General features: G+C 27.5%; 3 protein-coding genes across 3 annotated transcripts in view; all 3 read right to left on the bottom strand.

Annotated features, from left to right (window-relative positions):
- LOC136092296 (lysosomal phospholipase A and acyltransferase-like) overlaps positions 1-6,729 on the bottom strand; it is an 11,852-nt gene extending 5,123 nt beyond the window's left edge. Inside the window, exons 1-3 of the mRNA XM_065820181.1 lie at positions 6,562-6,729; positions 5,201-5,357; positions 1,157-1,377 (exon numbers count right to left, since the gene is read on the bottom strand). Of these exons, the coding sequence (XP_065676253.1) occupies positions 1,157-1,377; positions 5,201-5,357; positions 6,562-6,646 (463 nt within the window). The 5' untranslated portion in view covers positions 6,647-6,729. The remainder of the gene's footprint in view (positions 1-1,156; positions 1,378-5,200; positions 5,358-6,561) is intronic.
- Positions 6,730-16,767: 10,038 nt separating this feature from the next.
- LOC136072066 (lysosomal phospholipase A and acyltransferase-like) lies at positions 16,768-54,005 on the bottom strand. The gene is made up of 6 exons (XM_065820180.1): positions 53,845-54,005; positions 34,269-34,425; positions 30,241-30,461; positions 24,337-24,519; positions 18,766-18,929; positions 16,768-17,402 (listed from the first exon to the last, which is right to left on the bottom strand). The coding sequence occupies exons 1-6, from the start codon at positions 53,927-53,929 to the stop codon at positions 17,004-17,006; spliced, it is 1,209 nt and encodes a 402-aa protein (XP_065676252.1). The 5' UTR covers positions 53,930-54,005; the 3' UTR covers positions 16,768-17,003.
- Positions 54,006-63,763: 9,758 nt separating this feature from the next.
- LOC136091312 (vesicular inhibitory amino acid transporter-like) lies at positions 63,764-66,397 on the bottom strand. Its single transcript, XM_065818720.1, has one exon. The coding sequence runs from the start codon at positions 65,975-65,977 to the stop codon at positions 64,481-64,483; it is 1,497 nt and encodes a 498-aa protein (XP_065674792.1). The 5' UTR covers positions 65,978-66,397; the 3' UTR covers positions 63,764-64,480.
- Positions 66,398-72,089: the final 5,692 nt, after the last annotated feature.

Raw genomic sequence — 72,089 nt, 5'->3', positions numbered from 1 at the left:
TATTTTTCTGTTAAACTTTTTATTTGAAAAATTTAATATAAATAACTGAAATAAGATTTCAAACTTGAGTCACTTTTACTTTAAGCTATACTTTTAAGTTAAAAAAATATTAAATAAATTTTATTAACTGTGCGGAACTCTACATATAAAATGTAAAATAAATTTATTCAAAAAACATTTGTTAATTCATATAAAAAATCTACTAAGCCTATATCTAATATTATTTCTGCTTTTAATTTTCTATAATAAATGTTGAAAAACTGATAACTTTTTTCATTTAAATAAAACTTGGTAATGATGTAGATAAAATAGCAATGTTTATGGTTTAGATTTTATTAGATTAGAGGCATTCCATAATTAATATACATTTTAAATTACTCAAAAATATATGAAATGTCCCAAAAATTAATTTCTTTTAATTATTAGTGTAACAATAAATATCCTTATAGCTAAAATAAGAAGCCAAAAGAAATTTGATTATGCATATTAAAATTTTTTTTACATTAGTTTAACTATATGTTTGTTATAACTGCATATTTTTATATTTAGATTTATTGTACATTAAATATTATAAGCAGAAACAAATTTAGTTTAATGTCAAGAACAAAAATTACTTTAAAAATTAGATGAGAAATGATGTATTTTTTATGTTCCATTATCTACTAATAAATAAAAACATTATATTGAATAGAAATGAAAACAAATCTAAAATATAATAAATAACATATAATATTGCTTTTATTTTTATTTTGTTACAACCAATTTTTAGAAGCACAGGAATTTTTAGAAGCACAGGAAGGCATAAGTAAAAAAGACTTTAGCCAAAACACAGCTATCATTTTTTTTTTTTTTTTGATTTTATAATATGATAATAATAAAATAATATAATAAAATAGTATAATAAAATAAAATAATAAAATAATAATAACTTTCCTTTGATTTTATAATAAGGATACTGTGGTTTGGGTGTTTACTTTTTTTTGTTAAAAAACTATATTTTTCCTCATTAAAAAATTAAGTCAGCATGTTGAATGGTTTGCAAAAAAAAAAAGTTCTTAAGTCTATTTACTTTTTGTAATACCTAAATGATGGGGAGCATGGAAAAGTGAACACGTAAATAATAATTATTAACTCAAAAAAAAAAAAAAAAACACACTTGGATCATAGCGAAAGTCATATGGTGCAGCTCGCAATGTTTTCCCTCTTTCATAGCCAGCTAACCGAGCAAGATTGTCAACAAATGGGTAAAAATACATTCCTGGTATATGAAAACTAGGATCCAACCACTCAATAGCTGATGTATTGCCAAAGTCAGGTACTCTGGTATATACACCTTTTGAATTTTCCATCCTTTTTGAATCATCATTGTAATTTAGCCTATAAATAATACATTATTTTATCATCTATAAAGATCTAGCTATATGTATGTATGTATGTATGTATGTATGTATGTATGTATGTATGTATGTATGTATGTATGTATGTATGTATGTATGTATGTATGTATGTATGTATGTATTTATGCATGTATGTATGACCTATCTATATATATAATTATATATATATTCATAAGACAATTTTTTTAACTTTTGTTAAAATCATTTATTTTATAAAATACATGTTTAGACTATATCATAGCCATCATCAGTTAAAATATATGAAAATGCTTAAATTAAATTAGTAAAATTAAGTTGAACTAATGGAGACCTTATAATAAAAAATACAATAAAAATGCAATTAAAAAATGTAACAAATGTTTTAAAAAAGATAAAAGAATCGGTAATGTTAAGATAGTAAATATGTTTTAGCATGATTTTTGCATGCGTTAACAAAAGCATGCAAAATTTCAGTTATAATGAATGCATTTGCAATTACTTGAAAAAGAAACCATGCTTAACCATAACGATTGGTTTTTTCTATAGCATGCTTTTTTTTAATTTTCTTATTTTTCTTAAAGTGAAGTAATGTTTATTTGAATATTAAAAACATTTTAAAAATGTTTGAAAAGAAGTTTTAAGTTTTGCTGAAATGTATACAATCTTATAGAATATATAGAATTAATGTTTTTTATAGTTTTTATTTTTTATTGTGCGTTTAACAACCCCAATAACATGATATTTTTATTAACTTATTAAATACTTGATATTATTTTTAAAAGTTATAAAAAAGAAATGTCAAAACAACTTTTATTTCATTTTTAGCTCCTTTTATTTCATTCTTATTTTTTCAAGTTTGTATATTTTTTTATTTATTTAAGTTTGTATGTTTTTTTTTCATTTAAGTTTGTATGTTTTTTTTGTATTTGTAAATAAATTTAGCGAACGAAATTGAAAAAAATTCATTATTTAGTATCAATGGATGACAATTTACCATTGTTAGGTCAATGCATATTGACTATCACTAATTTGCGTGCACTATGCAAAATGCGTAAAAATTGTTTTGAAGAAATAAAAATTGATTAAATTCAATAAGCATCATCGATATATCTAATAACTTATTAACTAGAATAAAAATTATTTGAAAACAAAACTTTCTTATAAGAATTATATCTCTTAAATTAGACGTTTGTCATTAAATAAAGATACAAATGTCAACATTCATCAAAAAAAAAAAAAAATTTGCTGCGCCCTGGACTTACAACAAGTATAAAACCAAAACTTACAACAAGTATAAAATTAATTAGTAACTTTTTTAATAAATAAACAGATAGATCTTGAAATTATCAAAAGCACTCATAAGAAGCTCTTTAGAGTAGCAGCTCACATAGCTCTTAATGTTCGCTTTAGGAGAGCTTTTCACAGTTCTCGCACTTATTTCTTCCCGCCGAGACTTATTTTTTATATTTATATTTTTCTTATATTTTCAGGGGTAGCCCAAGACCCTTAAATATCAGACGGCTCCCTATAATTATCAAAAAATATTTCTTTAAAAGTATATCATGTTGGGTTTCAAAAAAAGCAAAATTATATGAAAATTTTAAAAATAATCATTATTCTATAATAAACATTAAGAAAAAAAAATTATAATAAAACTTTTTTGTAAAAATGATTAATTTTATTTTTAAAATGTCATTTTCAAGAGAAAAAGAAGAAAAAAACGCTTTATTTTTTTCTTCTTTTTCTTAATATTTATTGTTTAGTAATAAGATTGGGTGAATAAAAAAACTAATTTTATCTAAACAAGCTATAGAAGATCAAACCTTGTTTCCATTATATCTTGCAGATAAAGAACTCGAAGATGATGAGAAAAAAAGTTGCAAAAGTTATTTTCAGTCTGTTAAATTTGAGTATAGACAATGATAAACCTTGGCTGAACTTTCCTTCATCTTGTTGGGGCTTTTCAACCAATTTAAAACTTTCATTGAATTTTTTTTGTGCCAAATATATGCAGTCAATGACTGCTCTGAAGGGCCAATTAACTTGTGTCAGAGTTTGTTAATTCTGTTTACAATGAGGAGGAAAGGCAAGATATAATATTGTCCATTCAGCAAAGTAGGGATCAATTCAGGGAGTTTAAAAAAGGATATACAATGGAAAGTGGCAAAAAAAATGGCACTTACAAAGCATAATTTGGAGAATATTTATTCGATTTTTCACCAAAACCACAAAGAAAGGTTTATTGAGTTATAGTTTTACAAACTGTTTTTGAAAAAAAATTTGTCTCGATTATTTACTAATTTATCATTGTTGACCTTAACAAATTTGTTATATATTTTTCTTAGCAGAAAATTAATTTTTTTACCTTACTATCCAAGCTACATGAGGTTGAGAAATATAAAATTGCTTCATTAAAACACATACTTTGCAGTGCCTATATGAAAATCTAATCATATTTTATATAAAAATAAAATTTCAAGGCAGATGGTATATTCTGTAAAAATAAATAAATAAAATGGATGGAGGGGTGGAAGAGAAGGGAAGGGGAAATAAGGAACCCTCCACAGACCAATTGTAGCCTTACTTTAGGGGGTCCCAATATGAGAAATTATTTTTAAAATTGAATTTTACCTTAAATAAATCTCTGTAAACAAGAATTTGATAAAAAGAAAGAATTTGACACGGAAAGTTTGAGAGATAAAAAATTGGTCAATATATCCATAAAACTACCTAAAACTAGAACGTTTTGCCCATTTTTCCAGGGTCAAAACAACGCACTTTAACTTTCCAACCAATTCTAAATAAATATTTAGGCCTTTTAGAGTTCATAGGAAAAAAAATTATTCCTTTCAAAGTCCCTGCTTTTTGGTTAAAAAAAGTGGCGGTTTAAAATGTTAAAACCTTAAAAATGGGTTTCAAAAAATTATTTTTAGCGTAAAATCATTTTTATCCAACTGGTCATATCATATATATATATATATATATATATATATATATATATATATATATATATATATATATATATATATATATATATATATATATATATATATATAATATATATATATATATATATATATATATATATATATATATATATATATATATATATATATATATATAATATATATATAGTTATATAGTTAGCTTATTTAATACAAAATAAAATCTAGAAACTAAGAAACTAAATAATTTCTTTTATTTCTTAAGAATATATATATATATATATATATATATATATATATATATATATATATATATATATATATATATATATGTATATATATATATATATATATATATGTATATATATATATATATATATATATATATATATATATATATATATATATATATATATATATGTATATATATATATATATATATATATATATGTATATATATATATATATATAATATAATATATATATATATATATATATATATATATATATATATATATATATATATATATATATATTCTTAAGAAATAAAAGAAATTATTTAATTTCTAGATTTTATTTTGTACTAAATAAGCTAACTATATAAAGCACAGGCTTAGCTTTAAATATTCAATCAATTATTAAACCTATAAAACAGTCACTCACACACACACACACACACACAGATATATATATATATATATATATATATATATATATATATATATATATATATATATATATATATATATATATATATATATATATATATATTGTGTGTGCCTATGTGCGCGTGTGTGTATTTATATCAACCAATTTTAAACCTATAAAACAGATTTTAAAATTTAAATTATTTTAAATAAAATTTAAAGTAACACTAACTTTATATTATCAGCCCAACAAGGCTCAACTAAGGGAATTAGTTCTTCAACACTTAGCCATATTGTGAACCAATCAGGATATTTCTTATAACACCAATTATGTAAGCTTTCATTTCTATCCAATTTTGCTTCTATTTGACTTCCACCAATTCCAGGGACTAAATTTAAAATCAGCAAATATAAAATGGTTTTCTTATCTTAATGCATTTAAGCTTTGAACTTATGGTTGTTAACCTCACATAAGTTACAAAAATTACTTCAAAGTTAGAAATAACTGAGTTTAAGCTATAACTAGTTTACAAAAAATGTAGTTTTAAATATACTTGTTTATGCTTAATATGCTTAATTAAAAAATGTACAAATTTCAAACAGTATAATAAGCTTAAAGCTTATTAAGCTAAAAAAACTGACAACTACATACTATAGTTGCACAAATATATTCAGATGTAAGCATATTTTTTATAAAAAAGTAGCTAGTATTTATATATTAGCATTTGATTTGATAATATCAAACTTATCGTTATTTAAATTTATATATAACTGTTATTTAAATTTTTATATAATCATAATAACATTTGTAAAAGAAATATATAATTTTGTATTTCAAAGACCAACAGATTACAATGGATAATGCACAACATTTAAAAGTAGCAGTTAAAAATAGACTTGTGAAAGTGTTGTTTTTTTTTAAGGTTTTATAAAATATTTTTTAGCTTTATAATACATTTGTGTGCATGTTGTATTTTTTAGCTTTATAATACATTTGTGTGCATTTAAGACTCAATCAATTTAATGTAAAATTTATGCATGATAAAGTTTTCTAAGTATTCCACCCGATGTCAATAACTTTTGTGCTACATGTAGCTGTCATTTATCAAACTTAAATTTGAATATTTTAACCCTTTAAGTCTTCTTTTACTACTTGATTAATGGCAAAAAGCTAACTCTATTTACAATGATTAGATCTGAATATTTTGCAAAATAAACTTTTAGTTTATGGGTTTAAATATTAAATAAAAATATTTTTATTGAATTAATTACTTGTTGAATTAAGTATTTAATTACAATTGTTATAAATTTTTGACTAAATATTAAATTCAACAAACAATTATTTCAATAATGATATTTATGATGAAACTTTTTACAAGATTTATAAAACTATGTCAAACTTCTAAAATAAAAAATTCTAAAATAAAAACTTATAAGCCGATTAATCGATTAAAATTATTTAGCAAAAATAATTTTTTTTTTAAATAAATAATTTATTTAAAGATCTTTTTGGTACTAAGCCGAATAATAAACAAAATTGTTCTTAAAAAATATTTATCTTTTTATTATCAAATTTCTTAACGTAATACATACCAATAACTATCGGCGTCAAAGTGCTACTATTTCCAAAGTAAACAAATAAATGAAATATTTTGAAAATTAAGCTCTTTATATCCATTTTGGTTCACATTAGTTACCTGAGTACACACAGTTCGCAGCAGTATTTCACAATCATCACTCTTTAACGGTTTTTAATCAAGAAATGTAAATAAAAAAAGTATTTATCACGTGACTTAATTTATCCAATAAAAGTCTTGTTTTCCAAAAAGCCCTCGTCGTCGCCATATCGCACGATATATCACACCATATCACTACATTGTAACACGTAACTTGTTTAGTAATAAGGCCGGGTGAATAAAAAAACCAATTGCTTTTACTTAGTAATTGGTTAGCTTTACGTGGAAAAAAAAAACTTTAGCAATTTTTATGAAACTTTTATTTACGTAAAGGTAAAGAATTACTCGGCGTTTTTAGAGTAAATTGTTTAGCTTTACGTGAATAAAGATTTTAGGGAATTCGTTAAACTTTTTATTCACTTAAAGCTGAACAATTAATCCAAAAACGCTGAGTTAACGCAATTGCTTTTTTCTATTAAACCGGCCTATAGTTTAGTCGCAAATTGTTATTTGGCTATTATTCGGCAAATTTGAATCCCAAAGCGCGTATAGCTCTTGTTCAAATAAGGCGTCGGCTTATTCTTGTAATAGCATAGTTATTAGGATATAATAAAAACATATACATTTTGAAAGATGAAAAAGAAAAACTTATCTCTTGCTTTTTAATCATTTTTGTCAAAGAGCATCATGTTAGCGATTTTAGCTAAAATGATGCTCTTTAACAAAAATAATCAGATAGTGTAATGAATTTTGCAATGATTTAACACGACTTAAAAGACTTAAACTGGTTGGAATTCTACAAAAGATGGGTACCCTGTCTATGAAATTGCTACTATTCCTTAAAAGAAGTGCATTTGCGACTGAAGAGCAACGCAACGGTTGCAAAAAAAACATCTGCTGTAGATAATGAGAAAACTCTATTGATTGCATTTTCAAACGTTAAAGCCTGATTGCGCCAACTAATGTAATTAGCTAAAGCTGCAAATGAAAACTTACAACAACGAGCAATAATAACTGGATTATCAAGTAAAATATTAAAGCATCTAAGAGCTCAAATAAAACTGTTTGGGCTCTACCTGTTGGATGTATCAACCGGCAAACATTCTATGGCTAAATTTCAGAGGACCTAAATTGGTATTTTGAGCGGTCCACTGTAATTTTGCTAATCGATTACTTATGGACCATTAGTAACAACCTGCAAAAGCAGCTGGTCGACAACTAACCACTATATCACATGTTTGAAAATTATCAGCTGACCACATATGAAAACGCCACTAATGGTCCACTGAGCAAAACTATTATAAATAATAATAAATCAATTTCATTTCTTATTGATTATAGCTGCTACATCTGTGGTAAAGCTGGATAAAAGGCCCGAAACTGTTAAAAAAAGAAAAAGAAAAAAACACAATAATTAAAAAAATTACATGTTTTTGTTGTGAGAAAAACTGGCCATCTTGCAAGATCCTGCAAACCATTGGTTAACATGTGAACTATTATTTGAAACAAAATAACTTGAAATGAGCTTAAAAGTTTATTTAAACGGAAAACTTGTGAAGTTTTCCGTTTAAAGAAACATTACCTTAAATTGTTGTAAATTAACTGGTATCAACACCAAAGTTTAAATTTTTTATTTTATTTTATTAAAAATTATAATGCTTTTAATGGAATGGGTTTCTTTATTTCTATAAAAGAGTGCACCTATATGATGCAAAGATTGAACTTGGTTTTGTTTTAATATTTACAAAAAAGGTCTGTTGTTATGACGGATAAGGACTTTGATGCCCACTTTAATGGTATAAGGTAAACTGTTAAAGAATAAATGGAAAAAAGCATGCATTAGGTCTGGAGACTTTTTTATGCAACTTAAAAATGTGCATAAATTTGCGTAGCACTAAGTAAAGACTAAATTGATACAACAAGTTTAGTGATTCTGTAAAAAAAATATGGAATTCTAAATATATTCAAAATGGAGCAATAACACTGAAGCATTTTTTTATAAAGTCTTTTCCAAAATTTGATTTATCTTGTAAAAAAAATTTAGTATAAAAACAAAATAATTAAAATAAAGTCGTTATTATATAAAACATTAAAAAAATAATGTTTTTCTGATGTTTTGTTCTTACAAGTATTATGCAACATTATTAGGTGTGGATTTTAACTTTAAGCTAGTGTTGAATTTTAGGTCTGTTTAAATTTGACATATTTCTACGTTTTTTTTAAAAAAAGGCTTACTTGGGTTTGCTTTGTACAGCAAATTTTCCCGCCAAAATCGCCTAATTCTTGACACATGGGGTGACATAGGAATTGTGGCCCTAATGAAACATGCGTTTAAAAAAAATTCTACAAAAAAATCTTAAATTCTTAGTATTTGGAAACAACATCAAATAAATCACATGTAAAATAATATTATAGTATAGTTTTACTTATTTTTTAGCTAAGGTTTTTCAGCCACAAAAAAGCTTAAAATTAGTTTAACTTATGTCCGCCGTATTGTGTTGTTATTTATATTAACTATTATGCGGAAAAAATAGTTATATTTTTTCATTCAACATCTTAAGCATCTTTTAAAATAATTAAAAAAATAGTCAACGTGTGACGGGTAAACTTAATCTAATACACGTTACCCACGTGTATTATAGTAGTAAAACTATACGCTTAAGTCGTATCCTGGTTAAGTTGGACCATTCGCTAACTCGTTCAAAAATTCAAAAACATCAGTTAAAATTCAAAAGTTAGAATTTTAGAAAATTAAGTACTATTGCGTCAAATATAATTAAACAAGTTAAACATTTTTACTGATATCTTCGATTCGGTTACACTTCGATTAATTTTTATTTATTAAAAATGTCGAAGGCTGCTAAAAGAAAGCCAACAAGTAGAACTATAACAGAAAAGTATATAATACTAAAAGAACTCGACAAAAGAGAATCGTCTGTATCTATATCTAAGTAATATGGCATTCCAAAACAAACATTTCTGTATGGTCAAAACACAATTTATAGTTAAAAAAAATTTTTTTAACTATATATTGTGATTTGGATAAAGCATGTTATATGTGACTTTTTAAACACCCAACATCAAAATATTTCTGTGTGATTTTGCGTCAATCAATCTCGAAATCTCATTAAGTCGGACATTTTTTAAAAGCCCGTCATAATAAGAGCTTCGCTTAATTCGGAGTCCGAGTAAACGGGATTCTATGTATTGTAATTTTATATTTGGAGAAATTTGTCTTCTGCATTTTATTACACCAGCAATAACGAAACTTTTGTTATAAGCTTGTAAATTTTGTTATTAGTTAAGGTTATATTGTGTCTTCATATTTTTGATGAAAAGTTGATGCTACTTGGAGAAAACATATTGATCATGTAAGCACCAATGTCTTCAAAAATATTGGTATTTTATACAAAGTCTGAAATAATCTAAATAAAAAAAACTTAACTCAACTCTATTATTCATTTATACACAATTACATAAATTATGCAATCATTGCCCTGGGAAGTACGGGAGGTTGAAGTATTTTTCTACCAACACCCTGCCGACTGGATACGTCAAAAAAATTAACTGAGGTTATAAAAATTGAGGTTATAAAGAAATTGAGGTTATAAAAAAATTGAGGTTATAAAAAAATTAGATTTAGTCCATTTTAGATAAAAATATCTCTTTTGCAAAAAATTCCTTTTTTAAAAAAAATTTGACTTTACATTATATAGGTACCACCTTATTCTTTTTAATATTCAAGTTTTGTATATTTAATTTTTGTTGATTAACAAGACTTTCTTTGTGACTTCTTTTGCCTGCCAAGCAAGGGTAGTAAAAAAGAATTGATGATTTTATATTGTTATATGTAGGATCAGAGGCAATTTTAGGGGGGTGGGGTAGGGTGGAGTACCAGCCCACCCCCTAAGAAGGTGATTTTCAAGTTATAGTCGGTTTTTTGACGAATTTAGTCGGCTAGTCGGATATTTGACACTATTCATTCGGGTGATTTTTAGTTTTGAGGACTTTTTTTTTTTTATAAGGAACCATCGGCTTTTTTAAGCATTCACCCTCCCTCATTTTATTTGTTGAATTGCCTCTATGTAAGGTATAGATTTGCATTGTTTTTTTCATTGATTTACATAAGCCAAATATACGAAGAATATAGGTGGAAAATTGATTTTATGCCTTAAAGTAAAGTAAAGAGTTACATCAATGTCTGCTACTGATGTATAAAAACTAATGTGTAAAAAAACGGATCAAATAACGTTGTAATTGATATTTAATGTTTGTTTTATTATTTCGGTAGACTCTCCTGTCTAAAGGCCAGTTTCCGACCATCCGTTTTCAACGAGATAGGAAAAATAATCAAATAAGCTTGCGTAGTATGGGTTACGTATGCTCGCGTGATAAAAAAATGTTGGTTCCAATGGTGTCTTTCAGGTCCGCAAACATGAAAAAAAATCCTTTAATTTTTTCCCTCTCAGTTGATGTATGTACACGCAGTGCACCTATCATTATTTAAGTCAATCAATGTATGTACACTCCACTGTGTCTATCCCCCAATATTTCCCAATTTACCTAAGGGATCGACCACAAATTACGTCACGCGATAGGGGCGGGGGGGGGGGGAAGGGAGGGATTACCAACAACATTTATAAAGTCTTTTTTTTATTGATTAAAAAAACACTATACTGCGGCTATTCTAATTTAACATAAATTGGAATTAATTTAATTTTTATTGGAAATGACTTTTTATAAATTGATTTAATGTTTATTCAATTAACGTATACGTATACGTTTTATGAGTCAATAATATAGCCGATATATCATCTATGAAAAAGCAGTTAGTTATTATGTAATTATGAAATAAAAATGCATATAAGAATTATTAAACAACAATAATAGTTAATACGCATTAGCATAAAATATTATAATGTAAATATAACCTGCACCACGCAGTGGTGGATCCAGAACTTTTTGGTGTGGGGGAAGGATGTTTATGCAATGCTAATAATTAAAAAAACTCCTATAATTGACAAAAGGACCTCTAAATTAAAAAAAAATTTTTTTAACTCTGGTGGGGCACAGTGGTCAATTGAGCAATGATATGGCGAAAAAATTATTTCATTAGACTTTTTCAATAGTTGTGGTTAAAAATACGTAGTATTGGAAAAAAAAACTATTTTAACACCAAATAAAGTTAATACGACAAAAAAAATGGAAAATTTTATCAAAGCATAAGTTCGCCAAGTGAACATGGTAATACTTTTAAATAATAAAATTGATAAGCTGGAATAAAAACTAAATGGTATTTATAATTTTCTTTAAAAACTAAAGTCAGTAAGATTCAAAGGTCATTTTCAGAACCAGATTCAGACTACCTAACTACTTGGAAAAGAGGAGTTAAAAGCAATTTCCTGGTTTTATTTGAGATTTGAGGTTGTGAATAATTTTTCTGCTTTTTGTGTTTTGTTGACAAACTTTTGACAACAGGGTTACTCGAATCCATCAAACGCAAAAACAAGTCTTTCAAACCATCAATTCATGAAGTTTTGCTGGTATAGTCAGATCTGATCAAGTGCATGAAAGCATAGTTTTCTCCTGGCTCCTCATTTGTCAATCCTATAGGAAATGAACGGTTTTTAACCGAAGTCTTACAATGACAGAAAAATTTGTGAAGAGTTGATGAGATTGGAAACCATTTGCAATAATCAAAATAGATTGCCTTAGTTTTAACACAATCTCTTCCTATTTATTTCAGCATCCGAGGCAAATCCAAAAGCTAGTGCACCCCAAACTGAAGCCAATTTAATGACAAGAGATTCAGGAATGCCACAAATTTGGCCTGTTACAGCTGGAAAGAATTTTAAAATTTTGAAAAGTCATGACTAAAATTAATAACTAACTTAATTTTTTTTTTCTAATGTTGTACTGGAATATTTTTCTTAAAAAGTTGCCTCAAATATTTGGCATGCAGGAAAAAATTTCTTCAAATATCAATTATATAGTTGCATGGTCCAAAACCCATCAAGTTAATAAACAAATCAAGGTAGTACTTGAAATCTTTCTTGAGTTTTTCGTCTCTTAATTTCATTTAAGCTATTTCATCCTCTGAACCCCTCAGTGAAATTTCTTCAAAATTTTTTGTTTATAACCAAGATGCAAAATGGCTTTAAAAGAGCGAATTCCAAAATTCAAAATACTTGCTCCATAATCCAATCTTTGGCAGAAAAATCTCCAGATTGGTTTTTAATTTGTCTTGATTGGTGGCATTATGGGCAATTGCTCGTTGATTGACAAGCAGTCAGTTGGTTTAGGATCTTTTTATCAATTATGCAGAAGATTCCTTTGTATGTCACAATCACCAGTAAAATAATTAGCTGAGCTAAATATCCCAGAAGTTTCGTGAATTACATTTTTTGACAGGCCTTACAATTGTCAGAAAAAGATTACTTTACCTTTGGAGAATTAACCAGAATGAGATCTTGAAGGTTGATAATTTTTTATGAGGTTCTAGCTATTTTACAAGCTAGATTTTGTTTAAACTCAAATTCAATTGCTTTTCTAATAGGAAGACATAAACTGTCACAGTGAGCATCCTTGTTGTTTTAAAAAATAAAATCTTTGTTGCTTTATCTGTGACTTAAAGTGGAACCATTTGTGAGACAAGGTATGCTTTGCCATCTAAAACTTTCCTTTTGATGTATGGTAGCAAATGGACCAACTCCATAATGGCCAAATTGGAAGTGAAAGCAAAGATTCATTGATTCCTAGAAAGAGTCTTTAAGCTGTTGAAAGGGAAACTTCTAGGAATATCCTAATTATAAGGAAAAAATGGTGTTATCGGAAAATCGATTTTTATGTCTTAAAAGTTTATAAAGTTTTTTAAACCTGCATGCTATATTCTTTTTTTACCTTTTGACTGTGTGTTCCAAAAGGTTTTAAAGTGGAACTTTTGCTGTCAGTGCATCAACTTGAATTCCTTTAGGACTACAGTCTTTTTTGCTTCAAGAACTTCAAGTAATTAAAATTAGGAACCTAAGTTGAAAGTACATCAGCAAAGCACGGATAATTAATCTTTTTTTAACAAACTGAGGAATCACAAAATATGTTTTACTTATAGCATTGTAATTTGGCCAAATGTTTATAATGTTTCAGCACACTCCTCTTTTAGCTGAAAATATGTTCTCTTGAAAATATTGTTGTTGATGATGAAGGGAAGGGCAGCAGTTTGTGTATTTAGAGCAGGCATCTGAGGTGAAGGCTTCAAAGCTGCCTTCAAGACTTTGTCAACAATATCTTTAAGCCAATTTAGTAATTTGCGGACTATTAACCCTAGTTTTATTGGAGATTGACCTAACAAGACGCCATAACAGCACCATGTTCATGATTGGCAAAAACTTCTACACTTGAAAAGTTGTTTCCCAAGGAGAGATTTTTTATTCAAAATTTTGTAAAGATTATCCTACCTTTAATTTTTTAGGAGAAAAAAGTTAATAAGATATTAAAACAATCCTTTCATGGATAGTATAAAATCACATTATTTATAAAAGAAGAAAAAAATTAAAATAAAAATATTATCATTGCAGCATTTGATTAAGTGAAGTTTGCTCAAATCAACAATTTTTTTAATTTACGAATTCTTTTAGGCTTCAACTTTTTTTAGAAGTGTATCAGGAATAGTAAAATCCTTGAAGAGAAAGCTTCTTTTTGTAGCACCTTCAAAGTGCCTTTCAAATGTGTCACTAAGCTCCTCAAAAGTGTCTGACAGACAAGAAAGGATAAAGATTTCAAAGAAGTTCAGCTGACCAATAACATCGGTAAATTTCAGCCCGCTAGTTTGCATAGGTTTCAGAATGTCTACTCTTGCAATGGGGTATTTTTGGAACAGAACAAATATATTTTTTCTTACCAAGTAATACAAAATTCTTGAATATCAAATATTTTTTTTGAAAAAAATAAAAACAAATAATTAAACTGCAATTTGATTTGAAAATAAAAAGAACTAAATTTTTCAAAACTTTAAAATCGGACAAAAAATAAAAAAGTTATAAACTGTGTTCGATTTGTGGCGGATGATAAAATTTTTTCACTCACGGAAATTTTAGCGAGTAAGGATTAACCTGTTTTTTCGACGTATGAAAACACAAGTGTCAAGTTTAAAATTTAAAAATATCTATTTTGCGGAAATATGCGGACACAAATTTTTCATTGTCCGAAAGAACAAAGATTGAGCTTTAAATCAAATATTTTACAATTTTTAACACTTTTCAACAACTTTTTAAAAAATGCAAATAATTACCAAAATTACGATAAAAATATTAGACTTTTTCAAATACTAGTCTAGGCTTATTCAAAACAAAAAAATATAGTTTTTTTTCATTGAACCAAAAGTTAAGGAAATATATTTAATCATAAATTGATATTTTTTAAAATTTACTTATCCTCAACTCTTTTCTAATTTTAAATGAAAAACTAGGTTTTTTCATGCAAGAAAAAAAAAATTTTTTGAGACAAAAAAAAAGAAAAAAAAAATTTAATATTTTTTGAAATTGAAGTTAGATACTTAACAGTAAAATTAAAAGGGCTCAATTGCTTTTTCAACAATTATGATTTTTTAAATATTTGCCCAATTTCATTACTCAGTTAACCACTGTGTGGGGGTGGGATGTATCCTCCTAGTCACTGGCATCGCGACACTAACATGTTGCTAAAGAAGTTTAAATAATATATTTATCAAAAATTAAATATATCTTCGGGGGTTACTTGTTTCTTCAGTCACTGTTAATTTATACAACTTTATATCAAAAAAAGAATGTATTTACATTCCACTTCCCCTACACTTATTTAAATCTGCCGATGTTCGTTACTACACTGCCACTATGGCCATATCATACAATTTATGTACGCATTAATTATTTTTACATTATTGTGTAAAACTTTAAAAAGTATAAATAATGAATAGATATAATTAAACAACAATAATAGTTAAAACATATAAAACAACTTTAAAATATCACGATTTAAAAAAATTTTATCTTAAAGAAAGTAGTACCTTAACCCTTGCTAGCCGCGCCTTAAAAATATTTAGTTCTGATTACCTACGGCACTGCGCCAGCATGTCGTTAAAGCAAAAAATTTAAAATTTAAACGTTTTATTGGCTTACATTTTTTTACGCACGTGCAATAATGGCTTTCAAAATAATAATTAAAATTTATGTGTATTGAAGTGCATTCATTTTTTTTTTAGGAAGTGGGTTCAAATTTGTTGCGTAATTCTAGAGAGAAGAGGGTCAGTAAAATGTGAACTTTTTTTACTAGGGAAGAGATTAGGGGTCTAAAATTGCGTGACGTAATTTGTGGACAACCCCTAACCCCTAAAATCCAAGTTAGCGGTCGCAAAGGACGCTTAACGTCAAATTAAGAATTTGGCATTCTTCTATCTACTGAGATTCTATCTACTATATTTGCTATTGAAAACGAGTTCATTATTATTACAAATTTTTGGCATGTAATATTTGCAATGGTTTTGGGGTATTTTGGCAGACTCTATGCAACTGTGCGATGATAAGGAATGAATATTAAGGATGAGTGGAAACTGAGATTTAAAAACGTTATTTACACAATCAAGTAAAGCTTCAATGATATTTGAAATAAATTAAGCAACCATAAGCAGCTATTGCAGCTAATATTTTATATCAATCTAGTTAGTAAAAGTAATAAACACAGAGGTAATAAAGTTAGAGATATATTGAGCAGAAAATTACAATATTTACAATGCCATTCTATGTAAACGTTAGGAAATACAAATTTTTATTAAACCAATTATAAAATATATAATTATATACATATTTACAGTATAAAATTCAGTTATTTTTAAATATTCAGCGTTAAAAAATGACCAGGAGAGATCATGCTTTTACAAATATCTTAGTTAATAAAAAGCGATGAAAAAAACATTTTCAAAAAAGCATTTGCAAAAAGTAAGCTATGTTTGCTTGGATTTAAAAAAAAAGATATAAACAAATCTTACTAGTTTGTAAGAGCTTGACTTGCAAGCTTCCACAAACATAATATTTGCAAAAGTTTTAACAAGATTTAATCAATTTTTCATATTCATTGTGTTAATTCAAATATCTTATTAAGCATAAATTTTTATTGAAAACAAATTAAAAACTTGTGTAAGAAAGCAATATTCAAACACAATTATATAAATATTACACAAATTACATTACATTAACATATTACACAAATTACATTAACATATTACACACTACATTAACATATTAGTAAAAATTATTTAATAATATACAGCATTTCTAGTCCAATTTTATAATATTAAACTGACATTTATTGTAAGAAGTAAAATGAAATTTATTGTTCCAACGCTTCTATGACTGAACGAATTAGATGAGGATTCTGAAGTATACCATTATGCTCTCCCATTGGAAACAGCCGATGAATAATTTGTTGTTTTTGCTTACCTTGCCACAATTTACACCCTTCTAAGCTTTTTAAGTTTACAGTTCCATCTCCATCGCCATAATATATATTAGGATAATTATCTTTAGCAAATCCAGATTTATAATACAAAACTTCAGGGGTTTCAACAAGATTTCCATAAAAACAATATATTTTCACTCCAGGTGGTTCATTACTCCAAACTTCTGGGACCAATTTTAAAATCTTTTGAGCAATTGGATAGTTTATATCTTCAAAGAGAGTATCATAGTCCTTTACAGTATAACTTCGATCATTAGTCTTCACAATTACCTAAATTTATTTAAAAAAAATAAGGTGCACAAATGTTTGATAAAGTACATCTTTCTGTTTTAATAGGAAACCTACCTCCCCCACCTTTCTATTTTTGTAGCAAGGAAATGTAAAAGAACAACAATATTGGAATTTTATGAAAGCAGTTAGACAATGTTCAGATAAGTATTAAGGTAAATGAGGGAACAATTGACCATGTGCCACTAGTTGACCATTTAGAATGAAATTAGTTAAAATAAGCCCTACTCTTGTAAACAAATTTAAAAACAGGGGAAAACTACTCTCCTGCCATTTGGCTGTGCACTTGTAAACATGGCAAACATTTGATAGTTTTTAAGAAAGATTGCTGACTCTCAATGAATGTGCTACGGTTTTGTCTAATTACTTAAATTTTCTTCCATAATTTGCTAAGGAGATGTCGCAACTAAGGTTATTTTTATAAGGTAAGCAACTTTTATTTTAACATAAGATAATTATGTTTCAAAATAGATATGTTTGATACTAATTATTATTTATCATTATTTATTGTCACTTTAATGTCCAGTTATTAGGGTGGTCAAATAATGAATCAGAAAATTTAAACAATTAAGTAAATGACAAGGGTAACCAATCGGCTGATGGCTAGGAGACAGCCACAATGGTTAAGAGTGGCATTTCTTCCTATTGGTGGCCAGACAAAGAAGTTAAGCTCGTATATATAAAAAAACAAATTCAAAGGAAAATCCACCATCCAAACTTGTGTTCTCAATGTGGGTCGTACCTTATACCAAAAATGATCACTCAATCATCATTTCATTTGTAATAAAATGTTGTATTTATGTTGCATCAAAATTATTTAATGTCTTTACATTGTTATATATGTTATAAAATGTTGAAATAAAAAAAAAATATTACCACTGCTTCCATTTTTCTATCATTGAACATAAAGTCAACTACTAAAGTAAAGAATGGTCAAATACTCAAAAAATTTTTTTTAGACAATCAATTTCCTACATAAAACCATGCTTTAAAAAACAGATATGAAAAAATGAAAAGATATTACTTTGTAAAATATTTCTTGAAGGTATGCTAGTAGATAGTATTGTAAGTTGTTTGACTAAATATTTGGCACACTATCTTAAAGATATGGCAGTCATATGAAGTTTTTTCTTTTATGAGGTCAATTACTGGTACATTTACCTTAATCCAAACTTAAATTGATTATTTATGATGTAATTATTTAGATGAGGTATATGAAACATTTATCTGGCAAAAATACTCTCCATATCTCTAATAAAAACCTCTAAAATATATCTCAAAGTTATAAAACCTTTCAATTTAAGAAAAAAAAAAAAAACCTGTGTACATTTGAATTTTTAAGTACCTCGTTATCATTCCAAAAATTTGAATTTGGTAATATAAAACTCAAGCTAGAAAATGAGCGCTGAAATTCTCTCAATTTAATTGGACTGTCAAGAAAATATGGAATTCCAAAGCTATCCCCAGATATATATGCAAGAACAGCTTTAACTGATCCTCCAAAAACACCTGAAAAAAGAAAAAATATTTGTGAAATATATATATATATATATATATATATATATATATATATATATATATATATATATATATATATATATATATATATATATATATATATATACATACAGTAGTGGCCAAAAAATTAAGGCAGGCTACGTTTTTTAAACTTTTTTAACTTATTGTTTATTTATGGCGTTATTACCTTGGATACAAATAATTTTTTTATTATATTTTGATTTTTCAAGATATTTTGATTTATTTTACACCGTCAGGTTGCCATAGTTGTGATATGGGTAAAAAGCGTAATATCAAAAACTTTGTTAAAGGTAAAATAAATGCACTATTTTCGGAGGGCTATTCTCAAAGTAGTATAGCAAAACAATTAAAAGTATCAAGATGTGCCGTGCAAAATGCTTTACGTGTGCAAGACTATTCAAATCGCAAAAATTGTGGCAGAAAACGTGTGAGTACATCACGAGAAGACCGTTTTTTAAAGAATGTTGTTAATAGTGAGCCCCACACAACATCTGCAAGGTTATCACAACTTGCTATGGAAAGGGGACTTACTATTAGTTCGAGAACAATTAGAAGAAGGTTGTGTTGTGACTTTGGTCTAGTTGCAAGAAGACCAGCTAAAAAACCTTTATTAACTCCATCTCAATTACAAGCTGGGATTAAATTTTGTAAGAGTTTAAAAGACAAGACACCGAAATGGTGGGAACGCGTAATGTTTACAGACGAAAGTACGCTTCAACAAATTAGAAGCACGGGCTATAAAACTCCACATGGAAATCACTAAAACCAGCATTTTCCAGCAAGATTCAGCACCTTGTCATACAGCTAAAACAGTTAAGAAGTGGTTTACTGATAATAAAATTGAATTATTATCTAATTGGCTCTCAAGTTCACTCGATCTTAATGTTATTGAGAACTGCTGGAATATAATGAAGCAGAAAGTTGCAGCACATCAGCCAAAATCTGAAGAACATCTTCAAAAAGTTCTTAAAGAAGTGTGGGCTAATGAAATCACTCGAGAATTTTGTAAAACATTAGTACATAGTATGCCAAGAAGAATACAAGCCGTGCTTGATAATAAGGGACATCCGACAAAGTATTGAACTATAACATTCAAGTCATTTAAACTTTTGCTATAATTTGCTGCTATAACCATTATTTTATTAAATATTAACAATTTTTGATAATTTTTATCTATTTTTTTTCATTTATTTTACTTTTTCTATTGTGTTTGTTCAATAAAAAATTTACACTGCAAAATTTGAGTAATTTTTTATGACGTGCCTTAATTTTTTGGCCACTACTGTATATGTATATATATATTTGTATATATATGTATGTATATATATATATATATATATACATACATATATATAAGAACCAGATGGTAGCACAACTCGATCCCCTACTCCGCGACATACAGTATTTCTTTTTAGTAGCAGAGTTGCGAAAGTGCTTTTACTAAGATAGTTTGGTAGCATACTAAGGTTGCTATCAAAGAAAAATCAAAAGCGCTACTCTGCTACTATTTAAATTAAGAAATATCATTTGATATTGTTTAAGTTACAGACTTGTTCATATACTGAAAACGAATTGTTAGAAAAGTAAATCTATCAAAATATTAAAATTTTCCTGTGTTATCAAAATAATCTCAGATGTGCGCAACTTGATTTTAAAACATTGATTTTAAAACATTGACATTTGTGCTTTATATAAAATGGCTGCAACTAACATGTAGTGATTTCGCCGGTTAACCGTTTCAAAAACCGGATAACAGTTCCCATCATTTTGCAAAAAAGTTTTTTACAAAACACGAATAAAACTTTTTAATTCTAGCGCGGCTTGCTGTCAAATGCACATTTTCTATCAGCCGTTTTATCATAATTTCAATATAATTTAATTTGCTTTTACTTTGGTGGGAAATAAACTAAGTTCGACGATTTTTAAAGCTTGTTTTCGCTGAGCTTTTTGTTTTTATTTGTAACTGATATAATTATTTTTTAATTTTTAGGCCGATTTTCATAGAGTTTTTTTTTTTAAATCTAAGGATATAAATTTAACTTTGATAACAAGTAAAAATTAATAAACGGGGGGTCTTAATAAGCTAGGGAAAAATAATCAAAAATTAATAAACATTACATGGAAAAAGACATTACAAAAAAATTACACATAAAGTCGTACAAACATATTAACAACCACTATCAAATTTATATGCACTATAATTACAAAGCCACTTGACGTCACGGAACATTCTAACGTTTAACTTAATATAATTACAAATTATAAGCCCTGCAAATTTTTTTTATCAAAATGTTTTAATATCAGCGGATTTTTAAAAGCATTCTCTTATCTAAAAACATTTGATCAGGAAAAGAAAGATGTTATAAAGTTAAATTGCGTGTATTTAAAAAACTTATTGTTATGCGGACATAGATTGAAGCATGGATAAACTTGAATGTTCTCAAAACATCTTGGTCCGGAAAAATAATTTAAAGAACATTTGATAACACTAAAATACCGCCAAATCTACAAATAAACGAATTTTATTGGTTCAAAAAACACGCTGAGTAAGCAAAAAAAGTTCCAGAATATTCCGAAAAATCTTTCTTAAAAATGAATTGTTAAAGTTGCATAAGTAATAAGTAATACTTTGAGATTTCTATTGTAAATTGTTATAAGAATATATTATCAAACAAAACTGATTAAATTAACATTTAAATTAATAAAAGAAGTTTATAATCTTTTATCAATTAAGATATGTCAAACAATATGCGTCATAAGTAAGTTGTTACTTTCTATAAAAATTATAAGTCGGTTTTTATTATTCAAAAATAGATATTTGATATTCGAAGAAAATCCGGTTAACCGAAAAACCGGATAACCGGCGAAATCACTACTAACATGATGCATTATTTATACTATGCATACATATCCATTAATCTAAACTTTTCTATTATCTTATTGAAGTAATCTAAAATTGAAGAACATTTTTTACAAATACAATTTCACAACAACTGCTAGTTTATTATAGTGACAAATTATAAACGATGTGATATATTCAATGTTGTTTACATTTGAAATGTCTTTGTGTAAAATTATGCTCATTCTTGTTACTTTTTACTTTCAGTTATTTTAATTATTTTTGTTTAATGTTAAAGTTCTTTTAGTTGTAGTTTTTATTTTAAAAAACAATTTTAAAGAGTCAAGATGTTAAAAGAAGCCTAATCTGGGAAGCTCTTTGCAATATCATGTTCAACCTGCATTATGAGTTAAGTATTAACGGGAGGGTGTGTAGAAGCAATTTATTTCAAAAACTTCCAACAGAAAACTGTTTCTTGTTTCAGAAAATAACTTGCAAATCTAAAAGTGTTGTGGTCAATAAAATTGGTATTTTAACTAGATTCTTTTAACCCTCAGGTTGATGCAACAACTATAGACAATGGTTCAAAATATCTTAGTGTCTTTAACCAGTATGGTTTAGTCAAGTAGGAAAAACAGAGAGAGAAGATGAATCCTGAATTGCAATGATGATATCATTCTACTAAAGCATCGCCCTTTTGCAGGTCAGACGATGAACTTGCTGACTTGTAAGAATAACTAAAAATTGCCAGGTTTGAATTTGAATCCTAGGCCATTGTTTTTAAAGTCAGCTGCAAAGACTTGTGGGATATGGTATATCTAAAATAAGAGGACTGTGATGGCAAATGACATCAAGGCACCCCTTAGTTGGCAACACCAGCAACCTTTAGATTGAACTCTGTCAATGATGTGTTAAAATACTTATCAATCAAAAAACAAAATACTCTATATGTATTGTTGTATATAAATATAACAACCTAAAGTTTCTAAAGTTTATATTTAAATGGTGTTTCCATTCTTTTGAGCATCCCTGCTATAAGCTGCTAGTTGTCAACTACATCTGCCATTAATATAGCACAGTGGACGATACAACAGATGGAGTAAAAAGATGCATGATTTTTTTGTGTGTAATCAACACCACAAAATTAAACTGTGCCAGAATCTAACAAGACTCACCAGGCAAATGCTGGTGACATCAACATCATCGGTAAAGTTACAATTTACTCATTAAAAAATAACAACACTTAATAAAAATATTGTGTAAAACACTAGAAAAAATGCAAAATAATTTAAAAAAGTGTTGCTTTTTATTATTCCATATAGATATCAGAAACTCAATGTGGTCGAAGAAGAAGTTTTTTTCTTTTGCTTTTTTGAAAAAACAACAACAAAAAATTTCAGTAGTGGACTAATTATGGACTAACACAACTAATTATAAAGTTTGATAAAGTGTGTGTATATATATATATATATATATATATATATATATATATATATATATATATATACATACACTTTATCAAATAGATATATATATCTATTATATATATATATATATAAATATATATTTATTGATAAATGTTGTATATTGCTGGAAATACAACTCTTGTCTGTTTAAGAGTGATCAATATCTTTTTGAAAAAAAATAGATGAAATAGTATTAAAATACTTTAAATGAAAAAATACAACTTTATAATAGCCATTATAAAGTTGTATTTTTTCATTTAAAATATTTAAATATAAATATAAATATAAATATATATATATATATATATAAAAATTAAAAGGAAAACTAAAAATATATATTTAAAACATTTTCAGGGAAGATTAAAATCTACTTTTAAAATCTGTTTTTGAATTTCATTAGATCCATTTTCATCATGATCCAATTTCATCTGTTTTACTAGTGTTTAAATGTATTTAAAATGCAAATAAATTTATAATCATCATTTAATTTCTGTTTCACTATCCTCATCTTGTTAACTTTATGAATTTAAAAATTTTTTTGTCCACAACAACTTTAATTCAACATCATAAAATCATATTTAGTGTAAATAAAAATAATATTGGACCAAAAAAAAGTTTCTTTCTCCAGTGCCGGGTTCCTTAGTCAATTGCAATTAACAAAAAGATCCAGCATATAGCTGACATAATTTAATTCATTTAAAATCAGATATTAAAGTTTTTTTTAATTTTTAAAATTGTAAAAATGTAAGTGCCAAAAACAAACATCATTTCACTTGCAAACTTGAAGTCTATGACACCAATACTTAAAATAAAAATAAGTTAAATGAAGTTTAAGCATTTAACTATATTAGTATTTCATTCTGACCAATTAAGTATTTCCTAACAGGTATTTATTCTGCAAAGACACAATTTTGCAACTTTTTGTCAACATGTCAATTGATTTTTTGACAATCAAAATTATGAAAACTCTTTAACTGCTTGAACCTACTTCTCATTAAATATCTTATATCAAGGATAGAAAAGTGTCTCAAGATTTCTACAAAAAACTCTGAAAAAAAAACACTTTGCAAACCTGATATTGTAATCCAAGCTCTAATAAACTTATCTTTCCATTCTTGTGTTTGTCTTTTTAAAAAGTAGAGAGAGTAAGGAGCACCCATACTGTGTGATATCAACATTATAGATTGATTACCATTATCATAATATGTTTTTTCAATCAACAGATGTAAATTTTCAAAATAATCTCCAGCATTATCTATGAATAAAAAATGTGGTAACTAATTTTTCTGTATTATTTATTTCAAACTTTTTTTACAATGAGTAAAAAAAGTTTGAAGCTTGTATATGTTTTTATATTATTCATTTTTAATTTTTAATTTTAAAAATATGCTACAAAAGTATGTTTTAAACATTTATTAATTAATCCTTGACAATTCATGCTCAAAGTATTGTTAAACCAAACTCTACTAAGATGGCAGATTTGCTCAGATACTTTATGTTTATCAACTTGTGCTTATTTCGCAAAAAGTATTAAAAAATAAAATTTAAATTTGTTAAACTGACCAAAAAACTAACAAATTGAGCTAAATATATAATCAAAAACATATAAAGTAAGATTTTAAATTTATTACAAACTAAAAACTTGTTAACTGTTTTACTTATTTGTCATTACTTTTTCATAAATTAACCCCATTAGAACATAAAGACTGCTAAACAATATTTTCATGTTTAAACAATCCTTTATTCTAAATAAGTGTACCATTTATGTTTTCTATTTAAGAGTTATTTTTTTCTAATTATGAGTTTATCTGTTTCAATGAATTATTAAAAAGTTTTATAAACAATTTTTAAAAACTTAATCCACAGTAGAGTTGTTAACCGAAAGGTTTTGTAAAATTCTGAAAAAAAAATTCTTTAGAAAAAATATTGATAATGAAAAACTTTTTTTGTGCTGAAATAAACAAAACAATTAAAATCGCCCATATTCATTTTGCAAGTACTCATTCCGAAATATTGCATTATAGCTAAATTAAACATTGTATAGCTAAATGAATAGAAGTGTAAAAATTAAACATCTTTATGTACCAAAATGTTTGTAACTAAACGTTATTTACAGAATCACAAAATATTAACAATATAAAAATTTACTTTTTAAAACAATGATAAAATATAAAAGTTTTATGTCAAAATGAATTCTTTTGCAACAGTAACTTGTGGATCAGTCACTTTAAGAGAAAAACTTATGAAGTCAATACGGATGTATTTAATTATGTTTTATGAGCCAAAAACATTTAAATAACTAAGTAACAAAGTGCTATTTATTTATTGATATTGATAAATAATGGCATTCATAATATATACTTCTAAAATGCCATTTAATAAACAAGAATTAAACAATGTAAATAACATAAGGCAAAAACACTAAAGAAAATTTAAAGAAACTAAATCATATGTATGGGATCATGTAGATGCGCCAATAATTAATAATTAATTTGTAACTTGTCAACATTGCAAAAAAAAAAATTCTGAAGAAAATAGTAAATAAAAAATAAAATAGTCTGATTATTCAACAAGCAACATAACATTTAAAATCTGTCCATAAAATATTATACTATGTTTTTAAAATATGTAATATCTGATGTAGGGGGAAATTTAGGAATAAAACGATAGGGGGAAATCCTTAAAAAGGACCAACAGCTTTCTAAATAAAAAACTTAAAACTTAAAACCACCCAACTGAAATGTGTTAAATGCCCAAATAACCAACTATAATCCTCAAAAAACCAACTATAATTTAAAAATTGCCTTTTTTAAGGGAGCTGGGGTATAACAACCCTCATAGATTTGCCCCTGATTTGATGATCTCTAATTTGTGTGAAACTCTGAGTTACGTTTAAAACAATCTATTGTATTAGTTTTTACTATATATATATACAAATATATATATATATACATATATATATATATATATATATATATATATATATATATACATATATATGCAGTAGCGGTAGAGCGCTCGCTTCATAAGTGAGAGACTCTGAGTTTGATCTCCACCACGTCCCTGGTAGTACTGTGCTCAACTTGTTTCTCCACGCAGCGACCTTGTTGCCAAGGTTTGTGTTCCAGAGTTATAGAGTTGAGTGAGGGTTATAACCACAATTAGCTTCCTCATTTGTAGTGGTCTTCACGGCGCTGGGGAGGTGAACTAACATAAAATACATATATATACATTATATCATATTATTATATTGTTATATGTTTCTTACTAATTTGTTATTGCTCTGTTCTTTAAGAACATTGAGCACTCTATTTGTAAAATACGCTAACATAATTTACATATATATATATATATATATACATATATATATATATATATATACATATATATATATATATATATATATATATATATATATATATATATATATATATATATATATATATATATATATATATATATATATATATATAATTAGTAAAAAACACTTATCTAACTTTTATCTTCGACTTGGAGTTTCACCATTGCTGGATCATCAGGAAGAGTTACTAAATCTCAAAAAAAATTCAATTTATAGAAAAAAATATTTTACAGGAAGTTATAAATTATTATAAAAAATTTTTAATTACTATATTTTTTTGTTAACGGTAAGTTACAGAAAGTAATTATGAAATAATTTTCTTTGGAATGGGGATAGTTTAATTTGGTCATTTGTTTTTATAATTTTTTAAGAGGTATTTATTTTCGTGCCTACATTTAGAAATTAATTCAGATTTTTTATTTAATAAATTTTCTTGATTCAAATGAGTAATTATTTCAAATTTTTCTTGCAAACATAGCATACATTTTTTGGAAATGTTATTATAGGCAGGGGCAGATTTTAGAATAGACCATTGTAAATTAAAATTTTTATTTTTTACTTTTAAATCCCAAATATATTTTGACAGCATAGTCTCTTCTGAATATTTTTTGTGTTTAAAAGATTGTTTGTGGTTGGCATAACGTTTTTTCCATTCCCCTCGGTTTAGCCAATATATTGTTTATCAGGGTTATTTTGTAAATTACATTTTTAGAGGCATTTTGCATTTAGAGGGCAATCTATTTTTTGATTATAATTACAATAATCAGTGTTTTTTTCTTTTAAATGTTCGTGTTTATTAATTAACGCGTAGTTGTGGCCATTTATAATTCTTTCTAAATTTTTTGTATAACTATAACTTACTTTAATGGTATTTCTGTTATAAATCTTATGTATTTTGTTAGAGGGAAAAAAACTTTTGTCTACTAATGTTAGAAAAATTTTACCTATATTCGTTGAAACATTTTTGTTCTACGGGGGGTTGAACAAAATTATGTTTTGATTTCTGTTACGCTTTTTTCAATTTTCTTTTTTAGCTCGAAACTTTAAAAGCCACTTTTTTTAAGGGCATCTTCATAAACGCGTTTAGAGGAGTTAAAGATATTTTTCATTAGAAGAGTTTTGGTTTAGCCTATTGTTAATTGAAATTTGTTTTAGAATTTGAGGGGGATGGTTCGAATTTACATTAATATACAATAATTCGTCATTAGGTTTTTTGTAGAGCTTATAGGAACTTTCTGAGAGGTTAAATGTGACATCAAGAAAATTCACTATTTTTAAATTTATATTTATTTCAATTAGGAAGCCAATATTTTTAAATGTATGCTATGTTTGCAAGAAAAATTTGAAATAATTACTCATTTGAATCAAGAAAATTTATTAAATAAAAAATCTGAATTAATTTCTAAATGTAGGCACGAAAATAAATACCTCTTAAAAAATTATAAAAACAAATGACCAAATTAAACTATCCCCATTCCAAAGAAAATTATTTCATAATTACTTTCTGTAACTTACCGTTAACAAAAAAATATAGTAATTAAAAATTTTTTATAATAATTTATAACTTCCTGCAAAATATTTTTTTCTATAAATTGAATTTTTTTTGAGATTTAGTAACTCTTCCTGATGATCCAGCAATGGTGAAACTCCAAGTCGAAGATAAAAGTTAGATAAGTGTTTTTTACTAATTAATTATTGCTCTGTTCTTTAAGAACATTGAGCACTCTATTTGTAAAATACACTAACATAATTTACATATATATATATATATGTATATATATATATATATATATATATATATATATATATATATATATATATATATATATATATATATATATATATATATATATATATATATATATATATATATACATGTATATATACATATATACACACACACACACAAACATACCATAGATATATGAATAGAAAATTGAAAATTAATTTAACAACATTTTTTTCATTTAAACAAAAAATAATAGCATTTTATTTTTGTTTTGTATAACAGTTAAATAAATGTTTTTGATCATCTTGGTGCAACAAATTTTTTTACATATTTCTTGTGTATGCATATTCAACAAAACCAAATCTTGCAATTCGATTTTTTTAACTAGAATCATTCGCAACTTTGACTTGTTGTTTTAACTTCATGTCACTTTTTTTTCCCACACCATTGGCTTGGCTTGCTGCTGCTGTTGTTGTTGTTGATGAAGTCCCTGTTTTTGTTGTTGAAACTGCTCACCATTAAGCTTACCTTATTTTTTAGCTTGGTATGCTGTTTTTATGCTCTAAGAATCTTTAAAGCTCTCAAGTATTTTAAGTTAATTGAGGCACTCCCCTTTAATTCATGTCAGTCTTCAACTTTCAGGGTTTTTTTAAGTTAACGCGATAGATACAAAACCTTTATTGTAAAAGATTATTTATGTTTTTGAAATTGCAAGCAATTTTACTATAACGTAATCAACATTTCATGATATTTTACAATTTTGATATGACAGGATGCTCTGGTTGCATAACAAGCTATACTTAAAATAAACATTCTTCAAATAAATTTAAAACATCTTTATTTGAACAAAGTTTGCTTCCAATTAATTTATTTGAAATCTATTGATCAAATTGAAGTTTCTAATTTTTATTAAACATTTTTTTTAATTGAATGCTTAATGTTTGAATAATTTAGAATTGTTATGTTAAATTTCTAAATTCTTTCCTAAAATATTAAAAATTTGGATGTTTGAAAAAATTAAAGATGTTTACCAAATAGTAAAGATATTTTCAGTATGCAAAAAGAACTGTAAATAAGATTTTCTAATATGGTTTTATATTAGCCCTGAATAACTATATTATTTAACAATATTAGAATAACTACTTTATTAGAAAATCAATTGAGATTAACAAATATTAGTAATAGCTGATAGTAAATGAAATCAACTACTTAGTTGAGCTATCTCTAAATTTTGCCCAAATGAGCTAACCCAGAACTATATCTATATGTATTGGAACAAGATACAAAGTGGAAATTATCAAAATTAAAAATTATATTTTAACTTAAAAAATATCTAAATTGCTTCTTTTTAGTACTTTTATTGTTTTTTTCAGAAGATTTTATTATAATAAGTACTCAAGCACCTTATAAATTTCTATGCAATTTATTTATGGTATTTATACAGTATTACATAATTATATACAGTATTACAGTATTACATCACTTATCAATTACTATTAGTTACTGCATTTTTAAGGATTAGCTTTCAAAAGCATTTATTCTAAAACTAATTTATCACACCTAAATTTTACTTATTTAAGCAAAAGAATGATTTCAGTAAAGTAAATAATGGTTGTGTTGGTGTAAAGGTCATTACCTTTGCACCAACACTACCATTATTTATTACCACTTATTTATTACCATTATTACCATAATCTATTACCATTAATTACCACCAACACGTTGTACTGTTACTCGAAACTTTGTATTAATTATTCCTTATTAGAAACTTTTGCATTAATCTTGATAAAAAATAAAGTAAATAAAAAGAAAAGTTTTTAAATTAAATGGCAAAATGCAATAGCTTGTATAATTTTCATTAAGAAATAAAAATGCATAAAACATACGTGGATCATAGCGAAAGTCATATGGTGCTGCACGTAACGATTTTCCTCTTACATAGCCAGCTGTACGAGTTAAAGCATCAATAAATGGAAAAAAATAAACACCTGCAAAATGAATGTACGGATCTAGCCATTCAATAGCTGTTGTATTACCAAAATCTGGAACTCTAGTATAAACTCCTTTTGCATTTTCCATTGTTTTTGTAGTATCATTGTAATTAGTTCTATTATTATTAAAAAAAAAATTCACTCAATAAGATAAACAATATTTGCTCGATAAGTCAATTAAAAATTTATTTATAATATATTGTAATTTATATTTATAATACATAATATTTATAATCTGAAATTTATAATATCAATTTAAAATAAATAATAATACATTAAAAGCATCGGATTTGAATTTAAAAATTGTTCTGCCTTTTGTGGGGTCACTCAATAAAATTTAAAATCTATGGAATGTTTGTATTTTAGAACCTTTAGAAGTCAGAATCCTTTTTTAGAATTTATAAAAACTTAGAACCTTTAGAATGCTAGTACACATCTCAAAACTCATTCAAAAATCTTCTCATTCACTAGAAAAAATTCTACTAACAGGTATACAACTATCAAAGCATTTTCCCAGTCTTAACTACACCCAATCCTTGTCATGGTAGCTTTGTGTAATGCTCCAAATTTAATATGTAACATAAGTGGAAAAAAAGACAATGGGTGTCTGTTTGCTTCACAAACAAACCAAAACTATAATACTGCAGTAAAACATAAAAGTTGCAGCAAAATAGTTGTTACAATAAAACTAATTGGGATGGTGTTCATATTATTGAATTTTAACGAATCAAAAGTTAGACCTTATAATATTAAAAAGATTATGTTATATTACTAAATATTTAACTCACAATTTATTGGCCTGTATATTAGCAAACCACTTTTATTAAATCAATTTTTTTGCTATTAAACTTTGTTGTTACACAATCTACATAGCACGGTAACTAGCCTATATGCCATTAAACTGACATAAAAAAGCTCATGCAATGACAGGGTTAGAAAGATGAATTTAAAAAACTTCTATTTGCCTGTTAAAATCACGCAACAAAATAATACCAGTAACGAAACTATTTGCCAATCTAAATCCAACGGTTAAATAACTTCTTATTCTTTCTTTCCTTGTTCTCATTACTATGACCCAGTTGAGACTATGATAAAACATCTTAAGGAGTTGTTCTCCCTATTTCAGACTCCTGCATATAATTAAATTGTGAAACACAGTTCAAAGAAAAAAAAATTAAAAAACTTTAAATTGTGTTAAAAAATGATTATATTAGCCTCATAGGTCAGTCAGTGAATAAATAAAACTTTAAACTAGTGAACCATTACTAGAAATTATACCTAATTGTGTATTAAGTCACACTACTATATCTTAAAACTAAATCACCACACTTTGCCTAAATTAAATAATCTTGAACCATGTTTCATTTCACAAGTGAAAGAAACAGCTTTATCTTTAAAAAGTTCAATATATTCTTCTCCTTATCACACCTAATTCACAGATAAAGCACCATAGTTAAAGCAAATTTGACATAAAAGAGAGGAATACCTTTGCCAAAATAGAAAACCAACCTGAAAATATAAATTATGTTAATTTTTAAATCTAATTCACTCCCAACATGGCTGCAAGCAACCACTATTAAATTTGGAGTTACTAGAAAATAAACAATAGAGTTAAAGAGTATGGAAACGTTTGATAGAAGACTGTATGAGTTGTATGAGTCAGGAAAAAAAAGAAGATAAAAGAGTACTCCAAAGCATTGAAGTGTGATGAAAAAAACTTGATGAAAAAGTTTTTAGGGCATGAGGAGACAGATATAGAAAAAGGGTGTAACTTTACTGAATGAAAAAGTCAAGAACGAGTTTTGACTGATTGAACTTTGAGAAAAGAGCACCTTTGAGTAAAGACCATGATAGTATTTATATGAAAAAGAGATGCAACTTTACAACAATGGGAAAGAGGCTCAAGCTTGGCCGATAGAACAGGTCCATCTACGTTTAAAATGTGTTTTTGAATGCTCTTTCTCTTCTAGGCCTTGTCTAGAAGAGAAAGAGCATCATTAAAAGAACCAGCCCAAATAAGAAAACAGTATTCCATACAGGGATGAATAAGAAATTTGTAGAGGTAGAGAATAGAGTTAGGAGTAAGATAATGGCGAGCGTGATTAAGAGAAGCAACCTTAGCAGATGCAATCAATTGTATATATTTTTTCTGTGAGAGCTCAGTAGTGAATGATAGTCCAAGAAGGGGTAAAGAACAGGAATTAGTGAGAAGGTTGCTAATCATTAATATAGGAATGTGGACAATATTGCAATAATTGTTTTCAGTACATAACTGAGTTTAGTTAAAATCAAAATTAAAAAACCACTGCAAGCTTAAAGCCATTACAAAAAAAAGATCAGATTCAAGTTTGGCTGCCTTTGTTAAGTGATTGAAAAAAGAGGACTTTATTTCAATCACTTATCAGCAAATAGAATCACTTTAGATGTAAAATTGTCAGAAGATCATTAATGTAGATAAGAAACAAAACAGGACTAATCATAGAACTTTTAGGTACCCCAGAAGTTACTGGAAACAAAGAAGAGTGTTGGCCTTTGAGGACGACTTTAATAAAGTAATTAGAAAAAAACAACTTGATCTCAATCTCAAAAATTTTCCCAGATACACCATATAAAACAAGCTTATGGAGAAGACCAGCATGGTAGTACTTATCAAAAACTTTTGAAATGTCAGAAGGGATAGCCTTGCCTCACCATCTTGATGTAATGCACAAAAGAATCTTACAGTTAGAGTGTTGGCAAGTCAACTGTAGAACAAGAAGATCGAAAACCATGTTGATTGCAAAAGTGTAAGTTATTAAACTTAAGAAGTTAGAAATTTGTTAATTAAAGATTTAAAAACTTTGTTAATAATAGAGACAGATAGGACAATTACCAGCAGAAAGGAAAATAAGAGAACACTTTTGTAAAAAGGTGACAGGAATGTTGTCTGGACCGCAAGCCGTAGAAGAGTTTAATTGAGAAATGAGTTTAGCAATGAAAAGCTGGAGTGATTGATGGAGTGTTCAACTCAAAGGTGTTTGTTCTCAAACGAGTTGTTCTTGTAAAAACGCCTTGTGAAAGGCATCAGCCCAATGACCATCACAAAGAAAACCATAAAAAGAATCACATTCAGCTTTAGGGTAATAGTAAGTAGTGCAATAATGAGGTGAGTCCGAAGAAGAAGTTGGAGATAAAAGACTTCAAGACTTCAAGAGAACTTAACAAATTCATAGATAGTGCACAACATCCTAAACAGTGAGTTATCCAGTTGTCTCAGCCCTGTTAATTAATCGAAAATCGTAACTTAAGGCTCTTTATGCGGCCTTGACAATGCACACCAAAAGCATTAACAGGGACACTATCCATATGTAAATTGTTGTTAATATTGCTAATAATCTAATTATTTACACCTGTTAATGGAATCAGCCTCTATGAGAATTTAGGGCTGTATCCTCATTAGGAGATAACAGTTGCATACCCACTATCAAGGAGGTACAAGAAAAATCTATGAGTAGATTTAAGAAGAATTCAGCATTCATCATCCTAGACAGGAAACAATGTATCACAGGTTTACATCTACGCCAGCCTAAAAGATGAAGAAAGATTGCGAGTTTGATTTAAAAGAATTATTCTGCTTACCTCTAAAGTATTTGCCTCAAAGGCCTTTTATAAGACAATAGCTTGATGCGGTCTGCCCAAAATCTTTAGCATTTACTTGACCATGTGCTCCAAGGCAGGGCACTTTTAAGTCATAGTTTACTTCTCCTAGCTTTTGTCTAGAAAAGCAAACCCTACAAGACAGCAGTACATGGGGCAGATAATACAGGGTCAAACGTTACTAATATCAGGGTAACTACAATGATTCTGACTTGACCTGAAGTATTTAAAATAACTCAAAAAATGCAAGGGTAAATACTACAAAAAAAAACAAATATAAAACTTACTTGATATTTTCGGCTAAACATTTCTCAACTATGGGGAAAAGCTCTTCAATGCTCAACCAAAGTGTAAACCAATTTGGGTACTGCTTATAGCACCAATAATATGTACTTTGATCTCTATTCAACTTTGCCTCTATTTGACTTCCACCAATTCCTGGTACTAAATTAAAAAAATTCAGTTTAAATAAGCTTATATTTCAACTACTTTAATTATTTTACTACCCAGTAATAAACTCATATTAAAATTTTACTGTTATCATGAGATTTATACTTTCTATTTTATTATAGATTTAAACTAATATTAAATTTTAAACTTATACTATTATTTAACTAACATCAAAAGTTTTAATGCTATGACATCTTTAAAACTTTGATTCACCATGCTTTAATAGCAAAAAGTATTTTTTCAATATTTCTAAAAGTTTTAATGATTGTTTTTTTTTGAAAACCAATGAAAAGAAAAATTTCCATTTAATATGAATATATATTTTAAACAGTAATAAATCAACGCAGTGGCATGTGCATTATTAAAAGTTAAATGCTGACATTAATAACTTTTTCGGACAAGACAAATTATATTCAAATAAATATAAATATGCTATTCATAATAGAAATTAATGACTTTCATGTGTAAATTTAGTAATAAGAACAGAATACAAAACAATTTATAGTTTGCAATCTTCTTATAGTTGTTCATAATACTTATTACATATAAATGCTTCCAACTGTGTGACACTTTTATAGTTGTATATATTACTTTAATTTTCTTTTTATTTCATGGTACAGTTAATGGTTATAATTTGGTTAAGCGACTTAAAATAAAATTAATATTTTGCTTTCAGAACACATGTGAAGTTGTTTTAATTTTAAAACGATTTTTAAAATTTCAATTATTTTACGATTCAAACAACAAAAATCTAATATTTATAATATAAGTTTTGCGAACAAAATATTTGGAATTTTCAGGTTTTTAAAATCAATTATAGTTGAATTTTTTGTTAAATTTGTTGTCTGTATTTCCACTGTGTAATTTATTCATTTTAAACAATAAAAATAGCATTACATTTTACACATTATATCAAACATATTAATGAGTTATAATAATTAACCATACACAAGGCTTTGGATCAAAAACAGTTTGCTGGTGGAGTGTTTGTTGATCTGTAAAAAGCATTTGATACTGTCAACCATGAAATTCTATTATCAAAGCTGTATCATTATGGTGTAAGGGGAATTGTTCTAATAATCATATCTAAACTATCATCCATGTTACTATTGGTAATATCTCATCCATTACTAAGTTTACATCTGTAGGTGTTCTTCAAGGTTTAACTCTGAATCCTCTTCTTTTCCTTATCAACATAAATGATTTAAACACTTCTATTAAATACTCAAAAGTGTATCATTTTGCTGACGACACTAACCTCTTGATAATTTTTTAAAAAAGCTAAATAAGTATCTAAATTACAACCTGGCATCACTGGTTCAATGGTTGCGATCAAACAAAATATCTTTGAATGTCAAAAAAACTGAACTAGTCCTCAAGGCAAAAAAATTACCAAAAAACCTCATTTTAGAATTAGCAGTCAAAAACTAAATATTGTAGACAAAATAAAATATCTAGGCACATTATTAGATAAATTTTTTTTGTTCATTTAATAAATTAAATCCATATCAAACAAAGTCAAGCAAATGGAATACTTACCAAAATAAGGCATTTTGTGAATTACGAAACCCTTGTAAATATTTGGCATGTTATTTTTAACTCCCATCCAGAGGCGCCCAAAGCATTTTTTTGGTCTTTAAGATTGCAAACTTCCAGACATGGAGCAAACTCCAAACATTTATATGTTTATACTTATGTTAAAAAAGGGTGCTTTGCAAAAAATTGTGATGATTGGAGATTGGGAACAAAAAAGTCCCAAAAATTTAGCCCCACCTGCCCCAAACATGAGAGCAACAAGTTAATGAAATATTTTTTGTATTATTTTTAACTTGACTTATATTCATCAATAAATTTTAAATTTCGTAGTAAAATATTTTAGCGTTCAAAAATTATAACCATATAAAGTTTAAATTCCCCTCAATTTGAGGGGGTTGCAGATTTTATATTGTCATAATTTTTGAACTCTGAGAGATAATACTATGAAACTTAAAATTTATCGATGAATATAAGTCTAGTTGAAAATAATACAAAAAATATTTCATCAACTTGTTGCTCTCACGTTTCGGGCAGATGAGGCTAAATTTTTTGGGCTTTTTTGTTCCCAAGCTCCAATCATTGCAATTTTTTGCAAAGCATCCTTATTTGACATAAGTATAAACATATAAATGTTTGGAGTTTGCTCCATGTCTGGAAGTTAGCTATCTTAAAGACCAAAAAATGCTTTGGGTGCCCCTGCTCCCATCTACACTATGATTGTCAGATTGACAAAATTCATTTGTTTATAAAAAAAACCTTATAAATCTCCAGAATAAATTTTTAAGAACAATTCACTTTCAACCTAACAGTTTTAGTTCTGACATATTATATAATCTTTCTAAAATTTTAAAGCTTGATGAACTTATCTACTTATCAAACTGTGTACTTGTATGGAACATTGTCCGCAATAATATACCCAGCTGCTTCACTAGCTATTTTAAATTCACAAATGATATTTATAGTGATAAACTTAGGTCTCTATCTTATTGCAGTCTCTCTATGCCTTTAAAACAAACACATAAGTATGGCATAAAGTCAATCAAGTATCAATCAATTCACTGTTGGAACTCTCTTCCTGTTAAAACTAAAAAAATCTTCTCAAAAATGACAAATGGAAATAGCTTCATAACCCATGTAAAAAAGTTTATCCTCAATAAAAATAAGCAATGAACTACCAGTTATGCAATTTACCCCCTAGTTATTCTCTATAGCTAAATTTTTAATAAAATAAAAGTATAAAACTCATAAATAAATAAATAAATAAAACAATATAAAACCCATAAAAGAGAAATAAAAATGTAAAACTCATAAAATAAAAATATAAAACTCTAAAAATAAAGCATAAAAATATGTATTTAGTTAAGGTGACCGTACGTACGCGTTTGGCGCGTTTGGGGTTTGTACGCGTTTTATATATTAAAAAAAAGCAAATACAATTCTTTCAAAAAATATTATTTGAAAGACTTTAAATAAATCAATTTTCTAAAATGTAGTTAAAAAACAAAATGAACAAAATTCCAATAAACTTAACTATAAAACACGAAACTAAATGAATTAAATTCCCGCCAACATTAAAAAAAAAACAACTCAAAATTCGAGTAAGAGAAGAAAAAAATTACTTCGAAAGATTTTTCAACTAAAACCAAGAAAATGCGCTCGTTTTACTCAAATTTTGTTTGCCTTTTAATGTCTTTTTTCCCTAATTATTGTAAATAACTCTTTATGATTTATTTTAATAAGAAGTTCTTAAAAATAAGTGTTCATAAAAAAGTAATTTAAGGTTTTTGTAACTACTTATACATCAAATTCAAAAATGAATATTAAGAAGAGAAGGTTAAACACGTTTAATGATAATTTAAAGAAAATGTTTCTTAACGCAGATCAAAGATGAGCTCCTCAAATGTACTATTTGTCAAAGCCTATTTGACATAAGTGGTCGTGGACTACTAATGTCAAATTTTGACAAATAGTACAACCAATTTCTTTGACAAATAGTACAACCAATTTCTGAAAGAAGGAGACATTTTTTACAGAGTCTGTCTAGAGTATATAGATGAGTGGACAAGTCATTTTAATCAGGTTGAAGTTTTTAAATGGTTTTTACTTAACTATAAAATTGAATGGCTTGAAGTTATTGAAATTATAACTTTTTCGAAAAAATCAATAGAAATCACTTTTGATGACAATAAACTGTTTGACGAAATTCGGAAAACTAATTTATATAGCACAAAGAAAAAGTTTTCATCTTGGAACTCACAGTCTGTTGAAAGTGACAAGCGGGTTGAAATTTTTTCTTATTTCGAAAATAATCACTTTCCATATAACAATTTGTTAAAATTGGTGGAAGCCGCTTTATGTTTGCCAGGTACAAACGCTTCCGCAGAGCGATTGTTTTCCAATAATATTTGGACGGAAGGGAAATCCCAACTTACAATGAAAACTTTGGCAGCTATTTTGTTTGTTAAACTTAATTTAAGAAAATATAGCTGCTCAGAATTTGCAGAAAAAATTGAAAAAGATGACATGCTGCTGAAAACAATTCATTCCTTTGAAAAATATTTGCGATTTAAAAATGCAAATATTGTTTAATATTTTTTCTATAATTTAGTTTATTCACATGCTATTTTAAAATAAATAAACGAGTATTTAGTAAAACCCATTTAAACCAAGCCCGTAGGCAGCGCAGGAGCGAAGGGGGCAAAAACTCCCCTCCGCTTTGTCCTGTTCGGCCACTAAAAATTAAACATATATTTTATTTTATTTTTGGTGCCTCTTGAAAAAGTGGTCGCCCTTTAAACCCCTTTATTTGTGCGCGTCTGGTATTTTTCAAATATGGTCATATTAATTTAGTTGCAATCAAATACCCTCATCATCCTGTAATATACCCTCATTTTCATCATCCTGTAAGGTTAATGAAAATGAGGGTAAGATAATCATTATTTGCTACAAATACTTTATTTTGATTATAGTAGTAAAATATATAGATTATACTTTTTATATTTAATATTGTTATTATTATTATTATTATTATTATTATTTAATACTATTATTATTAATAATATTTATCATTATTACTTATTATTACGCAGTGCCACGGGTACGTCTAGACGCATCTTTAACTTTTTTTGTTAGAAATTTTTGAAACTCCAAACTTTCGGACGTGGTAGAAAGTTAGTTTATATTGGCAATCTTTGATGCTTCCACGAATTTTGCTTGTGTTATTTTTTCTATTGAACGTAATGCCTGATGATACGCATTAAATATGTTCTCGAGTTTATTTTCCTTAGGTAATTTGGAATTTTTGTTTTTAATGGGCTTTGACGAATCTCCATAAGATGCACGAGGACAACCACTTTTTTAAATGATGTAGATGGCGTGAGGTCTATTATTGCGTTTTTCGATTTTGGTAAAAATACAGTATATTCAGAATCTAACTCATTACTTTTGTTAGAAGAAAGCTTCCATTTTCCGTGACGCTTTGTCCATCGTTAATTAAATGACGAAATACGTTCTTTTAAATATTACTTACGATAAAACACATGTTATCCTGAGAAATTTGGTAATTTTCTTTTAAAATTATTGATAATGTTTTAATTGTCCTTCCTCCATTAATTAGGAAAGTAGCAACTTACGTTTCGAACACTTAAAAGTCTTTATTCTAAGAAGTCACCTTAGTATTTAATAGTAAAACGTATCGGTTTAGTTTCCACTGTGACTTTGTTGCAGTGATATAAATTTTGAGTTATTTATTTATTATTTTTAAAATGATGCAGAGTACAAAAGATGCTAATAACATTTTTACAACAAAATGCAAAGGTAATATAATGCATGCCCATCAAAATCAATTATCAATAAAAAAATTGTTGAAAATAAATTAAAAACTATTGTTATAAGCAGAAATAGTCGAAACCACAATAAATAATGGTTTCTGGTTTCTGACTTATATAACTTTTTTATCTATAAATTTTGATACCACACAATTTGCACCTGATTCTTATAAAATGATTTTGATAGATAACTACACCCGTATTCACATGTTTCCGTTAAGCTTAACAACGCTTATTTTATTATTTACGGAAATTTTATTTAAATTTGTTTAAATGAAATAAATCCTTAAACAAAACATTAATGTTTAAAATATTTTATTTAAAAAAATATTTTTTATTAATTCAGTTAACAAGAAATTTTTGACTGGCGCTTCGTTAAGCTTAACGGAGAGATGAGAGTAGGCTGAAAATCAATATTAAAAGTAAAGCGTTCGTACAGTTAAAAGTGTGGAGGACTCGTACTGTACGAATAAACCCCACGTGAGCTTAGAAAATTTCATTTCATAGAAATATTATTATTTCCAGATCACGTTGCGAATATACGTAAAAAAAAGGGGACCAGAACGAAAGAGATAGACAAAGAAGCAATGAAGTCTGTAACAAGCAATATTTTATATAAAACTTTATCTATTAGGAAGTCCACACAAAATTATGGTATCAAACCAACAACAATTTAAAGTTGCCATAAAAAAAGCTGCTAAGAACGCCCTTTCACGTTTGTTTACTCCCAAGTTTTCATCGAATAAAGTAATGATCAACCGAAATTCGGTTTGGGTTCCGGCCACAACTCTGACCGGATTTTTCGGTTCCTGTTCCAGTTCTAATATTATTAAGGTTCCGGCCAAAATTTTGATTCAAAGTGCTACCAAAAATGGATATCTTAAAGCTTTACTAAGCATTATCATTTTGATAAAAAAAGTTTTTTAAATTAAATGTTAAGCTTGAGAATTAACGGAAATAAGATTTTGTTTTGCTTGAAAACGAAATGATTTTCTTGTTTAAATTAATATTCATATCTTTTAAAATTATTTATCGCTATTACTTGAAAGATAATATTGTTGTTATGAGTATAACTTTGAAATAAATAGATAAATATATTTATTATTATTTAAAAAAATCCAACTTTTATCCAAATTTTATATAATCTATAAAGTGTTAAATTATCTGTTGCTTCTCTTCAATCAACTCTTATTTAAGTTTAGCTCAACAATTTTTAACGGCATTCACGCGAGAATTTCTCTTGGAAAACAATGTCCAATTGGACAACTACTTCAATTGAACAACTATTTCAACTACATAATTTCCTTAATGGAGTTGCAATGTTGAAATCGTTAATATTTGTCCAAAGAGAGCATATTGCTAATTATTGTCCGAAGGTAATTTTTGTGTGGCAATCATTACAATAAATATTTGAAATACAAAAAACTTGTCAATTATATTTTTAACATTTGTATTTGACGCAAACCAGCAGCATTAAAAAACCGTCTTATATTTCATTCTAACAAAATGAATTCAAAAAGAAAAACTAGTTTAGCATGGAAATACTTCATAATTGAAGGAAAAAATCCAAGAATAGTTTTCAATTTGATGAAAGGCATACCGCAAAAAAACATTTTCAACAAGATCAAAACAACAGCAGAGGAGTGGAAAATTTCTTCAAAAATTGAAGTTTGCTTAAGAGACAATGCAGCAAATATAAAGGCAGCCTTTAATGAACCAAACTGTATTTATGTGTCAGCTGGATGCCTTAACCACTTTCTTCAACTTGTCATCAAAAAAGAACTATTTTCACATCCAATCATCGACGGACTGATTGTAAAGAGTCTAAAACTCTGTTCTTACGCATCCCATTCTACTGCTTTCAACACTGAACTTTACAGACAGCAAGAAATCCAAATGGATACAAAATTTAGACTTGGCTTAAAAAGCGATGTTGCCACAAGATGGAACTTTACCTATTATATGGTTGAGCAAACTTTACACCTGAAGCCAGCCATTACTGCCACTATAATAAAATTTTCTTCAGTGGGAATTGAATTATCTGTCCAAGATTGGAGCCTCTGTGAAAAAGTGGTGAATATTTTAAGTGTTTTTGAGAAGACAATAAAAATGTTGGCAGGTGTTGACTCTTGCATCAGTTCCTGTATTCCAATTGTGACAACAGTTATCAATTATTAAAGCTTTAGAAACAACCTATAGCGATATCAGTGTTTAAGAGTTGAACATTGCTATGAAAAATGCAATGGACGAACATTTTTCAGCAATTGAAAAAACAGAAAATTATTCAGTTGCTACTCTACTCGATTCAAGATACAAATGGTATTTTTCAGACCTCAAGGTGCTTTGCGAAATGCTAAACACGTTGTCATGTCCCAGACGGACAATTTTAACCCTCTAAAGGAATTGGTTCCTGCAACTCAAATTATATCTGGCGACAATGAAAAAAACGCATCGTTTGTTCATATAATATTTTTTGAATAGCCTAAAAGCTTCTCAATGCCTCGAGTTTTAGAAAAAATGCAAATTCCAAAATCAAGTTAGCATCGACTAAGGTGGCAAAAAAGTACCTCACACCATCTCCAACATCTACAGATGTTGAAAGACTGTTTTCTACAGCTGGAGATATTCTCTCAAAAAAATTCTTTCAAACGAAAGAAACAGAACCCATCCAAATTTGGAAAAACTTCTTTTTTGTCAAAAAAATCTTCCAGTTGTTGGATTCTGTTTAATATTTTTTTAAAATTAAAACTAATTTTAAAAAATAATATATATTATTGATTTCGGTTCCTGTTCCGGTTTGGGTTTATTTTCTGTTCCGGTTCCGATTATAAATAATGAAAATTGATTTTCGGTGCAGTTCCGTTTCCGGCAAAATATTAGTTCCGGTTAATCGCTAGAATAAAGTATTCACTGGCTAAAAAGGAACTAAATTGAATGAGTACATCGCGAAGTGTTCCAAAATGCATTATGAGTTGACAATTGTATTAGTTTGACGATTGGTATACGAATATGAAAACGTAAAGCAACTAAAACGTAATACCCACCAAGCAGGCATCAAAACAAAATGACTGGAAAAGAATGGCTCGACAGTTATCACAAGCGTAATACAAACTTAAACCTAGGGAAACCTGAAAACACTAGCGCATATTCTTTTGCATTAAACAAGACGGGCGAAACTGACTTTTATGAGAACCTAGAAAAGCTTTTGAAAAATGATGCATTCTCTGCAGATGGGGTTTATAATGTTGATGAATTAGGTGTGTATTCAGTGTTGAGTGCCAAAGGTATAGGGACAAAAAAACCTAAAAAAAATTGTTTACCTTGTTTTGGCAGAATAAGGTGATCTCGAGACATTTGGAGGAATTATATCAGCTAGTGATAACAAATGCCTCCCTTATTCATTTTCCCCAGACACATTTTGAATCATTCAATTGCAAAAAAGATTCAAATGATTCTTAAAAGAATAGGATATGGCCATTTAACAAATTGATTTTCAATGACCAAGATTTTGCTGCTGCGCAAGTTTACCATTCCAGTTCTAAAGCAGTCACAGATTTCAATATAAAACAAATTATACGTGAAGAAATGATACTCATCAAAGTCTATCAAGAATGGTACCTGCATCATCATGTACATTATCTGTGAATATGAAAACGCGCATTAATCTTGCTATCAGACACAAATAACGCCAAACAAACAAAAAAACAGAATAAAACTTTAGAGAATTATAGTAAAGATGAGAAAAAGTTTAAGAGAAAGTTTTTGTTCTTCTTTTAAAGAGATATCAGAAGGATCTTATATTGAGAAAAAAATTAAGGTTACAATGAAAAATATTAAAGAAAAAAACTTTGAGGTGGTAAAGTTTGAAAAGAAAAAGACAACCTAAATGAAAAGACCAAGTACAACCCTATGGAATATAAAGTTTCATTTCTAAGAAAGAAGCCAGATATCTGGAAATTTGTTTATCCTAATACCAATGACGAAGAAATGGTTTATTCATCAGACGTGGGATGTGTATTGCGCCACCCAATTAAGCCAATATATTTATATTTAAAAAAAGGTTTTATAATGTATAGTGTTCAATAGTAAGGATTGAGGTCAAATACGTTTGTATTTGCAATTCCATAAACTATGGAAAAAATATAAACATTGAAAAAATGTTTATATTTTTTCTTAACCTTAAGTACAAATATTTACATTTTGAAAATGCCAATTAAATATATTTGTATTTGAATTTGTTCTGGGAAGTCTAGAATAATCATATTCTAATTTGTATTTGTATTTGATCAAATGTATTTGACCCCAACCCTGGCAATCGTAGATCCGTTGTGTATTGCATATTAACACGTGTTACCCTGATGGTTAATATTGATTTTATGACTTAGATTTGAACAAATTGTTTGTAAAACAGTATATTGTTTATTATCTTTATGTTTAAAGTTTATTCTGTAATAGTTTTTATATCAAAAAATGTTTAATTTCAATAAACAGCTGATATATATATGAATATATTCAGTGCATTTGTACATCTCCATTTTTTTCGAAAATCATAATAGCTTCGTCATGTATTTTAGGTAATTTGACAGCATTTAAATTATTTTAAAATAGCAACTAGGTTTGCTTTTATTTAATTTAGTGCAAAACATGTCGGCTTAATTTATTATTTTCGTTAGTTTTGATTCTCGTTTTTTTATATTAACTTATAAAAACATTAAGCAAAGTCTCAGATGTTATTATATAACATTAGTTGCTTACTTAATAAGTTTTACTTTTGGGTTTGATGTAAAACGCAATATTGTGTTCGAAACAATAGAGTAAATTCAAAAATGGATTATCATTACACTTGCTTCTTTTTGACAATTATCAAAGTTTATCATCAAATATATTAACCATAATTTCAGACAGAAATGCTGTTAATTATCTTACCATAACCAAAAATTTATGGAAACTGATGAAAATATCTGAATAGATAAAGTCCTATTTGCACCCTTTTAATACAATTTCTGTTTGGCTACCAACAATATTATATAACATAAACTGTTTTGGCTATAAACAATATTAAGTTTAAGAACATAAACAATATTATAAACAATATTAAGTTTATAAACAATATTAAGTTTAAGGATCACAAAGGTGATCCAAAAGAATTTTTTAATTTTTAAGACAATAACAAACTAGTACAATATATCATTTCATGATATAATGTACAAGGAGAATGTGTGTAATAAAATTTTTTTGCAAACAGGTATGCTGCTAGGTTATATTTGGTTACCTATATTCAATTGAATTGCTAATTAGTTTATAGTTTTTATTAGCTTTGACATAATTGCACCAACAAAAAAAAAGCAAATTTTCCTGTTGAGCAGAAAATATTCCAAAATGAATCACTCTTGGGACACAGACTTTGCTGGTGGGATTCTGATTAGCAATCATTAATCATTTGCATTGTTAATTGTTATTTTTTTAAAAATATATATTATTCTTTTTTTTATATAATGAAGCTATTATTATTAGAAGATGATTTGAAATTTGCTGTTGTTTGATTGTTAGTTGTTGTTTCTTTTTTTTTTTGAGAAAGAGAAAGAGAGAGAGAGGGGGGGGGGGAGTTGTGTTGGGGAAGTGTGTTTCAGGTTGGTAGTCCAAGATTTATGGCAGCCATATGCTAAATAATTTTTGCTTTATTAAAGAAAGATATAAAGTTGCAGATGCATTGTAATTAAGTTAATGTTTTGTCTTCGTCTTAAGGGAAGCAAACTTTTCAGATATATATGAAGAGTAAGTCACTCTTTACAAGGTGCTAAGCAAAAATAGGCACACAAGAACAGAAATTTATATTTTCTTTATTTATTATTAAGACCAAAAGGGCCAGTCTTAAATATAGACAAACTAAAAAGCTGTCTGCAGGCACTTGGGTCAAAAGTCTATTATATCTAAAATTTAAATATGAAGAAATTTATACATTTGCCATTGGAGAGTGTAAAAAAGGCAGTCAATACTATTTCTACTGTACATTCTTGATCAATTATCAAGAATCAAGAAATATCATGCAAGTATGATATTTCATATATATATATATATATATATATATATATATATATATATATATATATATATATATATATATATATTTATATATATATATATATATATATATGTATATATATATACATTTATATATATATATATATATACATATATATATATATTTATAAATATATATATACATATATATATATATATATATATATATATATATATATATATATATATATATATATATATATATATATATATATATATATATATATATATATATATACATTTATATATATATGTATACATATTAGGGTGGCCCTAAAAACAATTTTTTTGAAAAAAATCTGCTCCCACCCTTTAAATGTGTTCTATATAATACAAAAACACTAGGTTTAAATTTTTTTTGAAAAAAACATATTTATAGAGGTCCCCCAAGACCCTTTAATATTTAACGGGTCCCTAATATTTTCAAAAAAAAAGTTTCTCAAAAATAGGTCAACCTGGTACTCAAATGAAGCGCAATTATATAAAAATTTCAAAAATATTATTCATTTTGAAAAATAAATTTGAAGTTTAAATTTATTCATCACAATTATCATGAAAAATTCACTTATTTCATTTTTTGCTAAAAAACAAGATTTTTACGTAGTAAAACCTAAAATAACTTTATTATTACATTTGAGTACAAGGTTGATCTATTTTCGAGAAACTTTTTTTTTTTAAATATTAGGGACCCGTTAAATATTAAAGGGTTTTGGGGGACCTTTAAAAATATTTTTTATTCAACAAAATTTTACACCTAGTGTTTTTGTATTATATAGAACACATTTAAAGGGTGGGAGCAGATTTTTTTCAAAAAAATTGTTTTTAGGGCCACCCTAATACATATATATATATATATATATATATATATATATATATATATATATATATATATATATATATATATATATATATATATATATACATATATATATATATATATATATATATATATATATATATATATATATATATACATATATATATATACATATATATATATACATATATATACATATAAATATATGTATATATATACATATATATATACATATATATATATATACATTTATATATATATATACATATATATATATATATACATATATATATACATATATTTACATATACATTTATATATTTATATATATATATATATATATATATATATATATATATATATATATATATGTATATATTCAACCGTAATATATAGACTGTAACCGCTGGTATGTTTAATAGTATGCAAAGAAAACAGTTGTTAACAAATATGTTTGTAGTTTGTACTATTATCACTCATATAAAACCTACAATAAAGTATTTCTGTATTAAAATTAATAGTTAATAAAATTTGAAATAATAATAGACAAACTGTATTTTTTATTGGATGAAAAAATCAAAAAGATATTGTCATTTACATTTTTTTCTAGATTTACATCTACTAAAGTCTTTGAGTATATCGTCAAAGTTAATTGTGCGCAACATATCTGCCTCAATCATAAGCAGAGATAAGGAATCGAGCCTTTCTTGTTTCATTGTTGATCTATTTGGATTTTTTGTACGTTTCAACTGAGAAAAAGAACGCTCAGTTGAACAGTTAGTAACCATTAATGTTTAAAATATGCGGAAGGCGATTTCAACATTTGGAAAGGCACACTCAATATTGTCTCTAACTATTACTTGGTATAATTCTCCATGATTGAACGTGTTGTTTTCCGATTTTGATGCAGCTGGAAACTTGTGTCGAATATATGAATGAAACTGTTGTAGTTCAGTATATAAATTATTGTTCAGATCTTTAGGATAAGCATTTATTAGTTCTTCACAACACTGAGATGTTTGTGATAATAATCCATCGACCAAACAAGAAAAGCGAACTGCTACATCATTGTATACATGTCTTCGTCTACTCATTTCTGTCTCAAGTTTGTCAACAATGGCGTAGAATGCAGATATAAGAAATTTATCTCTGGCATTCAGAGATACTTCAGGGGCATCATCATCATTGAACACTGTTTTTCGTTTACGATTACGGGTCAAAGTTGACTTATAATCTACACCTGATGTCATTATTTTTGCAGCTTCTTCAAATCTTTCAAATTCATTCCTAGATTTATGCAAGTGATCTGCTACTGAAGAATACAAATCAGCACACGTTTTTAAGTTCACATGCTCTTTTTGGAGAGCCTGACTAACCCTGTGAAAATGCTGTAATATCTCTTTCCAAAAAACAAGCATGAAAGCAAATTCTAATTCTTGCATCTTCTTTGCAATGTTTTCTGCTTCTCTTCTGGTGTCTCTTTTCTGTGACTGATCTTCTTGCATACATTCTAATGCTTTTAAAATCTGAGGATAAGACTTTAGGATAGCTTCAGTTGCAACAGCATGTGCATCCCATCTGGTATCGGAAAGAGACTTTACCAGCGTTTTGTTCACAAGACATCCGTTCAGACTCTTCCATCTGTTGGTTGAAGCTGAGAAAAAAGTATAGATCAGTTGCACTGTATGAAAGAGGTTTACTTCCTCTAAACAGGAGTCAACGGCACTTCTGCTTACAAGATTTAGTGTATGGGCAGCACAGGGTATGTATATAGCAAACTCGTTTTCCTCTAGAATTTTTTTTTGCATGCCCTTATAGCACCCGGACATATTAGCTGCATTATTGTAGGATTGACCTCTGGAATTCGAAAAATCAGTATTGCAAACTTCACGTAAGTACTGCAGCACTTGCTTAGCCATATCTTCACCAGTGTAGTACACCGGAGCCTTGTCGACGAGTTAGGTGTACTAACATGCTGTTTTTATGAGTAGCGCTTTGTTCGTGATTATCAACATAAATGTTATTTATCCAGTCACTGAACCCATTTTTATCAGCAAAATTTGTGGAACCTGTAGATGCAAAAAGTTTATAAACAAAGCAGTACACAGATCCCGTGGATGGTGAATACAATAACCACTCTCTCCTGTACTGCTCACCATTCGCTTTTGTGCCATAGAAAAGTTTTTGGGAACAATATCTTGTTATTTTTCCACCAGCATAAATACGGCAAAATTTATCAAAGGGACCAAAATGATGCTGACAGTTAGTAGGCCCACAGTCAACATAGTAAGCCACATCATAAGCGGAAAAGTTAATCCACAGTACTGGATCTATTGCTTGATTAATTTTATCATTTTCATCTTTATCATCTGCATCTTTATCATCATCTTCAGCAGATTGAAGAGGGTTACACTTACAACAAATTTCATTATCAAGCTCTATTGCAGTGTCTGGGTTTGCAGAACAGCCTATAGTAGACTTATCAAGAGGGCCGATAGTGTCAGTAAAATCCTTTTTTGCCTGTTGCTGATCTAAAACTAAATACTTTGTTAATTTTCTGCTCGTAGCTTTCACAACAGAAATAGTGTGCTTTTTTTCTTTACCTTGTTTTCTCTTTTGTGCACCACTTAACTGAACACGTTTCATTTTAAGATCTGAAATTGAAAAAAGTATGCGAAAAGATGTAAATAAAAATGATTAAATGATATAAAACGAAAATGTAACTTACATAAAAATTAAAAAACTATGCAATATAAGGCTAAAACACAACAAACTTAAGGTGTAAGCTCCTATAAATAATTACTTAATATCAGAATCAATAAAAATGATAAAACAAATAATAAATCAGCAATAATAATAGTTTCACGTCGTTAATAAAAAAATATCTTCAAGTGAAGTCGTTAAAGCACAAAAAAAAAGTCATTAAAGCGCGGAAAAAATAATTAGTTTAAAAAAAAGCTAAATAGAAAAAACCGGCTCATTCATAGCTTAATTTTTAAGCATTCAAGATTTTACCAAACTTGAACGTGAATTTTTATTATAATATATTTCTTCATTTTCATAGCACATGTTCTATTTTCAGTTGTTTCTGGACTTAAATTTGTTTAAAAAAAAAATTTCTTGAGGACTTGTAGTGTCCCCAAACGCTTGGTGCCCAAGGCAATTGCCTTGTTTGCCTAATGATTAATCCAGGCCTGTATATATATATATATATATATATATATATATATATATATATATATATATATATATATATATATATATATATATATATATATATATATATATATATATATATATATATATATATATATATAGTATTTATATTATGAACCACATTCGATAAGTAAAAAGTCCGACTCACCGAGAAATTCCTTTAATTGGAACATTTACTAAGTTGAACAATAAATAAATTTCTTTTGAGTGTCTGATTGAAAACTACCTAATAAAGCACTAACATTTCTAATAAAGAGAAATTCATCTTAATAAAACTCTTTGAAGTCTAGTCATTCGCTGCAATTCTAAAACTTATTGTAAAGGTGTATATTATGACTGCATAAAGATAATAATTAAAACAGTTTTTGACTCTCAGACCAGCAGTTACAAAGTGATGCAGGTTATATATCGATTAACATTTCTACTCAGATTTTTTACTGAATGTTTTGCAACTAAAAAAAGTTAAAAATTATATAACTCTAGGCAGGAAATGGATTTTTATAGCTTTTTAAGTTATAACTATCGAACTATATAATATTTAAAAAACAGTTACAACCATTCATTCATTCATTTTACAAAAAATGACCGAGCTATTTTTCAAAAACGTAACTATATTTTTCTTAATAACAAAAGATAATGTTAAGGGTAATTGGACTTTTAGTATAAGTTACAGCCTCCTCAACACAACAAAAAAATAATGATTGCTACAGTTGGGTAAACATGTTGAACCATCGCAATAGTCACTTTCATTTTAGTTTATTTTAGCTTCTGCAACAGGTTGCAATTAAGCAGATTCAGATCTACATAGGTGTTTGTAAAAGTATTCGGGACATTTATGCCAATTTACATTAATGAAAGATTGCAATTAGGCATGGTTACTAAATTTTCTATTGAACAGACAACAACGTTTAGTAATCAATAATAAAATCTAATGGTTTCGAGTACATATTCCATCCTGTACTCTACCTTGTGTTACCCTAAACTCTACCTTGTGGTACACCGCAATGTTTCCTGTGGTGTACCACAAGGTAAAGTCATATTAAAAGACCTGTTTAATTTATTTATAACATTTCTTAGTTAGTTTACAGAATATGGAATCTATTTACAGTGTTATTAAGACAATTTTCGCAATCACGAGCTACAAAGATCGAGAACTAATACAAGATGGTTTTAACAAACGAGTATTAAAAAAAAAAAATGAAGTATGAAGTCGAGTTAGAAAAATATGTGCAACCATGATAATTTTTGGTATATCGAAGCTTTTTTGTTACAATATATTAAAAAAAAGCACATTGTAATTTAGATGTTGTGCAGACATGTCTATTTATTTTAAATTCTCTACATTAATCAATATGGATGGGAAAGTTTAACTAAAACATACTAGTCAATTGACAAACGTTTTGTTACTTACAAATTTAACTTTAAAATTGAAACAGTATATTATACTTTGTTCAATTAGTAGTAGATTTAAATCATCTGAAAACTAATATTTGATACGTCAAACATTTATTTTTAAACTAATTTTTTTGCAAGTTAATATCGGAGTTTTTCTTACAAATGAAATTTAAAGTTAAAGTAGCAAAAAATTTATTAAAACTTTAAATAAAAAAAAAGATAAAAATAAATAAACACATTTTTGCATTAATGCAAGATTGTAATACTGCATGTTTCGCACTTTTTGCACTAATGCTTGTTTGCTTTATAACATTTACATATATACCTCTTATGCAGGTGATCTACGTACGTATTACCTACATAATATTGTACCGATATAATTGTTCTCTAAGTTGAGACTCAAATTTTAATAATTCTTTTTCGTTTTTTTTTTTCTAGTCGTTAAAATGTTCCAAGAAGACCTAACAGTCTTATTACAGTTCCAAGAAGACCTAACAGTCTTATTACAGTTTTAAGAAGACCTAACAGTCTTATTACAGTTCCAAGAAGACCTAACAGTCTTATTACAGTTCCAAGAAGACCTAACAGTCTTATTACAGTTACAAAAAGACCTAACAGTCTTATTACAGTTACAAAAAGACCTAACAGTCTTATTACAGTTACAAGAAGACCTAACAGTCTTATTACAGTTACGAGAAGACCTAGCAGTCTTATTACAGACCATTGCAAATGGGCATTTAATAAAAAACTTCTCGCCGTCTTTCTTACCGATACTATATATATGTCAAAGCTGCTAACAAGCCTCGAATCTCTTGATTCTGAGGCTAACGCTCTAACCATTGCGCCGCAGCTTCTAAGAAAAATAATATGTTGTCTAAAAGTATATTTGCAAATGTTTCTTTTATTTGAATTATTTATTTGATTAAAAATTAACATAAGTTTATTTAAACATTTTAAACTAATTTTTTAGACAACTTTGTTAACATTTAAACCTAGATTAATCTAGACGTCGAGTTAAGCTTGTTCTGTTATTCCTTTTTAACTCGAAATCGCATAAGTTTTAGGTACGCAAAAGTTGTTTACATTAATTATAAAAAAAAAGTTAGTCTAAGTTTATATAAAATACATATTATTTCAACTTTAAAGTTAAAGTTGTAAGTAACAATATGTTTGTCAAGTATGCATGTAGCATGTTTCAGTTAAAGTTATATTTGAGTATTTATAATAACTGTCACTTAACCGGAATAACTGAGCTTTATATTAATCAAGTTAATATGATCAGGAATTGTGAGTTAATCAAATCAATCAAATCCGACGGTAAATAAATGTAGTCTTTAACAATAAAGTCTTTATATCTAAAAGTCCTATTTGATAACTTTTTTAAGTTAAGTTACGATTGATTACTTTAAAGAAAAAGATAAATATTTGATGCCGCCTTATTTGCAATATTAAGTGTATATGCTGAATTGATTACTTTATAAAAAGATATATATTTGATGCCGACTTATTTGCAATATAAAGTATACATGCTGGACCATTTAAAATAGATATGTTATATGGATATAAAATATCACATTACGACTGAAAAAGATGTCATTAAATAAACAACTGAGTTATTTTACATGTTTTATAAGGACCACACACTAACACACACATAACTTGCAAAAAAATATAAAGAATGTTAATTAATGTTAATTAATGTTAATTAATGTGAATATTCTAGGTATAAAAAGAGTTATCCGGTTTGAGTAGTTTTTCTTGTTCTCATAAACTGAATAAAGCTATCTTGTTGTTATAGACTTAAAATTTAAAGTGTTTTATAAATTATTTATAAATCTAATATATAAAATTTTTGCTTTTTGAGTCAAATCGTAAACGATTTGACTCAAAAAGCAAAAATAACATCCGAATACATATATACGTACATATCATAAAATTCCCGGATAACTTAAATATCTTATAATGTTTAATTTTAGAAAATGTTTATCAAGTTATAAAAAAAATTACATTCAAATTGTACTCTTGTCTTTTCTTTGTTAAAACTTGCTTTAAATTTAAACTAACTTATTTAAGCGTTTTAAAATATCATTTTCTTTTGCTTTTTTGTTGACATCATTTTTAAACAACCATAAATACATAATTGAATAAATACCCCCCCCCCCCCTCCTCCATAGAACAAATTCGTTTTTTATATGCTAATTTGTTATATAATAAATAACACATATCTAATTTTGTTAAGTTTAAGCTTTTTAAACTAAATACTTAACATGCTATATCAAATAGAAAAACTCGTAAATTAAGATCAATTTACAAACGACGTATAAATAATGCACTAATCAATCACTAATTACCCATTTTCTTCTTTATTAATCAACGTATGTTTATGTAAAAAAGAATCACTTTGAGAACCACCTTCATAAAATTTCTAAGATATGCCCCGATAAAAACTCAGAATTTATAGGTAAATTTTAGCAACAATATTTAATCTAAAACTTGCTAAAAATGCTCTTTTAATACAAAAGATAATTACTTTCAACTTACCAATAACTATTGGCGCCAAAGACAAACTATTATCTATACAAATCAATAAAAGTATTCTTTTTAAAATGTTGGGCATTGAAGCCATTTTTTTACCTTTAGTGAACGATAATAATTTTCGATAGTTATCCTTAAACACGCTTTAATAATTTTAATAAATAACAAAATCCACGAGAACTTTAGCACACTTTTACGATGACGTTATCTATTTAAAAGAAAAACTGTTTTGACAAACAAAACAATCTTTGAAAAATAAAACTAATATTTATAAAACTTATTATAAAATTAAAAAAACAAACACAAATGTTGAAAAGTTGAATGTTTTACAAAATCTAATCACTAAAATGACAAAATTTATATTTTTTTAACAAAGCCAATAGAGGAGCTTAACTTTATAGTCGAAAACTATTAGACTTAAGTATGCTGTACTAAGCAATTAACAGATATGTTAGTTTACTTTGATTTTCAATTGACATTTTTTTCATAACATATATAATTCAAAAATTTACTTGAATCAATAGATGTGATCATCAATACATAAAACATAGGAATTTATGCTTTAGTTGTTTACCTTTATTTTGGTATTTGACACATTAGGTCATAAATTACTAACAATTTAAATGAAAAACGGTTTCTACAAAAAATACTTATTAGTTACTCAACTTTCTATAGAAAAACAAAGGTTGGTAATCAATAATAAAGTATCTAAATGGCTTCCAGTACATACTCCATCCTGCACATAATTTATGTACATAATTCATAATTCCTGTACATAATTCATTATTCATCTTACATGTATTACATAATTCATCTTCCTGTACATAATTCATAATTCATAATTCCTGTACATAATTCAACTGGTGAAAAAACTCTACCTTTTGGTACACCACAATACTTCCTGTGATGTACCACGAAGAAGAGTAATATCACAAGACCTATTTAATTTATTTATAACATGTGTTAGTTAGTTCAAAGAATCTGGAACCTATTTGTTGTGACAGTAAAATAATTTTCACAATCACGAGCTACAAAGATCGAGAAATATTACAAGTAGTGGTTAGAGTTCTGGTCTCAGAACCAATGGCAAAACACTAAAAATGTTATACATTGGTTTTAAACCATAAAAGAAAAGTAATTCTGTAAGTTCTTAGTCTTTGATATTAATGATTTTTATCCATCGGTTAATGAAAACCTACTCAAAAACGTAAAAACTTTTGCAGAACAACATCTATCAATAAATAATGAACAAAAGAGTTTCGTATACCATGCAGGAAAATCATTATTATTTAGCAGTGGAACTGCTTGGATTAAGAAAAAGGGAGGATTATTCAATGTCATTATGGGGGCTTTTGATGACGCGGAGATTTGCGAATTAATTGGGATTTTTATTTAGCATCAAATTTCGTAGTTTTATGATAAAAGCAACTTTGGTATATATTGAGATGACGGATTAGCAATTTTTAGGAACAAAAGTGGCCAAGAAATAAAGTGGATAAAGAAAAATTGTGTACAAATTTTTAAAAATAACAATCTTCTAATCTCTATTAAATGTAATTCGAAAATAGTTAACTATCTCGATTTAACGCTCAACCTTAACGATGGTTCTTTTCAGCCATACCGCAAACCAGATAATATACTGAATTAAATACATACTAGTTCTAATCATTCCCCGAGTGTAATAAAAAGAATTCCTTAGACTATTGAATTAAGATTATCAGCAGTATCGTCAAGTGAACCAATTTTTATAGAAAGTATTCCTCCTTATCAAGAAGCCCTGAAAAAATCTGGGTACAATTGCGAACTTACATACCAATATAGGTAAATGTTTTTTTAAACGTCATCGACCTCCACTTTCCAATTAGCCACAGACTTCGTAAAATATTTAATAGAAACACAATCAAAGTAAGTTATTCCTGCATGCCAAACATAAATTATCAACTCTCACAATAATATTACTTTACATAAGGAGGCAAAAATTAATGAAAAGACATGCAACTGCATTGACAAATCCAAATGTCCAATGAACAATCATTGCCTTGCTAATATATATATATATATATATATATATATATATATATATATATATATATATATATATATATATATATATATATATATATATATATATATATGTATATATATATATATATATATATATATATATATATATATATATATATATATATATATATATAATTTTAGGCGCTCCTAGTAGTCATTACGTTCTTATCACAGAGCACCGCGGCATAGCATTTAACTTATACAATAACAAATTTAACAATTTCTTTTAAGTATTTACGCTGCAGAATTATGTTTTGCAATATAAATACTCCATTATGCTGCAAGTTTCAAACATGCAGCAATTAAAATGTAACCTATCAGGCCATCTATTTACAGTAGGACAAGAAATATCAGGCATACCAACTGTTTTTGAGTCAATAGATGTTAATAAAATTCTTTATTTTTCATTGCCTTATAAAGGCTATAAAAGATATTTCTTTACCTAAATGGTTTCAAAGTGGTGAAAATTACAAATTAAAAAACTGTAGTATGATAAAAAAAATCATAGACAAAAGTTGTGTATAAAGTGATTACCTGCTTCTTGGGGTTAAAATGTATTTGAAAAACCAGCCCAATATCGAAGTGAAGATCAAGACAATCTTTATAAAGAAATTGTTTTTGTTTTTATGGTTGTTTGCATAACAGGTTTATGTTTGCATAACAGGTTTATGTTTGAAAAAAGAAATTGATGAGTATATTACCTCAATGCACCAACTGAATTTAAAATAAGAGCTGTTGATACGGATAACCATTCTACCAATGTTAATGCATTTTCATAGTAACAAAAAGATTAAGTTGAAGTTACTTCTAGTTACATTGCAGGGAATATATTTCATAAAGTTTATTAAAAGATCAATTACTAAACAGGAACTAAAAAAAAAGCAAGAAAATAATTATCAAGTAACTTCAATTATCTTGGAAACAACAAACAAACAATTTTTCAAGTTGTCAACATTGGCAATATTTGACAAAACAACTGCAGCTGCAGGATTGAGTTATTTTCCTGAAAGAAATAATGAAGGATAACTTTTATCATTGTAGGTTCGTGGACTGATTTTTTTTTAATGAATCAAATACTAAAATGTTAAATATCATTAGAAAGCCCTCAAATACAGTATTTTAAAGGTGAAAAAGTATGAAAATTGGACAGTTCTATAAAACGTTAGTTTTATAGAATTGGTTTTTCATACTTTTTAGTAGCAAATTTTCGATAGATGGATTTCTTAATAAAACTGTGTTTAAAAAAAAAATTTTTTCCACATGAATTATTAACACTTTTCCAATTCATATTCAAATATCTAAAAATTGGTATCAAAAGATAGATGTAAAATTTGAATGTAATTTTAAACTTGTTTCTAGGAAAAGAGCGCATTGAAGGATCCGGAGGGATCGCCTCAATTTTCTCAAAGACGCCTTTTAAAGTTCGGATGCTAATCCACCTACACCTCACAAAAATGCACTTTTTTTCATAAAAGAGTGTTTTTTTTATAAAATTTATAATATTTATATACAAAAAGTTGTTATTATATTATTCCGCATCGCTAGCGAATATTACAGGTCTGTCTTAAAGTTGGGTGTTGGGTTGTGGGTAAGGTTTAACACACCTTATCAAAGTTTTAGTCTTTTATCTTTACTAAGATGATTAAATCTATTAAAAAAAATAAAAGATATATTTCAATACTTTGAAAAATTGTAACTAGTGGTGTATAAATTGCCTTTATGGGAGGTGGTGTATGCCACCCCCTTTTGCCCCAAACATTAAAAAAGTGTCAGTAATAATAGTAAGGTGTCGTCGATAGCTTAAAAAGTGCGACACTTTGTAGGCTACGACACCTTTTTTTTCGATGAATTTGGCGGGTAAAAAGGAAATCAGTGTAGAAAATTCGACAGGTAGTTTTAAAAAGTAACCGAACTTTTATTTGACAACATCTTACCATGAGAACATCAACAATATTTTCACAAGCAATCAATTTTTTCAAAAACAATCTAAATTTATATATGTTTCTTAAAAGAAAAACAACAAAAACACGTTTCCTTGACACTACTTTAAAAAATGTTCAAAAACGTGTCTTTAGCATATTATTCGGCTCCAGATATCGCAATTTCCGCGTACCTACTCATTGCTATATAAGTTGCTTAACACACTTAATTCAAAGCAGAAACTCAATTCGTCCAATTAACTCAGCAATGCTGCAGTGAAAAGTGATTACAAATCCATACTTTATAGAGAGATTGCATACAGTATCGAAATTTGATTAAAATGAAAATATTTTACATTAACCAAACAAACTTCTTATGCTCTAATTAAAACACTACAAGCTATTATGTCTCTGATAAATGATTTCCTTGAAGAAGGCTATACTCTCAGTTTACAAAGTGATCCTTTGGAGCTCGGTTTTAGTAAGTATAGTTAAATGGCCAGTGGAAGACTTTTTGCGAGTCTTTTAGAAATATACAATAATGAAAAGATTTTGGCAGATGTCTGTTCTATAATATTTTCTCGGAAGAAAATATTTTTCAGACATTTGATAATCCTTTAAAAATATTATGTATATTATTACTTAGTTGTCTGCATAAATACTAGTGTATTAGTAATTGTATATAGTGTACTAGTGTCAGGTTTCTGAAGATAGAATATATATATATATATATATATATATATATATATATATATATATATATATATATATATATATATATATGTATATATATATATATATATATATATATATATATATATATATATTTATATATATATATATATATATATATATATATATATATATATATATATATATATATATATATATATATATATATATATATATATATATATATACAGGGCTGCCGAGAGCTTTTATGACGCCCGGGGCATAGCAGCAATTAAGCGCCCCTATATGGGATCGTCCATAAATTACGCAACACTAAATTTCACTAATAAACAAAACAAAAAAGGTCAAAATTTTTCCCTTACAAAGCCTAAAGTTGTATAAAAAATCAAAACAGCGTATCAAGTTTAATGAAAATTGCCGCGTAAAAGAGCCTAAGATCTCCGACTTTTTTTTTCAAATAAAATTAGCGTTGCATAATTTATGGACGATCTCTAGGCTTGCATAATTCTAAAAGGAATTTCAATTAAAAGTATATACTATTATACAAGTTAATGATCGTGTTTTTATTTCTAATTATTTTAATCTATGTTTTCATGAACCGCATCAGAATTTAAAGACATTTATGCAACACATTTAACATTCACTGGTTTAATTTAATTTTAATTAATTTAATTAGTTTTATTTAATCAATTTTCGTTTACTTAAAAGCTATTCACTTTCTGCGACAGATACTGGTATTGTATTAAAAATTAGTATGCGTATAGATTTAGTATGCAAATAGATTGGAAAATAATCTCTAAATCGTGATTACCGTAATCTTTTTGCAATTAATTTTATAGCGCGAATCTGAGCTGACCGTCTGATTTCCAAAGAGCTATAACCTTCCGTCAAGTGAGACTGCATCAACTACATTCAGCGCTAATTTTAACAACGGTTCGTAAAAAGGGTTGTGTTAAATGCAAAGTCGGTAAAAATTTTGTCTATTAGATACCCGCGATAAATCGATCCCGACCAAATATTGCGGAATTTAATCAGGTTTGTTGATGCTCTGAAATTAGATTGTGTACAGTATTTCATAATCCTATCTTTGATAATTCTCTCCGTCACCTTTGCACGGTAAAGAGGTGATAGACAACAGCTTGTAGTTATAGGCCTCAACTTTTTTTCCATTTTTGAGTCGGGACATTTGATTTTTTATTTTTAATATCATGTTATACAACAACCAAATGTTGATGGTGTAGCACAGTATTGATAATAGCATGCATTTTTGCTCTAAACGGTTTTTAATGGCTTGAGGAGTAAATATAAACACCTGCCACAGAGCGAAATTTGAAAGGTAGCTTACAATTGCATTCATTTCATAACATTTGTGAGATGGATGCAATTGTTGAAAACGCCGTATTATATGTGCGCAAATATCTTTAACCAGAAATTGATATATTCAGCTATGGAATTTGAGTGTATGCAACGTATTTAATTTTATCATCATATTTTGCTTCGATGGCATTAACCTAAAAAATGTTTCTATATATCTAAGAAATAAATATCTAAGAAACATTTCTATATATCTAAGGAATAAAGTATTTATGAAAAAAGTATTTATGTATTATAAAAGTTTTTGGAAAATAAGTTTACGAAATATGATTTATTTATGAAATTTTATTTATAAAAAGGTATTTATGAGATTTTTTTTCCAAAAATAATCTGCAGAGTTTATCTTTAACAGTATCAATCGTTGGTTCATAAACTGGAAATTTATTTTTTCAAAAAAACTAGTATCTAACCCTATAAGATAGATTATATATAGACACTTAAAGTCACTGTATAGATAACAGAAAAAGCAAAAAAAGTTAAAGCTATTATATTAGGCATTTCTAAAAATGTTTTGTGTCCTTCAAATTTTGGCGCCCTGTTATCTTGGCGCCCGGGGCACGTGTGCTCCCTTTGCCCATCCCTTTCGGTGGCCCTGTACATACATATATATCCAAATGATTAATTGATAAAGAAATTAGAGTCTGTTTGTGTTTTGGTATCAACAACTGAAATTCGTATTAAGAAGATACCAAATGAAATGTCTGTAAATACAATGCATTAACATAGTTATGAAGTTTAATTTATTTATCTAAATTAATTAAAAGTTGTAATTCTTGAACTTGCTCTATTTCGCTAGTTGAGATTTTCATTGATTAATACTTTTTTGACGTTTTGATTCTAATAATTCAAAATAATATTTAAACTAATCAACATTCGGTTTAAAAATAATATTCAAACTAATCAATAATTCAACAAGTAAAAATTTGCAGTGAAAAAAAAAATGAGTTTAAAATTTTTTATCTACTAATTTTTTTTTCCTTAATATAGCAGGTCATTTTAAAACCTTGTATGTTGATTTTGAGAACACAGCGTGTTGAGGTTAAATTTTAGTAACATTTAAAATTTTTTATAAGCAAACCAATCTTCGTTACTCCAATAAATGTTCAAAACAGAAGTTTGATAACGAAAAGATAATATACTCAAAAATCTTCAACAACTTGTATTGTACCTGTAACTACACTAATGTTTGTTATCAAATTTATAATCAGTAATTAGCTAGAAGCTGTTCTTTAAAAGCTGTAATAACTACATATCTTTTCAAGTTTTACGAGATTTATTAAAAATATAATTTTTAATAAATATAGATTTATTAAAAATTGTCTTATTACTTATCAAAAGTGTTACAAATGCTGATAAAATAATGTTAATTTATCCATAATGCTGATAAAATTTGTTAATTTATGCATAATGATCCAACAACACATTAAAAATAGGGTGTTTGAAGCCTAATATACTTTATTCGCCTTGGTTTCATACAGTATAAACCATCTAATACAGCTTCATGAATAAGGTCATTTACCAAGTATCTTTTTTTATAAATATTAGTATTAAGTTTCATAATTGTTCCTTAATCATAGTGGACCAAAAATATGATATTAGAGCCTTTAATTGGCTGAAAGAACGTTCTGGAGATGCAATAGAAAAAGGCAATGTCATATATATTTTATGCAACGTTAAGGTATTTGGGTAAATGTTACAGAAATCACTAGTTAGTAGAAATTATAAGAGATTGTTAATGCTTAACTCTTTTCTTCCTATTTCTTTGCAAATGTTTTTGAACAAAAGAAATTATTGAGCAACATTACCCAAAATTGTGATATTACTTTTTTGTTCAAATAGAATTCTTTATGAACTGTTCAAAACAATTCTTGTTCAAAAATTATTTTCTGACACCTTTTTTCTTTCATCAAGAGCCGATTCTTATTTCGAACTCTTTTTGGTTAATAAGCTGTTTTTATGTTGAATTAGAAGCCAAGATAATGGACTTATTTTTCCAATTTCTACAAACTGGTTTCACAGTTTTCATGTTCTTAAGTTTCGATTCAAAAATTCTGATGCAACTGAAAAAACTAGTAACATCCATGTAGTTTTCTTTTTTAAGTATTGAGGTAGCAACATCCATGTAGTTTTCTTTTTTAAGCTTACTCAAAATAACTAGAAAAACCACACATTCAAACTTTTGAAAAGATGTTCTTGACCTCTGCCAGGATCTTGGCTTTACAATTTGCTTCAAATCTATTAACAATGCTTGAAGATTCTGTAATATAGAACCAACCACTGCTTTTTTATATAACCACTTAGTGTCACTAAAACGTTTCAGACTCAAAGCAAATCTTTCCACACTCTTACGTTGCTCTTCTTTGAGCTGCCTTAACCAAATCAAACTGCTGGTATAAAATGTGTTTATAGTGTGTGTAAACAAATTAGTTTTTCAGGAAATATTCACTATTTTTATTTAATCTTTTTTGTAGCTTTGAAATTTCACCAGACTGGCCAAAATAAATATCTGCTGGGATACGAAGGTCAAGTAAATAGTACTTAAGAAGGATAAAAGTTGTATCTGAATTACATTGGGTAATTCTAAGCACTGGACTAACCTTTCAATTAAATCTCTATTGTCTGAAACAGTGTGAAACATTTTACCTGCAAAATACTTTGCATTCTATACTTTTGAACATATTTTTGTATAGACTTCAGATTTCGAAGTCTATATAAGATAGAAAACATTACAGTCATTTTAAATAACAAGCTGCTCAAAAACGATATATTTTGTAAGAAGTTTCATAAGTTCAATAAAATTCGAATGTTTTTTTCTATTTTTGAGAGGCATTCTTTTACGCATTGCTTAAACCTTTTCACAATTCGATATGCAAAACTTTGTTTATAGTCAAAATGGTTGCCTCATAAAACCTTCATTGCTTTTTGATGATTCGTGCTTTTCGAGTTTTTAAATAACTTTGGCAAAATATTTATAACTTTTTAACAATTGTTTCAAAAAAAGTCTTCTTCAAATGCTAAAAATCCAGCAAACAAAACAAAACATAGCATTAATTCTTGGGAAATAAATCACATGGTGTTAAATATTTTACTTTTCTCTTTAACCTTTAAACAGTTTCTTTTGCACCACGCTGAGATAAAGTGTTGTATCATCTTTTACAAAGGCATTAAAAGTATTATTAAGTCCAAGCTGGCACGACTCATACTGTATAAAGTCTTTAACAACTGCAGGCATTATACTTTCAGTAGAAAGTAAGGAAAGTTCTGTTAACTACCTTACTATTTAAGATGGACTTCATTAAAAGTAGAAGTACATATGACTGTAATATCATCAGTAATGATGGTATTAGTCGGTTAGCATTTGTTGTGCGCTGTACTACCGTGTCATTGAATTTTTATTGAAATGAATCATCAGTTCTTGAACTTATGGCGTTATCATCACGGTTATTCTCGTCTTTGGCTCTCAGAGAGGAAGTAAATTTGGAAAAGTTTTAGTTGGCTGGAAATTTTTTTCAGACAGACTGCCCAACAATCAATAATGCAGCATAACTAATTTTTTGATTAATGGGAGTTTCTTAAGTAGGTATGAAAAAAGTTTGAATCTTCTTTTCGTCAACATTCTGTATATTTTATTTTTTATACTGGTTGGCAGGCAATTTCTGTTTTTCAAAATTTAACAACATGTTTTATATAATACTCAAAAAATTGTTTGAAAAAAACATAAACATGTAGTTTCCCTATAACCAAGTATTAAAATGCTGTATGAAACAGTATAAAACTGTATAAAAATGTATGAAACTGTATGAAACTGTATGAAACTGTATGAAACTATTAATTGTATTAAGTCATTAATTAAAAAACAAACATGTAACTAATTGGGAAAAACGCCAATTAAATGTAAGTAAGTTCAAATTACACATTTTCACTTTACAGTTTATTTATAATATATTTACAGGTTATTTAAATTGAGTTAGTGCTATCCATTTATTTCATTATATTTATTCATTTCATTGGTTATTTATTAACATTGCGCAAAGCTAAAAACGAAAAGTACTGCGTTGCTAAATTTCAAAAAGACGTAATCAGTTTAAAATCTTTTGATAGGGTGAGTACTCGCTCCCTTTGCACTCGCTACTGGCTGAAGAGTAGAATAAGAATATATTTTTAATAACGTGTTGCTTTTTAAACTTTGCAAAAATATAATGTTCTTCTTGTTTTACACTTATGTGTGCACATTTTGTAAAATAACTTAGTCACTAAATTGTTTTGCATTTTAGAAGTGGAATAGCGGAATTGATAAAAAATAGTAACCTAAAATAGTTTTTTAAACCTCCTGATAATGACAGTTAGACTGGAACCGTCCAACAGGTCTAATTTTGTACCAGTTTACCAAGAAGTTTTTAGCTGGGTACAGAGAATAGCTTGCTGCAGGATGTGAGTCTAATTTTTGTAAGCAATGTAACAAAAAACAGTTAGAATAGAAAAAGATTTACAACATTTATATTTTTTCTGTATTAACGGTCCATATAACTAGTTTATGGATATTAAGTTATTGATATTTTAGAATTTACATTAAGTATTTTTTGCAGTTGGATTTAATCAGCTTCAGAATAAGCATCTACTAAAGCTTTTGTGGAAAAGTACATTCCTGCTCCGGCTGAAAAAGTTCCAAAAATTAAAATAGTAACGTGTATAATCATTTCCAATTTATCAAGCTTTTTTAGCTTTATGTGAAACAAGCAAGGAAAAATAAAAGATAAACACATTCCTGTGAAATTTCCAACAAAACTCATATACAGACCAAAATGAGGAACTAAAACTGCAACCGCTAATGCAATTCCAATTAAAGATAATCTTATAATTGCACGCTTCCATTTCGGCATTTCTTGGGCAGTATTTTCAGTTGAAAACTTAGGTGTCTCTTTTTTTTTCGGACTTTCTTCATTTGTCGTAACAGTAGAAGCATTTAAAATATTTTCTTCACTGTCGGCCAGGTTTTTTAAAACATTTGAAGACAATAACTTGTTAACTTTTTCATTCACCCATTTATTTTGTAAATTGATCTTATCAAACAGGACAAACACGGTGTAAGCAGGAAATGTGAAAGAAAGCAGTGCCAATGTAAGTACACAAACGTTGATGATAATTTTGAATGGTCCATGAGGTAGGTTATTGGTTATGACTTGTTTTGTTTCCTCTTTAAAAGTTAAATAACCAATCAAACCAAAAATTACTTTAACAAGTGTTATAGAAAAGTAAGTTAAATTCATTACTGTTCCATAATCTTTTTTATTTTTCATGCTCCCTTCAATAGCTGGCATATAAGGCTGCGAAGAATAGCTTACAACAACAATTCCCATGGAAATAAAAAACTGTCCGACGTTCCAATTAGGAGTTTCATGTATTTGCCAGTCATCAGATTTATATACAGCATACACTGCAACAGTAACATATACAATTTGTCCGATCACAACAGTTAAGAAACTTACAAATGCAACCTGTCCTAAATTCATCATAAAGGCGTTTGGAATGACTAAGACAAATGCTAACAAAGACCATTGGAATTTTTGGATTGGAGCGTTTGGAAACGAGCTATGAAGAATCGATCCACAGAGTATTAACAACAATGTGCAATAAGAAAGTTGTTCAACAAGCATTGCTATGTATACCATCCATTTGCCAATGCTCCCATAAAATGCTTCTCCTATTTCTTCATATGATGATCGAGTACGCACCTCAATTCCTGTTTCAGAATCTGTATCGTACAAACAACGAACAAGTTTTTTGCTTGTGTAGTTAGAGATTATAGCAACAAAAGCGGTAAACATTAAACTTAAATAAGTACCAGAAAGTACTACAAAAGGCATTGATAAAATTACTACTCCTTGATTTGCATTAAATATGTTCCAAAATGTTTGGATGTTAGATACCTTTTTAGCATGCGTAGATTGATTTTTGATACTTTCTCCATCTAAAAGAAATTCTGTACTTCCGTCATCTTCTTCTTTGTCTTCTGTTTTTGAACACATTATATCAAAAGTGTTTTTTAAATTTCCGACAAATTCTTGAAAGACAGGTTTTGAAAACCACATTTTAACAGTTAAAACACTGGGCGTTAAGTGTTAAAATAAGGGTCTTGAAAAGGTAATTATTTATTGCTCCTTTCTTTAGTTAAAGTAGTTTTTCTTTAGTTGCTGACAGCTTTTAGTTGTTGACAGTTTTTTATGCTCTTTTAAAAAAGTTTTAGAATGTAACTATTTATTCTTTATGTAAAATAAAAATAAAATATTTAACTCAATTCATAATCGATCCTTTGGTTATAGTTATATGCTAAGTATTAATCGGAGTTTCGAAACGTTACGTATGCTTTAGAGCGGAGTTTTTATTTGCTTTCATTAAGTATGGTATATACAACTTTTTTTGAAAATTCAAAACCTATTGCATTCAATTTCAGACTTATATAAAAATAATAACCTTTCACCAATTGTTTTCATTGAATTATGTTTTCAAAGACACTGTGCTTTTTGACTTGATTTTTTTTTTCGATTTAACACTAAGGACTTACTTGTCTTTTATTTTCAAAAGGCTTTTTTATTGTATAATAGAAAAACGCACTAAATAAGGCGTAAAATAGAAAAGGGAATAGTAGAAACATATATTAGACCTAAAAATATTTTAATTAATTAAAACTGAGTAAAAATAAAGAAATATCAACCGTATTTTAATGTGTTTTTATCGTATTCAATCGTACTTTATCGCGTTTTTAACAGTATTTTTTAACGATTATATACGTTTTTAACAGAAATTGTTAAAGATTACATGGATTATTTTTAAAGATTTTTATTTTAAAGATTTATTTTACTATTTCATAATATTTTAACTCTTATTTCAATTTTTCAAAATAACTCATGTTTTTTTATGTACATCTATATAGTTTAGGGATAGAGTTTAGATATAACAAAAAACTTTGTTTGTGCGTTTCGCTGATGCTTATTATGTTTAATAAATTTTAATTAAGAAAAAATATTAAATAATATGAACCATAGGCAATTTGTTATGAGGTTGTCAGAAATTGTTTTTTTTTTTCTTCAGATAACGTATTAATGTTTTATTTAAATAAAAATGTGCTAACTGCTGGCTGGAAACACTAAATTATTGAATGAATTTTTCCGCGCATTCGCAGGCTTTACTTGCTCGTTCTGAAAACAATTACTTGTTATTGAACAGTGAACAGGTTTTTTTTACTTGAGTTACGAAATATGTCTGCGTCACGTAAGGTGTTTGTATGATTAACAATAACAAAAGTGTAAAACGTTTGGATGTGCATACAAAGTATAATATGATTAACAATAATTTGAGCTTAAAAGTTTTAAACATTTGATACTGTTTTACAAACAGTATAAAAATTACTGAAAAAACTTGTAAAAATGTAGACGGTATGATAAAAAAATGTACTAGGTATGTAGACGCAGACAGAAAACGCAAACGAACATCAAGAGTACTTTCTTAAGAACAAAAGGCACATTTATATATTTTATCATTAGTGATATAAAGTTACTGTCGTGAATAAAGTTGATTGGTAAAATTTAAGAATTATAAATTCTTGTGTGGAATATTTAGTCATAACAATTAGTGAGGACAATTGACCTTAAACGACTTTTTTTTTTTTTAATTTTATTTTTATTTTTAGGTGCCCCAAGAAGTCCTAACGGTCTTGTCACAGAGCACCGCGGAAGTGCATTTAACTGGGAAGCTCACGCCTTCTTCCTTACCGTGACGCGAAAATTTGTCCAGATCTCGTTTCGAACCTCGATTTCCTGCTTATGAAGCAAGCGCTCTAACCACTGCGCCACGGCCACACTGAATATATATGACTTAGCAATGTAATCTACCGGTACAATAACACACAATATTATTCTGCGGTACAATAACAAACAATATCAAGTAACGTAATTTCCTAAACTACCTCGTTACACTTGGTAATCTAAAATAACTTACCTGTCTTTTATAACGTTGCACAAGGTTCTACTGTTTACTGTTTGTGCAGCAAGTCTCAATCAAATATTTAAGTTATTTTTAACACGCATTCGTTTAACAACATATAGTAACATACCATCATACTATACGTTGAACTTGGTACCAAGTTTAACTTGTTTTTTCGCATTGTTTTTTTGTGAAACTAGATTCTGGCAACAGTTATTTTGAGTTGATATCATGCCAAAGTTTCCTTATTTTTGGGGTTCAATATTTAGAGTATTACTTTAAATATGTTATATATATATGTCTTTTTCATCATATTTATGTGAAAGCACTTATTATGTAAACTCAAAATAACTTCCAAGAAATTAAAATAGAGTAGCATTTTTTTTCTAACTTCGCTATAAATTCAAAGTGAGTCTAGTCGCTTAATTTGTGCCTCACTTAAGGTCTTAAATTGTACCAAGGCTGCCGTTTTGAACTTTGAGTATTTGTAACTTTTGTCCAGAACAAAGATTTTCTGTTTTGCATTATTAGAATAATGTGCAGTATATCCATCATTTTCCTACCTTAATTGTAGCTACCACATTGGTATCTTACACATTTAATATAAAAGTTATACCTTATTGATGGTACCTTTTTCAGACTATCCCAGGAAAGATTTACAGTTTTATAGTTTATTAAATTCAAAACTTTTTTACATTGTTTGGCACAGAAAATGATCTTTACAAAAATCATTCAAAATGTACTGCAAATTAATATAGTATTTGTAAAATCAAGATATAGGTACAATATTGGATTACATGGGTACGATTTTGGATCTTGTTTCCTTAATTGTACCGATAGCCTGTTTTTATAACTTAATTCCCAATCAAATACCAACGTTAAAATTTTGGAATATTTCAACTTTTGCAGAACAGTTTATCCCTAATTATAAAAAACAAGTCTCATTGTTTCTACTTTTATTTTTCTCTATTTTTAACTTTATTCCTAGAGGGTACAATATCGGCAGCCTTACATAATTACATAAATACTTCTATCGAGTAGTATAATTGTTTAATACTTTACTATAATAATTTGTTTATTTTGAATAATATTTTGTTTAAATAAGGGATGTTTTGCGTGAGTATTTTTCACTTTGTAAGCAATCTACTTTTGTTATTGAAAATTGATCTCTTATGAGCTTTTGTATTATGTCTTTTCGGGTGCTTAATACAAAGGTGGGGAGGGAGAAACGGATTTTAAACAGACCTAATAAACAGGGGTGAAGAGGTGGGGTTTGTGGGGCAGGGGTGTAGATCTAAATAAATGGGTGGGAATTTTTTACAGAACATGAATAAAACAATTGAGTTCTAATGTGGCTTTGCATTTTTTTAAACTGCTGTATCATCTTAGTTTCTACAAGATTCAATATGCTTATATAAGTTTTATACTATTTTAAATGTCCCCTCCCGTGTATTAAGCATCTATGAGTAAAACACTTTGTCTTATCAATAAGGTCTATATATTAGCGATTTATAGTGATATAATTAAATTATGGCCACACCTTTAATAACACCTCTAATATAGAAGGCAGCTGGTCTTAGATAAGTTAGACGCGCCATGAGCAGTTGTATAGATTTTTCATAACAATAACTTATAGCAAAATAGTTGGGCGTATCTTTTTAAAAGTTTTTTGTATTCACTAATCGCATATTTATTTCTTAATATTTTTCTGATTATAACGGTTTTGAATGTAAATTTATTTTGCCAAAACAAAAACCATTATTTTTTAATCATTAATTTTTTATTAAGATTATGTATTTACTTTAGTAAATTTATATTAAATAAGTTCGTTTGAAGTTTTAAATACGATCTTTGTTAGTACCACAGTTAAAAAAATGTTTTTGAATAAATTTGCCTGCAAATGTCACCTTGACAGATTTTCATTTGCTAAAGAAAAAAAAAGTATATTAGAGAAAACGTAGTCTGAAGATCAGCTAGACGTCTTCTTGAACTCATATTTATTTAATTCGTTTTTTAAGTAAAAATAATGATAATAAATTAGTCATGCACTTAAATACATTATTCAAAGTTATTATTATTTTTTTTTTTAAAGTTTATTTAGGTTATAAAAAAAACTGATTTGAAATCCAAAAAAACGTGAAGTTTTTCAAACTTAATTAAATTATCGAAATTACCTATTGATACTAACGGGTGTACACTTGAAATCTGAAATAATTAAAAATTTTAAATGTCATAACACTATTAAAATTATGGGAGAATGGAATATTAATGAACAGCTAAGCGGGAGTGTAAATTAAATACACTAGTTATTCAAAACTGATCATATTTATTGCTTATCAATTAGTCTGTTGACGGCTTCTGACTATTCAATCACAAACCCTCAAAAGCAATTTTTATAAATCTTATTATAAAATAAAAGTTTAAGGCAAAAATGAAGCCATTGTTGTTCAGAAATACTCTACGTGCTCGGGGGAAATTCCAAACATACCGTGGGTTATCTACAAAAACTGCTGTGTAATAACAAATACAAAGCTAATTGTAATAATTGAGAGCAAAAATGGCAAATCTTTCTTCTTGTTCCATATATCTTTCTTTTGCTCTAAAAAATTTCTCATTAGCTAACTAATTATATTTTTGGTGAGATTTTTTCTTGAACATTCTCAGTTTTTCTATTTTTGGCAAATTAGGTACGGCGATAATATTTGAACAGTTTATCTGTTCAAATTAATGTGAAGAAAGTGAGAAACATTATTGTTCTGGCAGCCTAGGCGCCAAAGTGTCAACGCATGGATTTCAGGAGCACCTGACGTCCGTGTGTTGACACTTTAGACGTTCGAAATTACCCCTTTGAGATTCATCCTTTTTTTCCCACAAACTCAAACGAATGAAATAAAATTAACCTATTGAGGTTATACTAACATACCTAAAATATAATACGTGTTAACTCCTTTATTACAATACTATGCAACAACAACAACAAAAAGGGTGGTTTTATATCCATAGTGGCTACAACAGGAATGTTTCTCAAAAAAATCTTGCATAAAATTATCAGAAAAAGTTAAAATAAGTTTAACGTGAACAATGATCGCAGCTTATAATATCTTTCAAGTATCTTATTCTATTGTCGTTTTGACCATGTTTGAAGTTACCCCTTATTCGCCACTACTCTACTCTCTTCTGAATACTTTTTTAAAACTACAAAATGTTTTATAAAAAATCTTTTTAAGACTTTTTAAGATAAAAAAAAATTTCATTGATTTTCAATTATGATATTCTTTTATATAGAATTTAGTCTAAACTTTTATTGACTCAGAAAGGTTTGAGTAACCTTTTATAAAGCAATACCCAATCCTTCTTTTAAGCTGTTCAAAACTTTCTGCTTGCAATCCAGTTTTTATAAAATAATCCTTTAATAATTGAAAAAAATTCGTCAATTGGCCTTAATTCTAGAGCATTGGCAGGATTATATTTTTTGACATAAAAATTATATTTTTTCTTTTGGAATAATTTTCAACAGATTTAGCATTATGAGTAGAACCAATATCATGCCAACTTACGCATGAATTGTGACAACTATGTTCTTTTATAAAAGGCATTAACATTTTTTTAATACAGTCTAAAGCAATTTTTTAGTATAGTCTAAGTAATTTTTTAGTACAGACTAAGTAAATTTTTTGATTGATTGTTAGATCATTTTTTTGGATTAAGAACTTTGATACACCTCTTCAAAAAATATGCTCAATATAAATGCTAAACAAGTTTATATGCAAAACATTAATGATTATTGTTTGTTAATAAACGCCAATTTTAATAAATGTTATTAAAAATAGATATGGTCACAAAGGCAACCATTAAACTAATGTTCCGTACGTTTAGCTCTAAAATACTGTTTACTGCACGTAGTAAGATGTTCAGATATAAAAATCCTGAATTTTTGAACATCGAGACCGAACCACTGACTTAAATGACTCGATAACATTCTATGTCATTCATGGCGATACTTTCTATAGTCCTTCCTATCAGGAATCTTAATTTTTGGCTGAGGGTGGACAATCTTACGGAAAGATGCATTTTAGGGTTAGCATTCTTTAGGATGATCCAAAAGTATGTTTGCGATTTTGAAGAAAACAAAGACCTAGAAAGCTTTCTCTAGCTATTGCGCATGCGAGGTTTTTAATATTGTTAACAGGCATATTTCAATGCCAAATTTAGTTAATAAAG

The sequence above is a fragment of the Hydra vulgaris genome, chromosome 15 (genome assembly GCF_038396675.1).
Source record: "Hydra vulgaris chromosome 15, alternate assembly HydraT2T_AEP".
NCBI lineage: Eukaryota > Metazoa > Cnidaria > Hydrozoa > Anthoathecata > Hydridae > Hydra > Hydra vulgaris.
The sequence above is the reverse complement of the archived record's forward strand: the minus strand, read 5'-3'. Positions and strand labels throughout refer to the sequence as shown.

What these genes read in the sequence shown, in the direction of transcription:
- LOC136072066 (XM_065820180.1), bottom strand. Translation starts at nt 53,929, where the DNA reads ATGGCTTCAATGCCCAACATTTTAAAAAGAATACTTTTATTGATTTGT. An exon ending in TTTGGCGCCAATAGTTATTG is followed by an intron (nt 34,426 to 53,844) that starts GTAAGTTGAAAG and finishes TTTTTAATTTAG; the next exon opens with TACCAGGAATTGGTGGAAGT. An exon ending in TGTTTAGCCGAAAATATCAA is followed by an intron (nt 30,462 to 34,268) that starts GTAAGTTTTATA and finishes TAATAATAATAG; the next exon opens with AACTAATTACAATGATACTA.
- LOC136091312 (XM_065818720.1), bottom strand. Translation starts at nt 65,977, where the DNA reads ATGTGGTTTTCAAAACCTGTCTTTCAAGAATTTGTCGGAAATTTAAAA.